Below are 72089 nucleotides of genomic sequence, written 5' to 3' on the forward strand. Positions count from 1 at the left end.
CTTCAAGAAGCAAACAAAACAAAAAAAAAGTTACCGAGATCTCAAGATTGGATAGTCTTGCTTATAAGTTTAGAGGGTTAAGTCAAACGACGAGAAATTTATATGTTATGATCGCTTATATAAGTCGACATTTTAATGAGACTATTTTTTCAAGATCATGATTTCAGCAAATAGTGTTTACTGCACTGGACCACAACACCACGTCATGTAGTGCTTAATACTTAACTGTTCTCCGGAACACAGTCCTCTTCCCTGTAGGAGGAGGGATTAGAAGCTAAGAATACTTGGATAAACTCATTTGCTTAAGTCATGGTGTGTCGACATCCTGTTTTCAAAATAATTATGGCGCCTTGAAAAAATGAAATAAAAATATATCTGTTGAATATGGAAACTGTGCTGTAAATGTAACGTACTGACACCGGATATCCCAGGAGGAATGGTAAGTATTCAGGGACATGACAGGAACGATTATTCGAACCAAAAAAGTCTAATAAATGTGACCTCTTAAATGCCTACCTTAAAAGCTACGTGAGACATTTCTTCTAAGGAACAAGTGCTTATAACTCTTCAGGTACACATTTTAGTGCCCATATTTACTATGTAATTTTTTCTCGTTTAGGTCCATATTACCTCCTCCAAAAATATGGAAATCAAAGAGTAAGAAGAGATCTAAACCACAGCGTCGAAGATGAAGTGCTCATAACCCTTCAAGCTACGCACTTTAGAATCCATGTTTGCTAGATTTCTTTGCTTCGAATGATCGTTCCTGTCAAATTCCTGAATGCTGACTATTCCTCCTGCGACACCCTGTATATATTAATGCAATTGTTACTGAACGATGTTTGAGAAATACCGCTCGATGCCAGAGTACAGTCGACAGGGAGTCGTAAAATTGCTTTTTTCTGACTTACACGAAGTGTGTAATGATTACATCGATGATGAATTTCGACAGACTGTAAAGCTACAATAACGGAAACCATTTCATGGATGTGTGTGATGTCTTTAGGTTAGATAGGTCTAAGTAGTTCTAAGTTCTAGGCGACTGACGACGTCAGAAGTTAAGTCGCATAGTGCTCAGAGCCATTTGAACCAACCATTTGAGGAACTTCCTTGTTCTCTCGTTCTAGGTGAAGGATATATATCATGACTACTTCTGTTACGACAGAAAGAATGATTGTTGAGCCTAGTTTAAGGACAATGAATCACCTTCCAGCTTTGCTATTTTTTTCTGCACCTTCCCACCACAGCAAGAAAGGTCGTCAGCAACCTACCTATTTTGTTGTCTACCTTGTCAAATAAATGCGTTTAGAGGGAGGTCATTGCCAATCGAAGCATTGTGGGTACAGTTAACATCCTAAGATATGATGCGGACACACTAGAATCGATACCTTCCGAAAACTTACTTCCAACAAGGTTACATAGAGAAGCAAATATCTCACAAATTTGCTGAAGTATAAACTCTGGAACATGTGTGTAACAGGCGCACCACTATCTCTCCGCTGACCTGTACGTACACTATCTCTCCGCTGACCTGTACACATGTCGAGAGCTGAAAAAAGAATCGACGCAATGTGAGAGTAAGATGACAGTTTAAAGCCCCATCGATACGAGGTTGTTAAGAGACGGTGGATGAGCTAGAATAAAACATATAGAGAAATAAATCGGCTTTGTCCTTTTTTTACTCAAAGGAACCGTCATAGCATTCACGCTAGGGATTTAGGGAAACCAAAGTAAACGAAAATGTGGTTGGTCGCACGAGGATTTGAACCCTAGTCTTCTGAATTGACAGTAACGCTTTACACGCTGCTGCACCTCATTCGGTTACGTATTATAGAGTATGAATCTGGTCTACCAACAAACTTTTGTTGGTCGTTCAGTGATATTTTCTGAGTGCTTTGTAATAAGGGACCCAAGGTCTCCAGTGGCTCGTTAGAGTAATATTGTAGTTATGTTTGATTCCGTTTGTAACCAAAATTATCTTTTTCTGTGAAATTACCTTCACATAATGAAAATGCTTGTAATTATGCAATGTGGATAATGTAAAAACTAAAACACAGAATAACGCAACAAACCTCAAATGATACGGTGGTGCGATTGCCTTCGCTGCGGGTACAGCTCAGCATAGCGTCGTCGTGTCGCTCATCCACTGCATGTAGCAAACACATACGCTAAGTGCATATCGACCAGCTCTTCATCAGTATACCTATTCACAGTACTGCTGTGTATTGCTGTGGACGTACAGGTCGGGAAATAAACCCGAGACAGTACCAAGCAGTACTGACGAGGGCTCGAGGGAGAGGCACTGCTTATTCTCAACTGCAAGTACAATGAGTGAGTATAACAATTTCTTTTCTCGAAACAAGACACACAGCGCATATCATCGGCATTTGCACTGCTGTGCACATATTTTCAGGCAATACAGATACGAAGTGGGGGGGGGGGGGGGGGAAGAGGTGTTAGAAATCAAACTAAAAGGACTTACTCTGTAACAAGCCACCCGAGACCACGGGGCTCTTATGCCAAAAAGTATCCATGAACGACCTCCCAAACGTTGTCAGCGAAGTTTAGATACACACTTTCTATTACCAGTCCTTAAGCATAAAAGGCATGTTACATCGACTGCGGTTCACCCGCTGATACCACTAGAGGTGTAATTTTTTTCCATAATCCGTGCGCTCTTTCACTATGGCGGCATTTGATAACAGCTAGGTAGTGTCCAAACAAGACAACCGACGGTGCATTGAACCTGAAAGTGTAGGCGCAATATTTTTTGGTCCAGTTGAGTGGAAACCGCTGGGCCATTAATTTCGAATGCTAAATTTTGTTCAGGTAAGGTCACAGATCCTCTCACTCCCTGATTTTCTTTCTTTTCCTTTAAATTTACTTTCTTTTTAATAATATTCATTTATTTTTAAATTCCTCAGTACTAAGTTATGTCTGGAAATGTAACATAACATACTGACAACCTGACTTAGATTACTTCACAACGAGGCAGCATGTGTAAACATGTAACCTTCTGCTGTCTGTTGATAATTTTTATTCTTGGACCGGCTAATTATAACTGAATGAAACAATTTTCATGCTGTGCGTGTTTCGCCTTTATTCGTTGCAATACATCTTCAATGGCCTGGAATATGAACATATTTTCTTTAAATTATTTAGTTTACAATTTGGGACCATGTGTATGTTGGTTACAAATAGTTGTCAGTTTGCTTTTCTGCGATGTAGTAATAAATAATGTTCTACTTACAGGTTTCGTGAATGCTGTTCTACACATTATGTGTTTTTTTTTCCCCCATTTTTGACGCTGCTCTTCTCCTTATAACAATTTTCGTTTGAAATTTTTGTTTTCCATACTTCACGGCACTAGCAACTGAAAACTTGTTTTGATGTTATGTTTTCGTTGGTGTTGCCAACTGTCGAATGTTACTGGCAAAGATCGAATGTTACTTTCATCTACTGACTGTATTTTGTGATGTCCGTGATATATGTTAGAGAGAGACAGACAGAGAGAGAGAGAGAGAGAGAGAGAGAGAGAGAGAGAGTGCACGCGCGCGGGCATTGGTATTTTTTATGATATGGCTACGTGATGCTATATGTGCTTTTTTCAGTAAAAATTATAAACGTAACGTTATATTATACACAACTGAGGACGACAGGACCACAAAAGTTGAAGATATCTAACATATTTTCTGTACGTAAATATTTTGGCTCGTATGATTCACATCGTATTGCACATCTGAATAAGGCAAACAGTGTACTCTAGTTTAAAGGTTTAGTGCTGTAGCTACAGCTAAAAACAGCTACTTAAATTTAAAAAAGGAATGGGTTTCAGAATTTAGCTCTCTATCGCAGGGTTAGCTAAGATGAATCCTCCAAAACATGTGATATGACAGCATTCGAGTCCAGATATCTGCCTTCCACATGCAGTGGAAAGGTAGAAATAAGGAACTGGGTTGCAAAGCTGTTAGTACGACATCGAAAGGCCCTATAACTGTTGGGAGAACACTACTCGTAAAAGATAAAAAAATACATAGTCCTGGTCTCGACTGTGTACAGTTATATTGTACGAGCGTTCACAGAAGTGCAAACATGATAGAGGCCTCGAGATAAATACGATAATGTAATTCCAAATGAAACCTTATGGCTGATAACGCAAAACACCATTCGCTACATCTTTTCTTTCTGAAACGGTTAATTCAATAGAAGTACTGTCCTCAAAACGCGCAGAGGCCCATGAATTTCGAGACTAACGTAAGATTTTACTTTGCAGTACTCTGTCTTTCAAGGGACAATACTAGATATTATTAACTTGAGATTCATCGCTGGTGATGCGTGATAAATGAGCTATATTGTTGGGAATCTAAAGGGAGGGAGATACAATGATGACACTACTGAAGCGACTGTTTGCTATCGTTTCTTAAACGAAGAAGTACATGCTGAAGGCATGGTGAGGGCAGGACGTAGAGTACGGTGGTTGCTAATGTCGTTTACAACTGTAATGTTTGTAAGTTACCCGGGTTCCCGGGTTCGATTCCCGGCGGGGTCAGGGATTTTCTCTGCCTCGTGATGGCTGGGTGTTGTGTGCTGTCCTTAGGTTAGTTAGGTTTAAGTAGTTCTAAGTTCTAGGGGACTGATGACCATAGATGTTAAGTCCCATAGTGCTCAGAGCCATTTGAACTATTTTTTGTAAGTTAAACAGTAACCGGCCACAAGTAATGTTTAAAAAGTTTTTTAATACCAAACCACAATAGGTTTCGGATTTGGTTCAAATGGCTCTGAGCACTATGGGACTTAACTTCTGAGGTCATCAGTCGCCTAGAACTTAGAACTAATTAAAGCTAACTAACCTAAGGACATCACACACATCCATGCCCGAGGCAGGATTCGAACCTGCGACCGTAGCGGCCGCTCGGTTCCAGCCTATAGCGCCTAGAACCGCAAGGCCACTCCGGCCGGCGTTTCGGATTTTTTATAAATCCATCTTCAGGTGGTTCTTACTGATTTCCCTGGTTTACTGCTGGGGCCTCATTTTGCGCTTATTACAGGTTTGCTGCACTAGGATGAACAAAAAAAATTTTTTTTTTTGCGGTGTACAGAGACACTCGTGGTTCACGTCGTATTGCATATCTGAGTAACGCTTTACACAGGAAAGGCTAACTTACTTTCGACAACTATAGAGTCCGAGCGACGTATCAGTATGGTCAAAGCACTGTTTTTATTCATGATGAGTGTGGTTCATATCTGTTTGCGATAGCCCTGATTTAGATTTGTCATAGTTGCTCTAAACCGCTTGAAGTGAATGCCGCGACGGTACCTTCAACAAGGTCGTGCCCGATTTGATTTCCCTAGACTTGTCCAACAAGGACCTCGGCATCGACTGGACATTAAATTTTGCCTTACTTCCTTCTCATAGTGATAGACAAATTCAAATTGAAAATGGGACTATACTACAATTCGTGGCCTCACGCGATATTACTGTCAGAAAAGAAAGTTTCTCCATAATCTCTCTAAAAAGTTCAGTTAACTTCATTAAACATTTCACATGTAAGAAGAGGTAGAATGAGGCCTCCCCTACCTGTCAGTACACTCAGATTGTTACAATAACCGAAATCTAAACTCTGTTCTACTATATGAAGTCTGAGCACTTAATCTTTATAGCCCTCTATTTTCACGGGATAGCCGACGAAATACGAATATACAAAATGAATACATCTCCCACAATTTCCCGTTGGCTTCATTTTCCTTAAAATTAGGACATTTACGAAATTAGGTTTTTAAAAAATGGCTCTGAGCACTATGGGACTTAACATCTATGGTCATCAGTCCCCTATAACTTAGAACTACTTAAACCTAACTAACCTAAGGACATCACACAATACCCAGTCAAATTAGGTTTTTATTCTACGTTGCTTACCGTCACCTAGCCGTAGGTTCCGTATGAAGCAATGTTCTTCTAATGACGGTGGACGTCTAGTCGCAACTAACTGATGAAGCAATATTATTGCAAATGACAGTGGGACTAACGATGTTCATATCTTCAGACAAACAACCAGGATTGTGGAATCAACTTTCGCAAAAACTTCCTCTAAGCGTATCTCAGCTTGCTCTGAAAATAATTTAAAAAATACCACAACTACTAAACACATTTTCGCAAATTTTTTGAGGCAAGTTAAACGCGTGTAACGAAGTCAAATCATCGAATTCTTTCCACACCACTTCCATAGAATAATCGTCAAGCACACTGTACACGAAATTCATTTCTATTTAGTGGAGCAAAGAAACAACACTTGTAAGGAAAGTGCTCACCTGTATAATGCGCCAGCACCATGGGAACACGTGTGATGAAAACAGTTTGATTACCTCTTACATTATTATTACTAATAATGCGTCCGGGCTATTACACACACACACACACACACACACACACTCACACACACAGAGAGAGAGAGAGAGAGAGAGAGAGAGAGAGAGAATCTGTGATGGTGGAACTTTTTTATATATCGTCCACTCTCTCCAAAACAAGTGTGCTCTTTGATAAATCATTCGTAAATACTTCAATCATGCTTAATACTGTAAGAACTTGCAGTAAGTATAAATAAATATGCTAGTAGAGATTGCATTCATAAAATAATTAATCCTTCAAAAATGATTGGCGACAGTTATAGTGGGACCTGTCGAACGTAATCAATGCCGAATGTTTTGCTGGGTCGCCACGTGCTTAACCGGGGCTTGCAGCCTTGACCCCGCGTTACGGACAATGCCACAACAGCAACCACCAATCGCCATCTTCAAATGGCACCCGCAGTCCGAAGGACGCTTACATAATGAGGGTCACGCACGCGCTGCGTATCTCACATTCCAACCTATCAACGCATAGCCGTTAATGCGACCGCGATGGATTATGTTGAAGGAGTATCTTCCAGAGAAATTAAAGATGTTCTGACTTCAAAGAATGCATTAAACTCACCATCCAGACAGTGTGCATAAACAATATTAGGGTAAACGCGCGGCAATAAAGCAACCATGAGTGGCTTCGTTGTCTTCTCCAGCGTAATATCTTTGTTCTCTGTAGTCGCCGAATGTCTGTAATTACGCTACTGTTTTCGCACTCACGTTTCTTCCAACAAAGGCATAAAGCCGGATACATCTCTCGTGCGAATACAGGGATTACTGTCTATGAAAGTCCGCAATAAAGTAATGAAGCAAGCGAAATAAAAGGCATTAAATTCAAAAAGCTGAAATGAAGAACCCACATTACAAAACAAAGGCACTAGGGCTCATATTGATCGTTCGTGGCGCTTCCGCAGCTTCGTCGTTCTACGCTGTCCCACCAGAGGGCAGCACATACAGAGGCGCCTCCATCGCCCTCTGTTAGCTGTCTCTCGTACCACACCGCAGTCGTTTCCTCCGTGGCCATCGTCCTCGTGGCGGCGCTGCATCCAACCTCAGGAAGCGCTAAAGATGATGGCTTTCAAAGCTGCGCCCAGCACCGACAAATTGGACTCACCTCGTAAAACATTTTGAAACGAATAATAAATCTTATACTTTCTAGTAGTTTTTCTTGCTGAATGCAAATAATTTGGTTGTAATTAAATTACGAAATTAATATCGCAACCAATGCACGCAGTCATTCCTCTGTGGCCGTCGACTAAGTGGCAGCACTGCATGCATCCTCGGAAAGCGCTAAAGATGAAGGCTTTCAAAGCTGCGTCCGGCACCGACAATTTCGACTCACCCCGGAAAACGTTTTCAAACGAAAAAATAAACTTCGTAGTTTGAGCAGTTTTTATTTCTGATTAATGCAAATATTTAGTAATAATTAAATTATGAAATTAATATCGCAGTATCAGCAACAAATGCAATGAAGATGCTGTTGCCTGCAGAAATCTGTGATAGAAACAAAGGAAACTCGTACTAGGCATCACGGCTCGGAAGTATTGTGACAACACTGAACGCATCGCTTATATCCGGCTTACGCAGCACCGGTGCAATATGCACCTGAGTGCGTCAGTCACCCGTTGGCTCCTCGCCAGCTGGACACTCCTCACCCCCTCCACCTGCCTCTGCTTCGTTTTCGCAACACGTCTGGCGGATTTCGCAGAGATCCCGGCGTTTGGTGCTTACCTGTTGGTCGGCGTCCAGGAGAATCACTGTGTTTTCGGGCGAGCCTGGTGTGGAACTGCGCGCTGCGGCGCGGCGTCGGGTCTGCAGGCGGCACGTGTACGCCGCCTCCTCGCCCCGCACCGCCCCGCGTGACGTCACAGCGCCGCTGCCTCACCGCTCCCCGCCACCGCTGTGCGGCACGTGTAGCCCAGGGCCTGGCCTCAGGCAACCCGTGGCGGCGCTGAGCTGGAACAGGGAAGGATACCCGCAACGCTCTGCGATTCTGTCACAGCCTTTCGTTATCACCCACACTAGCCTAAGCATCGTGTAACTACCACATTAAATCTAATGCAGAACGGCAGTACGCGCTTCGCAGCACTAGGAATGCAATTATCTTTAACCACAAGATAACTTAAGTAGTGATACAGAGCATGTTTAAGTAAAGAGCGACCTTCACTCTCACACATGCATATTTTACTACATTAAACAATACAATTATGACCTTGCATACGTATTTTAATTATTTACAACGCCTCCATTGTTGAGACTGAAGATATGTGCACTCTTGTTACAAAAAAAAAAAGCGTTTGGATCTTTAAAACAGAAATCAGAAATTATGATAAGAGCAAGGGAAAATGAAATGACTGAGAAAATCTTTTCGGTAACATCTCAAATTTGAACTATCACACAGGAAATGCTGAGGGGAAGGCGAACCAAAGACTGCGGCAGATCACTTGGAAGATGCAGGAAGTGCACTAAAGAGGCTTCCTGCACTCTGTTTGTCCGTCCTCTGCTAGAGTATTGCAGCACGATATGGGACTATAACCAGACAGGACTGACGAAGACATCGAAAACAAAGAGGAGGGCCGGCCGGAGTGGCCTTGCGGTTCTAGGCGCTATAGGCTGGAACCGCGCGAACGCTACGGTCGCAGGTTCGAATCCTGCCTCGGGCATGGATGTGTGTGATGTCCTTAGGTTAGTTAGGTTTAAGTAGTTCTAAGTTCTAGGGACTGATGACCTCAGTAGTTAAGTCCCATAGAGCTCAGAGCCATTTTTGAACAAAGAGGAGCAGCTCGTTTAGTCCATAGCAAAACAGAAGAGTGTGTCACGGATATGATACGTGAGTTCGGGCGGCAATCATTAAAGCATGGCACTTTTCGATGCTGCGAGATCTTTTTCACGAAATTTTAATCTCCATTTTTCTGTTTCGAAGGCGAAAACATTTTGTCGACTAGCCGCGCGGGATTAGCCGAGCGGTCTAGGGGCGCTGCAGTCATGGACTGTGAGGCTGGTCCCGGCGGAGGTTCGAGTCCTCCGTCGGGCATGGGTGTGTGTGTTTGTCCTTAGGATAATTTAGGTTAAGTAGTGTGTAAGCTTAGGGACTGATGACCTTAGCAGTTAAGTCCCATAAGTTTTCACACTTTTTTTTTTTTTTTTGGTCGACTCCTACCTACAGAGGGAGAAATTGTCATAGTAATAAAATAAGAGAAATCAGAGCTCGCACGGAAAGATTTGTTCGCTTTTACCGCGTGCCGTTCGGGAGTGGAACGGTAGCGAAATATTTTGAAGGTGGTTCGATGAATCCTCTGCCAGGCGATTACGTGCGAGTTGCAGAGTAGTCATGTAGATATAGAAGATATAGAACGACTACCAGTTTTGTAACCGTTAACTATAACATCGTTGCTTCACCTTGTTCAAGACGTCTGTGTTTACCTACTAAGGCGAATCACTAATAGATTCATTGATTAGGCATATATTAGTCATCTGAATTGAATCTACGAAATATATTTTGGTATGAGGCCACGTCATTATGAAATACTGAAACTACTAAAATACTGACTCTTCTAGTGTGTTTGGAGCGGTCCTCTTCAGTGCGGCTAATTGCTGGATTCTGTTTTTTCTTTCCCTTTATTGTCATCTGGATTCCCCACAACGGGTTGAGCTGGCAGCGAATGAAACAGCTCTTCGGCAAAAGGTTACACAAATTTAAAACATGTTTTAAAATAAAAAAGCGGATGACAATAACTGATGATTCCTAAAGGACGTTAGTGGGCTGTATTTATGATTTTTAAATTATTTTGGCGATCTACCCCTATTACGGCTTTATTTCGGTTATCAGATGGCTAATGATGTTACATTCTGGGATGCCCCAGGACAATTCGAAGTGAAGATTGCTATGGAGGGGTGGTTGTCCGGTAGGCTCCTGCCTGTGCTACTCTGGCAGTTGATCGGAGGCAACAGCGAATCGTCAGCTTCTGCCCAGTGTTGTGTCTTATTGCAGCGAGACGCTGATGACGCACGGCAGTTACTTGTGGACGCTTGTTTATACTGTTGAGCCCGGGTCATTTGGAGCTGCTGGCTGGCGAACACACGCAGCCCATAGGACTGGTGTCACTGGCGGCCAGCCGCTGTTAAGTTGTAGTTCTCCCTAATTTGCCCTATTAACTAAAATGTGTTGACAAGCAAAAATGTACGAAGTAAATGCAGGGCATTAATGGCTTCCCTGTGAGCTGCGTGAAATGTGTGACATTCTTAACATACTACGCCATGTGGTCAACTAGGCACTGTAAATTTTCAATCGGATGGTTCACCAGGTAATACGAGGCTGAGTTGATCCCAGTGACGATTGGTCTTAAGAGGACCATAGTATTCCAGGGGTCAGCGGTTCGCCACGGACGCCCTAGCATAGCCAAGGTCAGAGCCAGTGCGCAACTATCCACAGCTCGGATGTTTGTTATCAAGGAGAGATCATGTGTTGCATTATATAACCTTCATTACATGCCTTTTCATCGCATGCTGATGAATGTTCCAGTACCATTGGTGTACTTTGATGGTTTCATCTGAAGTAAATGTGTTGTATTCCTTAAACGTAGCGACTTTATTTTGAGCTGCTCTGTCTCTTTGCATGCTTACTTAGAGTTAATAACGCTTCATCACAATACGTGTACTGAACAGCTTTTACGTTAACACCTTACACAGGAATTTCCTACAGAATCAGAAAGACAACAGCCTACTAGTTGTCAAGGGTCACAAGGGTGCTTCGAAGGAAAGCACATAATAACGTTACGGTGGCTCCCAATATTCGTCCAGATAGTTAGCTATAATAAAAGAAAATGTATAAGCACCAAAGGGAGTTAAATACTGTTTTAGAATGAAAATGGCTGCAAGGGAAACTATCAACTTAAAATAGAAAAGTTTGCCGGTCGTGGTGGCCGTGCGGTTCTAGGCACATCAGTCCGGAACCGCGTATCTTCAAGAGATGGACTGGTCAACGAAACTCAGTGGAGAGAGGCAATAGAAAAGCTTTTTCCTTTTTTATTTAGCTACATAATTCGAACTCCATGAAGTCATTTAACAGTTGAATGAATGCACATCGTACAATCACTGACTTGTTAAATGACTTCATGGTGTTTAAAGTGTCTGACTTATTCGTTTATGTCTGTACGATTTTTTTTTTTTTTTTTTTTGCTTAAAGCACATCTAAAGATGTCAAATACTTGTCGAAACCGGTAATGTGAACATTTTTTATACTTCAAAACGATCGTTAGGTAATAAATTATTATACAAAAAATATAAATGCCTGTCTTTGAACGTCACTGTTTGTATAGCGTCTATCTAATGAGTTTCTGGAGTTCAAGTAGGTAGGAACTATGCCATAGTCCGCGTAAAGGTAAAAACCCACCTAAAAACATCGATCGGGTCAGCCATTATACAATGTTTCGCGGCCTACATATGTAATGGAGCTTCCCACGTCACGTAAGTCAAAAGTTATCCGTGGAACCATTTCAGATCCCATCCCTTGGAGGTTCTTCCGTCACTCAACGCAAACACTGTAACAACTCACTAACAGATTCTGTAGATTATTTTCTTCTCGCGTTACATTGGATCGCGAAACCTCAAATAATTATAATTCGGCCTAGTTAATTGGGGACTTCAGCAAAACAACTCACCTCTTTCAATTCTGTGAATGTGGACAGTACGAAATGGCAGCCATTGTCACTGGCTCCGTAACAACAGTTCCACGCGCACCTGCGACATTTAAGTCAAGCATCTAACAATAGTGACAGAATGACGCCATTCCTATAGCGTACGCAGTGAGGCGTGTAGGAACGTACCGGTAGCGTGTGACGAGGTCAGCGCTTCCAGCGGCGCGGGGCAATGCTGGCAACGTTCTGCCCGGCCGTGCCGTCCCGCGCCTATTGAGCTATCGTTTGCTGAGGGAGTGCATGCACGCCACGTGTCTGCACTTGCAGCAGCAGATGGCGCAAGCTGTGAGGGAGTCACAGCCAGCGCGCGGGGTGGGGGAAACACGTGTCGCTCGCCGGCGGCAGACCGCCGTTCGATCACGGACTGCCGCCTTCCGTAACGGTGGAAGTAGCTGTCCGCCAGGCGGCGTCGCGCGCAGCGTTAAATGTCCGAGACGTGGCAGTCCTCAGTCTTGGACCAGTCGTGCTTACGAAATTTACCGAAGGGTCTCCTGAAACAGCCTAGCCAAATGCCAGTGGATGGATGCTCTCTTTCCAAAGTATCAACATAGACACCACGATCAGTGCTGAGTAATATTATATGATCCACTTGTAACTTAAATTTCAAAGAACTGAAATAAATCGAGACTGGACTGTGTTTAAAGAAATGCTAGATTGATGCAAAATATGTTTCGCAAATGTTTCCCTCCTGTCGTGTTTTTATTTCAGATATGAGGCGCCAAAGTAGTATATGCAAAGCTGTACTGGTACTAGATCAGTACCTATATCCTAAGATAGCCACACACAGAATAAGACAAAATGTTATATCGCAAATAACCTGCAACATTCAATTTGTGAGGAGAGACGTGTCAGTGTATTCTCATATTATACATACTGACGGAACAAAAATTAAAGTAGTCATGAAATTTCGGGAATACATTTGTCGAGGTAACATATTTCAGTGATCACCATTGCAAGATCTCAAGGTAATGTAAGTGCGAGATAATCCATCGCAGCCGGCCGCTGGTGGCCGAGCGATTCTAGGCGCATCAGTCTGGAACCGCGCGACCGCTACGGTCGCAGGTTCGAATCCTGCCTCGGGCATGGATGTGTGTGATGTTCTTAGGTTAGTAAGGTTTAAGTAATTCTGAGTTCTAGGGGACTGATGACCTGAGATGTTAAGTCCCATAGTGCTCAGAGCCATTTGAACCATCTAATCCATTGCAAATACGAAATGCTGGTACATTAATAATCGGTGTCGGTGTAACTGCCAAATTGTTGAAAGCAAGCATGCAAACGTGCATGCACTGCGTTGTACAGATGCCGGATGTCAGTTGTGGGATGAAGTTCCTTGCCTTTTCCACTTGGGTCAATATAGGGACGGTTAATGCTGTTTGTGAATGATGCTGCGTTGTCGTCCGATGATGAGCAATATGTGTTCGACTGGAGACAGATCTGTTGATCGATCAGGCCAAGGTAACATGTCGACACTCTATAGAGCGCTATGGGTTACAACACGAGTATGTGAGCGAGCATTATCGTGTTGGAAAACACTCCCTGTTCAAGAGTGAAAGTACAACAGGTCGAATTACTAGACTGACGTACAAATTTGCAGTCAGGGTGCGTGGGATAACCGCTAGACTGCTCCCGCTGCCGTACGAAATCGCACCCCACACCATAACTCTACTGGTCCAGTGTGATGCAGACAGGTTGGTTGCAGGCACCCAACTATCCTCCTGCTGAACAACACACGGTCATCTCTGGCACCGAGGGAGAACCAGCCTTCATCGAAAGACACAACAGAACACCACCCTTCCTTCCAGTAAGTTCTCGCTTGACAACACTGAAGTCGCAAATGCCGTTGGTTTGGGGTCAGTGGCAAGAACGAAGCACGGCGTCTGTCTCGGAACTGTCCTTGAAGTAATCCATTTGTAACAGTTCGTTGTGTCACTGTGGTGCCAAGCGGTGCTCAAATTGCTGCTGCAGATGCAGAACAATGCACCAGAGCAACAAGTCGAACACAATGGCCTTCCCTTTCGGTAGTGTCACTTGACCGTCCGCAGCCCGGTCTTCCTGCGACCGTACATTCTCGTTGCCACAGCTGCCAGCAAACATGTACAGTGGCTACATTCCTGCAGAGTCTTTCTGCAAGATCGCAGAAGGAATATTCAGCTTCTTGTAGCCCTATTACACGACCTCGTTCAAACTCAGAGAGGTGTTGATATTAGCTTCTTTGTCGCCTTAAAGGCATTCTTGACTAACATCAACTCACCACGTCCAATCTCAAAGGTAACTAACGCTCACGACAGTTACAGCCTGCATTTAAAACAATCTGATTTGCATCCTCATAGGGACACTACTAGCGCCACTTTTACACAAGCATGGAAGTTGAATAGACATCATCTTTCAGCGAAGAAACACGCGTGCCAACTTTCGTTTATGTCGCACAACTCCTCCTTACTGTCGCTGTTTCTTTTTCCGCCAGTGTATTTATTTTTACAAATAAAAACTTACAGACTAATTTAAATCTTAGCCGAAAAAATTTTAAGAAAAAAATAATTTTGAATTAAGGAAGATCAACAAATACTACATTCCTAGACTAATGAATTATTCACACGTCTATATTACTTGGTCAAAGTAGAATTTTGGTGTTACTTCCAGATTTCTTGTCTATCTGCCTTAATTAGGCGCTATTCACACAAGCACATGGACTGTCACTCTTCTAATTAACGGTTAACAGCTAAACTATGTGGCTAGTATATTCAGAAACGAAAGCACGTTTTGTTTGCTTTTAGGCGGCAATTTCAACCTGATTCATCCGATGAACAGCTGTCTCATCTACTTCGCTCTGGCAGTTTAGGCCACTGTGGACATCGCTATTGTCTGCTACACTATCACTTCACAGCCACAGTCATCTTATCATCATCCACACACCATTAGTACCATAGTCTATATAGCTAATGGAAAAATGAGATAGCGCACTACAAATGTTTTAATAAAAATTCCAGTCCTTTGTGGCTAAAATGGCTCTGAGCACTATGTGACTTAACATCTGAGGTCATCAGTCCCCTAGAACTTAGAATTACTTAAGTCTAACCAACTTAAGGACGTCACACACATCCATGCCTGAGGCAGGATTCGAACTTGCGACCGTAGCGGTCGCGCGGTTCCAGACTGAAGCGCCTAGAACCGCTCGGCCACTCCGGCCGGCTTCGAGGAAGAGCCTAATCGTTTATCACATGGCTGAGGTCACTGAAGCATGCTGCAGCTCATCTGCAATTAACCAATACCTTTGTGCTGATTTCAACATCGCATTGTTTTACTAGATTCGGTCCTTTGGCAGGTTATACACCATCGTATTCATCTGATCTTAGAACTGACTTACCCACCCAGTTATACGGGGACATACAGTTTATGGCGAACTGAGAATCACGGCGTAACTCAGTATATATCACTTTCACAAACTTTTCCGGAGGTGAAACAAGTCGTAAGCGAAAGAAAAAAGTCGCAGGTCTGACTGGCGGCTCGAACCTGAAACCTTTGGATCCATCGTTTGGCAGTCTGGAACGCAAGGAGCAACTTCATCCAAACATTGTACACTTTTTAATTAATTTCGAGCCAGTGCAACATCTCGTACAGAGCCGGCTGAAGTGGCCGCGCGGTTCTGGCGCTGCAATCTGGAGCCGCGAGACCGCTACGGTCGCAGGTTCGAATCCTGCCTCGGGCATGGATGTGTGTGATGTCCTTAGGTTAGTTAGCTTTAACTAGTTCTAAGTTCTAGGGGACTAATGACCTCAGCAGTTGAGTCCCATAGTGCTCAGAGCCATTTGAACCATTTTGAACCATCTCGTACAGATTGCCTCTCGACCCTGTATCAATTTAGTTACATTTGTGTCATATGTACACTAAGGTGACAAAAGTCCGGGATATCTCCTAATATCGTGTCCGATCTCCTTTTACCCTGGTTGTGCAGCAACTGGACGTGTCACGGACTCAAGAAGCAGTTGGAAGTCCCCTGCCGAAATATTGAGCCACGCTTCCTCTGTAGCCGTCTGTAATAGCGAAAGTGTTGCTGGCGGAGGCTTTTGTGCACCTTCCGATTGTGTCCCACAAATGATCGATGGGAATCAAGTCGGGCGATCTGGGTGGGCCAAAAAATTAACTCTAATTGCCTAAAATGTTCTTCCAACCAGTTGCCAACAATCTTAGTTCGGTGACATGGCACATTGCCATCCACAAAAATTCCATCGTTGTTTGGAAACATGAAGTCCAAGAATGGCTGAAAAAGATCTCCAAGCATCGGTACATAACAATTTGCAACAACGATCGGGTCTATTGGACCAGAGGACCCAGTCCACACCATTATGGAGCCACCATTTGCTTACACAACGCCTTGTTGACAACTTGGGTCCATGGCTCCGTGCAGTCTGCGCCATAATCGAACCCTACCACCGACTCTTACCAACTGAAATCGGGACTCCTCTGTCCCGGACGTGGTTTTCCAGTCGTCTAGCGTTCAACCGAAATGGTCACTAGCACAGGAGAGGCGATGTTGGGCTGTCAGCAAAGGCAGCCACGTCGGTTGTCTGCTGCCATAGCCCATTAACGCCAAATTTCGTTGCACTGTCCTCACAGATATGTTCGTCGTACGCCCGACATTGTGTTCTGCGGTTATTTCACGCCGTTCTGCTTGTCTGTTAGCACTGACAACTCAATGTAAACGCCGCTGCTCTCTGTCATTAAGTGAAGGCCGTCGGCCACTACGTTGTCCGTGGTGAGAGGCAATGCCTGAAATTTGGTGTTCTCAGCACACTCTTGACAGTGTGGAGCTCTGAATACTGAATTCCGTAACGATTTCCGAAATGGAAAATCGCATGCGTCTAGCTCCAACTACCAGTCTGCGTTCGGCCACAATCCAAATGAAGCTGCGCCAATATGCACTGCCCTTTTATACATTGTGTACGCGGTACTGTCGTCATCTTTACTTGCGCGTATCTCCAGCCCACCACTTTTGTCACCTCTATGTAAAGTAGACCTGAATTCGCATGCGCCCACCTTAGATGCAACAAGTACCTATTCAGCACGGATGTCGACAAGATTACTACCTTTCCGTTACCATGAATCGTGATAAATTTCTCACCATCTCAACACTATTTGTGTACGGCCAATCCTATCGATTGTCTCTCCTTCTGGGCAATGTGTGTGCTACGTCCTCCAATAGAAAAAGACCGTTCTACGCAGTACCAACATAGTAAATTGTTTACGAGTATTTGTACACAACATCAGTGAAACTTTTGCTGTGTTCACCTTTACTTTGAAGCTTCAAGCACTTTCTCGTTCGTCATATTGGGCACAAGCTCGCTGCAGACCCTCGAAAACAGAGTTTAGCCTGAGAACAGAGAACTTTCCTGGGAGCCACGCCATGCTGACTATCTTTCGCTTCCTAGCTGTCGGCCTGTGCTGACTGTGCAGTTTGAAGATGTATCACTTTTTGCTATGGCATGAGTGTTACCTTCGTATCTTAGGGTCCCTACTCTGAGCAGCTCATATTCACCTGGCTGTTTGTGCATCATGGATGCAGAGTTCACTGGATCATTACTCTTGTTTATTTGAACATGAGAGATGCCCAGATGAGGAATTCTGATTTGTTATTCTTTCAGTCTCCTTAGCAATGCAAAGTCCCACACTATAGCTGCAGTTTCTCAGGTTAATTTTCTTTGTTTTTGTTTCCCAAGAGTAATACTGGAGTGAGATTCCATGTTTATAAATTTGAGAAAAATTTAGTATGAAATTTAGTATGAAATCGACTTCCATTTATAAACGCTACTTCCTGCAACTTCTCCCATTATTAGGTGACACTTATTTAAGGAATTTAATCAGGAATACACAAAGGTTTTGTTTTATGTGGTGGTGTTTTCGCTGTGTGCAGTGGCCAATTTATTAATGCAACGCTGCATAACATGCAAAACCGTTTATTGTGGTGAAGAGTGGGTAATGCTTGCAAGTTTTTATTTCGAAGCTCGAAGCGGTAATCATCCATATTACCTTCGTGGCGACTCTGCCAGGATACTTTCCTCTGGTTTGCTCTGTGTCCTGTAGACATAAAATCACATTAAGACGCATCTTAGGGTACAGAACTCACAGTGAACATTAATTTTCCTTTGATTTGCCTGCACATTTACCGCGGCCTCAGTGCAATCACTGCTAACGCTGAGTGTATTGTTGTATTCTGTCTTATTTTACTTGTCATATTTTCTGTAATTGTGTATTCTGGCGGAATAATTAGTGTATTTTGTGCTAACTTCAAAATTTTGCATGTGAAGATCTTTTATCACACGTTTAGGGTTTGTCGTTGTTATTAAACAATTTTTTACTGTAGCAGTACTTCGCAGCAAAGCGAGGCTAGTTCATCTTGCAAGATGATAGCGAACGCGGTGCAGAATAGCGCAAATTTTGGAACCATGAGCAACGTCTCATTTTGCGTCAAAAGGAAAAGGAAAATTATAGAAAGGAAGCACAGAAAGGAGATAAGAAAAGGAAAGAAATAGAAAAGCAGGGTTTAATAGGCAAAAAGCAGAGCCTGACAGTGCGTAAATGATTTCAAGTAGAAAGAACGATGAGGAAAGAGATAGAAAGCATAGGTTTATGGACAAGGAGTGGCGAACTAACAGATGAGAATCAGAGGATTCTAAAAAGTAGGCTAGAAGCCCAAGAGAAGAAGGATGCTTTAAGCCTGTGTCCGTCTCTCCGTCCTCTTTCACAACGCCGTTGGCAGACCGAGGGTGATTCCGTATAGCGGAAATCTTCAGCCGTGTGCCACGTTGCTACCAAGTATGAACAGTTGCTTTGGCGTATAATACTGCTATTAACTGCTTAGTTGACAAGAAAAAGATTTTTTGTTTGTTTCCTTTTAAATGTAAATCTTAGGTTTGGTGAAAATTTCTCATTACATGTTTTGGATAGTATTGGATGGCAAATGTCTTGGGCCGTGACTCTGCGATATTTCATATCCTCTCATGTTTGAAGTTAACTGGATTTAGCCCGTTTGGTGTTCATCTTATACTATACCTTCACCTTTGATTGTTTATTTTTGTTTATGTAAGCCCAAAATGTGTTCACGTACTTTAAGTGGAATCCCTGTTCTGTTCTCTACGAATTCCAAGACAGATTTGGCACACTTAAGCTTCGTTTTGTGTTCCTTTCATAAACAAGACTTGTAGCCCTTTCTAACTTTGTCCCTCCTCAGCCTTCTCTTCCCTCTGCAGGTAAATGGGATAGGGCATCGGCCATGATATTATCCTTACTAGTACCCGACCTCCATGTCAATTTGCTACAGGTATATGACCCGTCTTGCTAACAGCGGATGAATGAGACGACACCTTTTCATAAAACTAAGCGCCTTATGGTCATCAAAACTGTGGTACAGATTCCCAGGGTAGCCTTCAAATTTCTGAAACTCATACAGTACGGCCAGCGCCTCCTTTTCAGCCACATAGTAATTGCAATATACTGCCATCAACGTCCTACTTCCACATGATACGGTATGATGTTGGGCCTGATCCTCATTGCCTTCCATTTGGAAGAACTCTACGCCAATTCCACACACATGCATCCGATGACAAAGAAACGCTTCGTAAAGTACAGCTGGTATGTAAATTTGCTTTTCAGCAATTGCAGTTTGAGTTCTTGGAAAGGAAGTTCAGCCTTCCATCCAGACCCACATTGAGTTCTTTTTGAGCAATTGGTTCAGAGCTGGATTGAAGAGTCAAATTGTCTAAAGGCCAAAAAACCGAACATTGCCCTCAACTGATTGTTTTTTGGACTAGGAAATTGCATTATTACACTGTGCTTTTCTCCTTCAGGTGCTATGTTCCACATTAATGACATACCCTAAGAATTTCATCTCCCTTTTAACCAATTCAATTTTGCTAAGTTTGACCGTCTTATCCTCTTCTTGCATGACGACTAATACTTCCAACAAGATACGACGCTCTTCCTGGGTAGGTACGGTTAATAATACATTATCAATGTAAACCATGAGTTGCTCCATGAGTTCCAGGACAGGACATTATGCACTGTCCGCAAAAACCGCACAAACGAAATGTTGAGACAAAAAGGCACCACACAAGCTGCTGAGCAGAAGTGCAGTATTCTTACTGGATTCTCGTACTAACCTGAAAACTCAATAGCCACACGGTAAATCTGCAGATAATTTTTCCCCTTGGAACCGCTGCAGCAACTTGACTTTAACTACGGGCCTATCAGTTTCTCTCTCCACTATTTCATTTAGTTTCTGCGCGTCTAAAACAAGACAGACACTCCCATCCTTTCTGGGAATATGTATAATGGAGAATTTTCACTACTGTCTCTTTCAATAAGACCCGATTAGCTTCGGTCTGAACCACTTCTTTTTGCACAAAAGACACAGGGCATGTCTCGACCGCAAATATCTCGTGAGGCTTTACATCTAACCTACATCCAAATACCTTCTTCAAGACCTAAGGTATATCTGAATCACACAACTATTCCTTAGCAATACCTCCTTCAATGTTTCTTTCTGGGTATCTGATAACAGTCATATCACAGACTCTCTCAATTGTCCATAATCTGCATTTGCTCTTTAACAGCTATGTACTACTCCCTATTCTCTCTCCTAATTCTCGGTACCAGAACTAATCTACGACTTTGCTCCTCATCCAGTTCTTCTGATTAACGACCTTCCGAAGTTCTCCTATCCCCGCCCTTTTGGTTAAGAAACGGTACAATTATATAGCCTATTTTTCAACATAGACTTTTCAAAAAACACAAATCGAAACAGACACAATACCCGTACAAATTTTTAAAAAAATCTATCTCTTTAATCATGTTACTTACCTTCGGAATGATCAAGAACGTGTGCTCTATGAGGACATCCTTAATGCCGGATTGCTTTGGACAACATCCTTGTAGCAACGAAGATTTTAACATTTGGTATCAGCAGTACGACCACACCAATTCTGTGTGTCAAGCTTGTAAAATATTCTTGAGGAATTTCCGAAATCCCGGAACTGTTTTCAATTAATAACTCTCTCTCCAAACAACAAACTTATATTTTAGAACACGATTAATCTCAGTTGCGTTGGGCATTGGCCCCTCTTCTTACAACAAATCTTTAATTACTGGTTTTCTACCAAATTTTGGTTTAGCTAGTAAATTTTCCGGTTTTATTCTTCCTATAGCAGATATTTAAACTCTCGTAGTATCTTGTCGAGACGTGGCAGTTCACAAATGTGCTTGGCTTCGTCCCAATCGGACTAAGAGCCTAGCATTGCTTTTCCGTTACCCAGTCTTAAGAGCAATCTATTTTTAAAATCTCAATCGAATACAAATTTATAAATAACATCACTTCCCTCCAAAAGCACTTCTGTGCTTTCCACTTTATTCGCTTCTTCGATTTCTCTTGCTTGTAATTCAGAAGTGCTTCCCCCTTATGCCCTTTAATATTCTTTCTCGGAGCCCGAATCTCCCACACTTGCTAGCTCAAATGAACTGCTTGTCTTTACTATTTCTTCAGAAGTCAGCTCCCATTCGTCAAACAGCCACGCAACTCCAAACGTATCGTTGGCGCGTTTAACGACGATTTCTGGAGCTAAAAAGTATTTCAGGAATAACGAGCACTGATTGTAAAGTACAAGACGGCCAAGTTTTTGTTGATGGAGAACAAAGAGAGAGCAGCAGCGCAGTGGAGCTGCTGGCCACGGACAGGCACGTGCAGCGGGAACTGGGCCACGGGCGCGCCACCTGCCAAGCCCACCACCTGCCCCCTTACGAGGAGCCTCCGCTCGTTTACACACACACTCCTAAACGAAAGGGAAAGCACTAACCCCCCCCCCCTCCCATCCCCCGACTTTTAGCGACTGGTCGAAAATCATGAGAAAGATTTCTTAACAGCAAAGAGAAAACCGGTAATGAAGAGGAAGTCAACAAAAATTCTGAAGTTACCGTCTAGATTGTGGCAGTGGACGTGGGAGTTACAGACATACTCCACTGAGGTAACAAAAGTCACGGGATAGCGATATGCACATATAAAGATGGCGGAGGAATAGGCAGTGCACATTGGCGCAGCTATCATTTGGATTATGGCCGCACAACGGGCATAAACATACTTTGAACGCGGAGTGGTAGTTGGGACATTCCATTTCGGAAAACGTTAGGGTATTCAATGTTCCGAGATCCATAATATCAAGAGTGTGCCGAAAATACCAAATTTCAGGCATTACCTCACCCCGCGGACAACACAGTGGGCGAAGGCCTTCCCTTAACGACAGAGAACAGCGGCGATTACGTAGAGTTGTCAGCGCTAACAGATATGCAACGCTGCGGGAAATAACCGCAGAACTCAATGTGCGACGTATGACGAACGGATAGATATGCAACGCTGCGGGAAATAACCGCAGAACTCAATGTGCGACGTACGACGAACGTATCCGTAAGGAAAGTGCAGCGAAATTTGGCGTTAATGGGCTATGGCAACAGACGACCGACGCGAGTGTCTTTCCTAACAGCGACATTGTGGCCGGCAGAGGTGGCCGAGCGGCTCTAGGCGCTACAGTCTGGAACCGCACAACCGCTACGGTCGCAGGTTCGAATCCTGCCTCGGACATGGATGTGTGTGATGTCCTTAGGTTAGTCAGGCTTAAGTAGTTCTAAGTTCTAGGGGACTGATGACCTCAGAAGTTAAGTCCCATAGTGCTCAGTGCCATTTTTTTTTTTGGGCTACATTGTCTGATGCGCCTCATCTGGGCTTGTAGCCATATCGATTGGACTCTTAAGACGACTGGAAAACCGTGGCCCGGTCGGATGAATCCCGATTTCAGTCGGTAAGACCTGATGGTAGGGTCGAATGTGGCGCACACCTCACGAAGCCATGAAGCCAAGATGTTAACAAGGCGCTGTGCAAACTCGTGGTGGGTCCACAACGGTGCAGGCTGCGTTTACATGGAATGGACTGAGTCCTCTGCTCCAACTGAACCGATCATTAACTGGAAGTGGTTATGTTCGGCTACATGAATACCTTATACAGGCATTCATGGACTTCAAACAACGATATAATTTTTATGGGTGACGATGCGCCGTGTCACTAGGCCACAACTGTCCACTAGTCGTTCGAAGAACGTTCTGGACAATTCCAGCAAATGATTTGTCCACCCAGACCGCCTTACATGAATCCCGTCGAATTTGAGGGACATAATGGAGCGGTCAGTTGGGGCACGACACATATGCGCCGGCAGAACTATCGCAATTATGGACGGCAATAGAGGCAGCATGGCTCAATAGGGGACTTCCACCGATTTGTTGAGTCCATGTCACGTCGAGTTGCTCCACTACGTCGAGCAAAAGGGGGTCCGACACGACATTACAAGGAATCCAATGACTTCTGTCACCTCATTGTATATTTTCGTCGAGAAATGTAAAGCTATATCGCACTGACCCAGACGCTCTAAGAGGCAGGTCAGCAAACTTAATGGACAATCTTTGGTTGGTTGGTTATTTGGCGAAGGGGACCAAACAGCGAGGTCATTGGTCCCATGATCTAGGACGGCAGGAATCACGGGAGGAACAACACAAACAGCACAGCACAGTCCAGAATAAGTGATAACATTCAAAGAGGAAAAAGGACGTTAGGGAAGCAAGAAGAGGAAGGAACAGGAGGGGAGTGGGTGGAAACAGATAGAGTAGCGGTGCCCGAGAAACGTTACTCACAGTGGGGCACCAGCACAATCACCGACCCATCCCGACACCCACACCATACCATTATCACGATACAATGGGGACAATGCCGGGGGAAGATGACACAAGAAAAGGGGGAATAATACAGCACAACAGATCAGACAAAATGTACGGATAACACACGGAGAACCTGGTTGGTACGGAGGCAAAGTCAAGGCCTCCATAACCGACGCCTACGCTGAGGGACTCAAAAGCCAGAGGAAAATTCAATGACTTGCACCTGAGAGTACAAACCACTTTCGCGAAGAAAACCGAGGACAGACGTAACCACGTGATGGTCTTCCACTAACTCCCAACACAAGGAAGGTGGGAGGGCATTTTTAGTGCAAAGGGCCAAAAGGCAGGGGCAGTCCATCAAAGTATGGATCACAGTGAGTAGAACCCCGGAACTACAGGGGAGGGGGGGGGGGGGTGGTCTCTTTACAGAGTAAATAGCCATGGATCAACTTGGTATGGCCAATATGAATACGCAGGGGGGGGGGGGGGGGGAGGGGGCTCTTTACAGGTCCACTTGGTATGGTCAATATGAATATGGCAGATGATGGAAGATTACTGCTGGGAGAGGCAGAGGGAAGAACGCCACATGTAATGGTACGAAGTTCATTAGCCTCCTAAGAATCAACCTATGATTGAGCAAAAAGGGATTCAATGTAAAACCACAAATCCGCCCCCCAGAGGGGTCATGGAGATTGGGGTAGGTGGTCACTCCCTCTCAGCCAGTTGATCAGCAAGTTCATTACCGAGTTACCTACGTGGCTAGGAACCCAAAGTAAATCAATCAAACCAAGCAGCACCACAAAGATCAGCGAGGTCATGGATGTAGAGACCAAGGGATGGTGGGAAAAACAATGAGCGGTAGCCTGTAGGCCATTCACTGAGTCCATACATAACAAAATTTGGGTGAGGGAGGACCATTTAATTAAACAGAGTGCCCGATAAATGGACATCAATTCCACAGTAAACAACCCACACATGGCAGGCGAGAGACAGTAATTCATGCCAACAGAGGATGTGAAGATATATCCTATGTGATCAGTGGATTTAGAGCCATTAGTATAAAAAACAACAGCATCCTGAAACCCCCATAAGTGCATTTGGAACAAACAACAGAAAACCACTGGAGTGGTGGAGACTTTTGGTCCCGAAAAGAGATCCATCCAAACCCATCGCCTAGAAACTAACCAAGGGGGAGAGGGTGGTGTCGAGAAAGAATATGGGGAAGAGGACAAGGAGAGCAAATGGAAGTCTAGGCAGAGAGAAGCTAAGTGGATCCCAACCATTAAACCCAGTCAAGGGTGGGCAGCAGATGGGCAACAGCTCGAAGCTGCGATAAGAATAGAATAGGATGGGTGAGCAGGGGAGGAATGCATAGTAATGGCATAGGAAACCAGGAGCTGAGACCATTGAATCTAAAAGGGAGGGATCCCAGCATCAATCAGAGGACAACAACAAGGCTAATGCGAAAGGCACCAGCGGCTAATGAGATACCTCGATGGTGAACTGGGTCCAAGAGGAGCAGCGTGGAAGGGGCAGCTGATCCATAAATTTGGTACCGACGGTCATATGGGATAGAACTAATGCCCAGTAAAGGTGGAGAAGTGTAAAATGATCTGTGCCCGAAGAGATCTGCACAAGGAAGTGAACGGTATGGAGTTTACATAAATAGCTAACATTTAGATGACAGATAGCGGCAACCAAGTAAGCTTGTTGTCCTAAAGAAAACACGAGAAATGGAACTGACGGATCACGGTCAGGCGTTGGGCATCGAGGTAGAGCTCTGGATCAGGATGGACCATAGTAAAGTGACAGAAATGCACCACCCTCGACTTAAAGGCAGAGAATTGTAAACTGTGCAAGAGTGTCCACATGGCAGCACATTGGAGGGCATCCTAGAGATAACATTCCGCAGAGGCCATCGAATGGTGGCTAGGCCAGATACAGAAATCATCCATGTATAGAGCAACAGTGACCAACGGTGTGGCAGAGGCTACGAATCCATTAATAGCCATTAGAAAAAGGATACTTTTACTATGAAGTCCTGTGCAACGACATTCTCCTGGGTCAGCGGAGAGCTGAGAACAATACCAACCCAGAATCTGAACGACCGATGTGAGAGAAATTGGGGAATAAAAATCGGGAAGAGGTACAAAAGACCTCACCCACGGAGCGTAACGAGGATGTGATGGCGCCCAGCTGCGCCACAGGCCTTACAAATATTGAAGGAAACGGCGACAAGATGGCGGTCTAAGAGAGTGCATGCCAAATTGCAGTTTCCATTTAAAGCACATGATTCGATAGGAGACCGTCCCTCCCAAAAGCCACACTGGCAATGAGATAAAAGGTCCTGAGGTTCAAGAACCCAACTGAATCGACGAGCCACCATCTTCCTAACTGAGCCCACGAGCCACCATCTTAGGGGACATTTGTCAGGCTTGTTTTGTTTTGTTTTGTTTTACAGCGCAGAAACAACTGGAGTCCTACGCGCCCACGTCAAAACTATAGAACACGAAAACAGAGAGCAGTTAAAAAACGACTAAACGTCAATCCCATTTGACATAAGAGAAGACAGCAAAAAACAAAGACGTGGAGAAAGAGCTACTAAGGACACCATACAGAAATGGAGGTCCAAAACTAAAAATTAAATGGTCTTCGCCATATTGCTTTGAAGGATAAAAAGTAAAACCCGGTCGACCGCTCTCACGTCATTTGCTAAAACGGTTGATTACTCAGACGGCAAAGCCAAGCAGGAACGTGATCAGTTAAAAAATGGACATCCCATCAGGAAGTGGCGGACAGTTAAAACTTGGGCGCAATGTGCACAAAGTGGTGGGGGAGCGCCACTTATCAAATGACGATAGCTGAAAAGGCAGTGCCCAATACGCAGCCTAGTTAAAATGACCTCCTCCTGGCCGGAGGGCTAAGAGGTGGTCGTCAAAGCCGCTGCAAGAGGTTTAATAATCCTGAGCTTATTCCCATGAAGGGAGGATCAATGGCGATGCCAAAGAGACAGCACCTCCTATACAGATAGCAGACAGAGATCATTGGAGGGGATATAGGCTAAGGTACAAGGACTGCACCCTTGGTAGCAGCGTCAGCAGCCTTATTTTCTGGCAGACTGGCATGACCTGGAACCCACATAAACTGCACAGTGGCTCCACAAAGAGAGTGAGCAGGTGACAGTTTTCCTGGACCCTTTACACTAAGGTATGAGTGGTGTACAGCGCACATAGACTTTGAAGGGCGCTGAGAGAGTCTGAGCAGAGTACACAATTGAAAAGTCAGTGTAGCCGGATGTACCCCGTGACCTGATACAGGGCAAAGAGCAGAGCTGTAAATACTGAACAGTATGCGGGAAGCTGATATCTAAAGACGGGGGCGCCAATGACGAAGGCACATCCAATACCACAGTCAGTCCAAGAGCCATCACTGTACACAAAAGTACTATCGCAAAATTCCATGCGAAAGTCGTGAAACTGAAGGCGATAGAGCGAGTTTGGAGTAGTGTCCTTAGGAAGCGAATGAAGGCCAAGGTTAACACAGGCCACTTCACGATGCCAAGGTGGTGAAGGGTTCACACCCACTGGTGAAGTTGCAGGTAGTGTGAAATTAAGCTGCCGAAGCAAGCACCAAAAGCAGACTTCAGGACGTAACAGAGAAGATGGACGTGCCCCACACTGGCGATCAAAGGAACCATCACAGAAGGAGGTATAGGATAGGTGGCCACGCATGGCAGACAAACGGCATGCATACACACATACTAAAGAGAAAGTCAGGGCAGTAGGGCAGTGGTAGTTTAGCAGCTTCAGCATACAGACTCTCAAGCGGGCTAGTGCAAAAGGCGCCAGTGGCCAAATAGATGACACAATGGTGGATAGTGTTGAGACAGCGTAAGAGGGATGGGCGTGCAGCCACATAAATAAAGCACCCATAGTCTAGTTTCGAACAGACAAGGGACTGGTGCAAACGGAGGAAGGCGATTCGATCGGCACCCCAGGAAGTACCATTGAGGACACGTCAGACATGGAGGAACCATGTACAGCGGGCTGCCAGGTAAGGCACATGGGAGGACCAAGAGTGTTTTCCATCGAGCATGGGCCCCAGGAATTTCATAGTTCAACGAACGGAAGGACAGCAGGCCCAAGATGTAAAGATGGTGGGAGAAACCATTTGCGCCGCCAGAAATTCGTACAGACGGTTTTGTCAGTGGAAAAACAAAAGCCATTGTAGATGCTCCAGGAGTAAAGACGATAAAGACATCGCTGAGGACTCCGCTCAGTCAGACAGATCCGTAGAGAACTGCAATAGATGGCAAAATCGTCAACAAAAAGGAAGCCGGAGATGCCCCGTGGGAGAGGGAACCCTGAGGCACACTCTTTCCTGGATAAAGGTGTCTGACAAGGCAGAATCCACACACACCTTGAAAATTCTGTCTTTTAAAAATTCCTGAAGGAAATGGGAACGTGGCCACAGAAGCCCCATGTGTAAAGAGAACGGAGGATACCAGTCCTCCAGCAGGTGTCGTAGGCCTTCTCCAAATCGAAAAACGTGGCTACAGTTTGTGATTTCTGTAGAAAATCATCCATGACAACTGCAGAACGCCGTGCTCGAAATCCACACTGTGCAGTCGTTAGTAAATTGCGAGACTCGAGCCACCATACAAGCCGGGCATGAATCATGCATTCCATCACATTGCAAACGCAGCTGGTATGACAGATGGGGTGGTGGCTAGAAGGAAGGTTTTTGTCCTTACCGGGCTTAGGTATGAGTATGACGCTGGCTTCACGCCAACATCCTGGAAATGTGCCCTCTGCCCATATGCATTTGTATGTGTCAAGCAGAAAGTGATTGTCCGCAAGAAAAATGTGCTGCAACATCTCAGTATGAACAGCGTCTGGCCCTGGGGCAGAGGATCAGGATGAACTTAGAGCGTGATCTAGCTCCCTCATAGTAAAGGTGGCATTGTAGCACTCACGATTCTTAGAAGAGAGGGGTATCGCCAGAACCTCCTCCGATCGTTTCCGGTGGAGGAAGGCAGGGTGATAGTGGGAAGAGCTCAAAATCTCCGCAAAGTGGCGGCCCAATGTGCTGTAGAGAGCCATAGGGTCCACGATGACACTGTCTGCTACTGTCAGGTCGGAAACTGGCGAATGAATCTTGGTCCCAGAGAACTGTCCAAAGTTGGCCCACACGGTAGAGGAAGGGCTGGAACTGTTAAAAGAACTAGTAAATGAAATCTGGCTAGCTTTTTTGCTATCCTGAAGAACGCGACGACACTGTGCACGCATCTTTTTATAATGAATGCAGTTAGTCACTAAAGGATAACGGTTACAAACGCGGAGAGCATGTCTCCATGAGCGAATTGCGTCGCAGCATGCCTCAGTCCACCAATGGACTAGGACACGACGTGGTAAAGAGGAAATGCAAGGAATGGAACGTTCTGCAGCACTTTTGTGAGATATTCCACCTGCTCGCCACAACTGGGGAAATCTCGTTCTGCGAAGGTCGCCAGCGAGGAGTAAAGCCACCAGTCAGCCTTAGTAAGCTGCCATTCAGGTGTGCATGCAGGTGGGGTACGAGTCAGCAAATGGATAGCTCATGGGAAATTGTCGCTAGAGTAGGTGCCAGAAAGAACGGACCACTCAAGACGATGGGCGGTGCAGAAGGATAGGTCCAAATGGGAATAGGTGTGCGAGGATTCGGAAAGGAATGTGGGTGCTCCAGTGTTATAGCATAATAGGTTGAGTTTATTAAGATCAGTCCACAGGAAACCTCTCTGACAGGTTCTGGGAGAACCCCAGGAGATGATGTACGTTAAGGTCACCAAGTAGCAGAAATGTGGGAGGTAGCTGCCCAATAAGCTGAAGGATGACTGCCCTGGTGACATCGAATGACAGAGGGACATAAATGGTACAGAGGGAAAGTCAGGTGAAAAAGGAAAAGGCGAACTGCAACAGCTTGAAGATGGGTAGTCAGGGAAATGGGCTGACTATGAACGTCATCTTGTATCAGCAGCATGACACCCACATGAGATACAATGCCGACCTCAGGGGGAAGGTCAAAACGAACCGGGAAGAAATGTGAAATCTCAAAGCAATCATGAAGATACAATTTCGTTTCCTGAAGCAGAGTACAAGGGGACACTGTGATGCTAAAAGCAGCCATAAATCATCTTCATGGAACGAAGGCAGCGAACGTTCCATTGGAGGAGAATTGCGATGAGGAATACATGAAGGGGTGTCACCTCAGCGGCTGCCGAGTGACAGCCTGCGAAGAGTCGCTGCTACAGGGCACAGAAGCAGGAGGATCCTGCTCCATGGGATCCACAGAACCATAGGCTGGCTTGTGCTGTCGGTCTGTGGAGTCCAATGTAGAAAAACGGTTGGTGGTGCACACTAGCGACATTAAAGCCATCCAGGCTAAGGTATCATGTGGCAACACAGTCGAAAAGGATCTCTGAGTTGGCCAAGGAGAAGACTGTTTGCATTTGGTGAACTTCTTCAAGCCTTTCTGGTTAGCAGAGGAAGACCCCGTTGTTAATTGGCTTGAGGGACGTAGAAAGTCTTCACGGGAGTACTCCTCCTGTCCTTTCCAGCCTACCGGTTGTGTAGCTGATGGCTTCGCCCCTTGAGGCGAGAGTTCGATGGCTTGTTGCACAGTTGTATGAGGGGAAGAGGATGCTACCTTGACACTGGGCGATTTCACAACCTCAGAGATGAATTTGAGGTCGCATGTCTGCGTGGCCATGTCCTTCATGGAGTGAGGGGTAACAAGAACAGATCTGTAGGTGTCAGACGGGAGAATGCAGGGTTTGCGACTAGCCAATAACTTGCAAGCGCCTGGGTAAGGCACTTTCTCCTTTACCCAGATCTCTTCGACATCCCGCTCATCAAGATACGTGGGACAATCCCGAGAGGAGGCAGCATGGCTGCCATTGCAGTTGACACAGTGGCGAGAAGGAGGCAGACAATCGCCCTCATGCACATCCATACCACAGGTTACACGTTTGGCTGGGTGTCCATAAGATGTTCTAGTGTGGTTGAAACAATGATACTGGCAGTAGCACATGCGGTTCAGAATGTACGGTCAGAGAGTGATAATTTCACAGCCTGCTTTGATCTTGGACAGAAGCATACTCTATCAAAGGTGGGAAAAAGAGTGCAGGTGGGCACTAAGAGCAATCTACCTTTTTCATCACCTGATGGACGGCAATGACACCGTGATCAGAGAGGTACAACTGTACTTCGACCTCGGTCAGACAGTCGAGCAGCCTAGTGTAAATAACACCACGGGAAAAATTCAGAGTCCTTTAGGCCTCGACACGAAAAGGGTAGCCATGGAGAAGCGAGGCGGCAAGCAGTTGTTGTGCTTGAGTATCAGAAGTAGTCTTCAATAGCATGAGAATCAGAAGTAGTCTCCAACAGCAAAGTGCCATTCCGCAAACGAGAGCAGGACTGGATTTACTGTGCGAGGGACTGATCGTCCTCAGTACGTGAGACCATGAGAAACCATGGTGCAGCTGGAAGGGTCTTTGAATTGTTAGCCTCATTCCGTTTACGTTTCATAGATGTTGGTTGTGAAGGTGATTGGCTCATTGCGAGGAAATCCCCCGTGATTGGCGACATCTTTGATGGTGTGCTCCTTCCAACTGGGGCCCCCTCCACAAGGGGGGCACCTGCCTTAAGTGATTGTTGGTTCAAATGGCTCTGAGCACTATGCGACTTAACTTCTGAGGTCATCAGTCGCCTAGAACTTAGAATTAATTAAACCTAACTAACCTAAGGACATCACACACATCCATGCCCGAGGCAGGATTCGAACCTGCGACCGTAGCGGTCACGCGGTTCCAGACTGAAGCGCCTTTAACCGCACGGCCACACCGGCGGGCTAAGTGATTGTTCACACCTCAGGTCACACCTCCCGAACACCTGACAGAGGGACCAATCGGCAATTTGGGTGGTTGCAGCTTAGGCAGTCATCCCTCCCTGGGCCTGGCCTGTACCAGGGGGTATGTGCGAACCCTACCTGTCGACGAGGGGCTGGGAATTACGCGTTACGCAGTCATCTGTTATGCGTTAGATGTGTGGGCCGGCCTTCAGGAGTGCACAGGGAGGAAGACGAAAAAGACGAACCTCAAACGCTAAAGCGGAGGAACGAGAGGAGAAGGAAATCAAAGAGAGAAAAGGGAACGAAAAACAGTAGTGAGACTTTTCTTATGTCAGCAACAGACAATGTGGAACATTCCCGAAAACACCCCAGACATGTTCCCCAAGGGAGGGGAAAAAGAATAGTAAGAGGATAGACATGCAGCCCAGAAGAAAAAATATGCTGCAAAGGCTGGGGCCCTGTGGTAGCCAAGCACGAACCCACCACAGAGTGGTGAGCCCCTGGGGGGAGTTGTCAGGATGATGGACCAGTAATTATCAACGGACGATGGATCCTTGCCAGGCTTATGGATAGGAACCACAATACTGTCTCTCCATTGAGACGGAAAATGCCTTGGAGTCAAATATGGTTGAAAACCTGGAGGAAAACTAGAGGAGATATTGGTGTTGTGGACGATTGAGGTGTTGAAGCAGTTTGTTATGGATGGGATCAGGGTCAACAGTGGAATTGTGGGAATAACAGAAGACCACATCATGTTCCCATTCAGTAAACAGTTCAATGTAGGATTCCACTTGACAAGATTAAAACGTAAGTGGGGAGCTTCAGACAAATGTTTCTGTAGGAGGAAGGCAGCTGGATGGGAGGCTGACACTGATGCTACTGCAAAATGGGTCACGATGCGTTCCACGAGAATTGATGGATCTGTACAAAGGCCACCTGGAAGGGCAAGGCGCAGAATGGAAAACTGCCACTGACAACCTTGGAGGGCGCAGAGTGTAGTCCACACCTGTGACATGGGGACAGAAAAAAACCTAGAGAGGAGACAAAGCATTACCAACAAACCCGTTTGCTCTGTTTGATTAAGTAATGAGCTTTGATTCGAAAATGTTTAAAGGTAATAAGACTGGCAGAGGATGGCTGCCACTTAAGATATTGCAAGACACGACAACAATCAATGATAGCGGTGACAATGGCTGTACTCCACCATGGAAGTGGCCGACAGTGAATAGGGCCCGTCAAGCAGGGAATGACAATGCCAGCAGTGCGGATTATCTTATCAGGCAGATCACAGACGACTTCATCAATACCACCTGACAAAGAAGATGGAAACAAGACCTGGGAGGTATATGGAGGCCAATCAGGACTGTGGAAAGCCGAGCAGGGAAACCTACATCTACATGGTTACTCTGCAATTCACACTTAAGTGTCTGGCAGAGGGTTCATCGATCCATTTTCATACTACTTCTCTACCATTCCAGTCTCGAATGGCGCGTGGGAAAAAGGAACACCTAAATCTTTCCGTTCGACCTCTGATTACTCTTATTTTATTATGATGATCATTTCTCCCTACGTAGGTGGGTGTCAACAAAATATCTACGCATTCAGAAGAGAAAGTTGCTGATTGAATTTTCGTAAATAGATCTAGCCGCAAAGAAAAACGCCTTTGTTTCAGAGAATGCCACCCCAACTGGCGTATCATATCAGTGACACTCTCATCCCTATTGCGCGATGACACGAAACGAGCTGCCCTTCTTTGCACTTTTTCGTTGTCCTCCGTCAATCCTACCTGGTAAGGATCCCATACCTCGCAGCAATATTCCAGCAGAGGACGGACAAGTGTAATGTAGGCTGTCTCTTTAGTGGGTTTGTCGCATCTTCTAAGTGTTCTGCCAACAAAACGCAGTCTTTTTTTCGCCTTCCCCACAGTTTTATCTATGTGGTCTTTCCAATTTAAATTGCTAGTAATTGTAATTCCTAGGTATTTAGTCGAATTGACAGCCCTTAGATTTGTGCGATTTATCGTATATCCAAAATTTATCGGATTTCTTTTGGTACCCATGGAGATGAGCTCGCACTTTTCTTTGTTTAGTGTTAATTGCCACTTTTCGCACCATTCAAAAATTCTCTCTAGATCATTTTGTAATTGGGATGGATCGTCTGATGATTTTACTACATGGTAAATTTCAGCGACATCTGCAAACAATCTAAGGGGGCTGCTCAGATTATCACCTAGATCATTTATATAATTCAGGAACAGCAGAGGTCCCATGACACTACATTGCGGAACGCCAGATATCACTTCTGTTCTACTCGATGGTTTATTGTCTATCACTACGAACTGTGACCTCTCTGAGAGGAAATCACGAATCCAGTCTTTTACAACTGAGAGGATACTCCATATGCACGCAATCTGATTAATAGTCGCTTGTGAGGAACGGTATCAAAAGCCTTTTAGAAATCTAAGAATATGGAATCGATCTGAGATCCCCTGTCGACAGCACTCATTAATTCATGGGAATAAAGAGATAGCTGTGTTGCACAAGAACGATATTTTGTGAATCCGTGTTGGTTATGTATCAATAAGTCATTTTCTTCAAGGTGATTCATAATGTTCGAGTAGAATATATGCTCCGAAATCCTACTGCAAATTGAGGTCAGTGATATGGGTCTGTAATTCAATGGGTTACTCCTATTTCCTTTCTTGAATATTGGTGTAACCTGTGCTACTTTCCAGTCTTTCGGAACAGACCTTTCGTCAAGTGAACGGTTGTATATGATTGCTAAAAAAGGCGCTATTGTGTCTCAATGCTCCGAGAGGAACCTGACTGTTATACCATCTGGACCGAAAGAAATTGCATTTCTTATGTGATTTGAGTTGTTTCGCGACACATAAGATATCTATTTTTATGTCACTCATGCTAACAGCTATTCTGGTTTCGAATTCTGGAATATTTACTGCGTCTTCTTTCGTGAAGGAATTACGGAAAACTGTATTTAGTAACTCCACTTTAGTGGCACCATCATCGGTAACTTTTCCATCGCTATCGCGCAGTGACGGTATTGACTGGGGCTTTTTATTTTTTTTTGTATTTTTTTTTTTTTTTTTTTTTTTTTTGCCACTGGTGTACTTCTTATACGACCAGAATCTCTTTGGGCTTTGTACCATATTTTGAGACAATATTTCATTGTGGAAACTATTAAAAGCATCTCGCATTGACGTCCGCCCTAAATTTCGAGCTTCCGTGAAACTTACCCAGTCTTGGGGATTTTGCGTTCTTCTGAATTTGGCATGCTTTTTTCGTTGCTTCTGCAACAGTGTTCTGGCGTGTTTTGTGCACCATGGTGGATCAGTCCCGTCTCTGAATAACTTATGCGGTGTGAATCAATCTATTGCTGTCGATACTGTATCTTTGAATTTGAGCCACATCTGGTCTACACTAACGCGCGGAGTGGCCGCGCGGTTTGAGGCGTCATTCACGGGCTGCGCGGCCCCTCCCGCCGGAGGTTCGAGTCCTCCCTCGGGCATGAGTGTGTGTGTGTTGTTCTTAGCATAAGGTAGTTTAAGTAGTGTGTAAGTCTAGGGACCGATGACCTAAGTAGTTTGGTCTCTTAAGAACTCACACACATTTGAACATTTGGTCTACACCTACATAATTAGCTTGGAAGGAATAGAGACTCTCTCTTAGGAAGGCATCAAGCGAATTTTTCTGCTGTTTTAAATAGATATATTTTGCGTTTATTTTTAGTGGTTTTGCCGGCCGTGGTGGCCGTGCGGTTCTAGGCGCTTCATTCCGGAACCGCGGGACTGCTACGCTCGCAGGTTCGAATCCTGCCTCGGGCATGGATGTGTGTGATGTCCTTAGGTTAGTCATGTTTAAGTAGTTCTAAGTTCTAGGGGACTGATGACCTAAGATGTTAAGTCCCATAGTGCTCAGAGCCATTTGAGCCGTTTAGTGGTTTTGGTTGATATGGTTTTGAGCCTCGCTACAATGACCTTGTGTTCACTAATCCCTGTATCAGTCATGACGCTCTCTATTAGATCAGGATTATTTGTGACTAAGAGGTTAAGTGTGTTTTCGCAACCATTTACAATTCGTGTGGGCTCATGAACTAATTGTTCAAAGTAATTCTCAGAAAAAAGCATTTAGTACAATTTCGGAACATGTATTCTGTCTACTACCGGCTTTGAACATGTATTTTCACCAGCAAATCGAGGCTAGATTGAAGTCTCCACAAATTATAACTGTATGAGTGTGGTACTTATTTGTAATGAGATTCAAATTTTCTTTGAAGCGTTTAGCTATTATATCGTCTTATTCGGGGGGGGGGGGGGGGGTAGAAGGAGCCAATTATTATTTTGGTACCGCTGCTGAGTACAACCTTTAACCTTAGTAATTCGCAGGAACTATCTATTCCAACTTCACTACAAGATAAACTACTACCAACAGACACAAACACACCACCACCTACTTTATTTAATATACCCTTTCTGAACACGGCTTGCGCCTCTGTAAAAATTCGGCAGAATTTATCTCTGACTTGCGCCAGATTTCTGTTCCTATAACGATTTCAGCTTCAGTGCCTTCTATCAGTGATTGAAGCTCTGGTAATTTTCCAACACAGCTACGACAAATTACAACTACAATACCGACTGTTGCTTGGTCGATTCTCGTCATTTCTTTGCCCTGTACCCTTTGAGACTGGAGCCCTTTTTGATCTTTCCCAAGACTGTCTAACCTAAAAAACCGCCCAGTCCACGCCACACAGCCCCTGCTACCCGTGTAGCCACCTCCTGTGTGTAGTGGGCACCTGATCTATTTAGCGAAACCCGAAACGCCCCTCGTATTTAGGAGCTCCTAATTGACTAATTTCTTGTTCACCACGACCTGTGTCTTCTTAATGATGATTTCCCTACTCATTTTAGTGCTGCCATTGATCTTTCGCTCTCTTCCCCTTCCCCTTCTTCCCTCCTTTCTCTGGTCACCACGCAATGAACTCTGTGGTAGTGATCACTTACCATTGATTCTCTTGTTCCCGGTGATGGAGGAGTCCAAGTGGAACCGAACAGAAACTGCTTGCAATGTGATAAGAAGCAGGTTCCATACAGACCAATGTGCAGGCGCCACTGGAAGCCCTCAAAGGGCTTTTTGTAAGCTGGGTGATATGGTGAGTGTGGAGACTGACAGTCATGACAATTTACACACGTGTGACGGAACACAGGGGCTCTGCTCATATTGTGGTGTCCACTGTCACTACACAGAGGGTCCAATGTACACCGGGAAGATTTGCCCAAAATCCAGAAATGCAACAACTGAAAGCACCTCAAGGGTGGCGGGATGAACTTCTTCACGTCACACTGATAACGCATAACCCCTAAACTTCTCTGGGAGGGTACCTCCAGCAAAAGTCAGAGTAAATGCCATTGTGCTTACTATCTTTCTGCACACGTTGAACAAAATGAACAACTCGTCATTCCAGGTTATCCTGGAGTTCTCATCAGTTTGAAGCATGAGGTCCCAATGAAAAATGACTCCCTGGACTATATTCAGAGACTGGTGAGATGTAACAGAACTGCGACGCCGCCAAGACGATCACAAGCATGAAGACGTGCAGACTGGGTGGCAGAAGCAGCTTTCATCAACAGGGAACCTGATCGCATCTTACTGAGTCCAATTCGCCAAACTTGTTTTTAATATTTTCGACAAAAAACAACGGCGTTGAAAGCACCCCCGTCCGTCCTAGTACAGACCAGGTATCGGGGAAAAGATTTCACCCCAAGCCAGCGAGCCTGCCCCTCGTCCCAGGATATTGCTGGGGAAGGGAGGCTGAGGGTCATAAGAAGCAACATTCAATAACCATTACCACGCAAAGAGGTGGCTCGAGGAGAATAGCCATATTTTTGGTGCTTGATATGCTTCATGCACAAAGCATCCATCCTGATACCACACACTCTGATCACGGTCACTCCCCATGAGCACCACACAGCCACAGCAAAGGCTGTCTGGCACGGCGACCGTTGGGAGTCCCAATGCTCTTGAATGACAAGCACTCACTCCTAGGCATAAATGAGGGGGGGGGGGGGGGGGACTGCTCAGGTATCAGTGTTGTCTGGGGACTTCGCCAGATGGGTACATGACAGCCCCACCACACGTATTAACTATATGTGCTGATCATCTATTGGAGCACAGGGGTCTATGGCAGGGAAGGAAAAGTGGAAGGAAGTGGGGAAAGGAAGCCACGCCGTAGACGCTAGGGAGGGAGTTGTTCCCCAAATGGTTCACACTATAAACAGAAAATTTAGAAGTGGAAGCCAAACACCAAAGGGGGGCTCAAAAGCGCCAAAAAGGATGAAAGATAAAAGGCAAGGGAAACGAAACCGCTGGTAATAGAGGAAACCATGTGTGCAACCAGGTCGACATAAGAGAGAGTACAAAGAGAGAAAGGGGGAGGAGGGGGCCGAAGTGAAGGAGCGAGGATGGGGAGGGAGGGACACAGGGAAGGAAATGCAGTCCAGGTAGGAAGAATGAGCTGCAATAGCTTAGGGCCTCATGGGCGTCACGCACGAACTCACAAAAGAACTGTGAACTCCTTGGGGTTCGTACACATCGGAAACTTTTCGGTAAAGTGTCAGTACTGTGGCTTAAGTGGAGAATTTGGCCTAAAATATCAATTTTTTTCATAAAATTTTAATAGCTTTTTAAATCTTTGAAATATTTACGCTTAGATGTCAAAACAATTTGGCTGTATTTGAATTGCAAGTATTAGGAGATGAACTATATCTCACTAAGATTGAGATTTTCACTCTGCAGCGGAGTGTGCGCTGATATGAAACTTCCTGGCAGATTAAAACTGTGTGCCCGACCGAGACTCGAACTCGGGACCTTTGCCTTTCGCGGTCCCGAGTTCGAGTCTCGGTCGGGCACACAGTTTTAATCTGCCAGGAAGTTTCATATCAGCGCACACTCCGCTGCAGAGTGAAAATCTCATTCTGGGAACATCCCCCAGGCTGTGGCTAAGCCATGTCTCCGCAATATCCTTTCTTTCAGGAGTGCTAGTTCTGCAAGGTTCGCAGGAGGGCTTCTGTAAAGTTTGGAAGGTAGGAGACGAGGTACTGGCAGAAGTAAAGCTGTGAGTACCGGGCGGGAGTCGTGCTTCGGTAGCTCAGATGGTGGAGCACTTGCCCGCGAAAGGCAAAGGTCCCGAGTTCGAGTCTCGTTCGGGCACACAGTTTTAATCTGCCAGGAAGTTTCTGACTAAGATATTATTCACACTGCTTTTAGTATGGATTTACGGTCAGTGTAGTACCTGTCTGTCAGAGGCTTGCATATGATCCACTAATGGCAAGATGCACTGATTCCAAGACACAAAATGTAAAAGAACTTTGCACAATTTCATGCTCCAAGTGATCCAAAGAAATTTTTGTGTCTAGAAAAAAGATACTTTTGGTTCTTGTAGGAGCTGTTTCTCGGTTCAGTACGGGACCAGGAGTCCCAGCACTCCTTTATCATCCACCCAGAACAAAATCTATTTATCTGAAGACGCTGCCTGGAGAAGGAAAATTTCAAGAAAAAAAGCTACCCTCGTCTTGAGGTCTTGAAATTATAAGAAGAAGAAGCCTTACAGCGACAGGAATCTAATGAGTATGTGTCTTGTACTAGCATTTATTTTTCAAATCAATTTTAAAATCTATTTTCCCATAAGTTGTTTTTCTAAGTTCAAGGTCAAATTTGTTATCTTAAATTTCAACCAGCCTCAGTTAAATTTTTTGTAGAAAGTAGTCTTAATGTATTTATAAAATTCTATGTATTAATGTTACCGAAAATGTCGTTTGTCTATTTTACTATAACATTTATGTACAGTACAGATAATTAAAGAAAATTTAACTTTGAAATATGAAAGAACATTGAAAGCAGTTTAAATGTGTTGTGGATGTACCTAAAAATCTGAAACGTAAAACTTGAGCTCTGTGTACCAGAAGTTGGTTCTCAAAAATACCATCAAAATCGTAACTATTCATTCCATACAGCATTGTTTACGATTTCTGTTACTTGTGTTAATACTAATTAATTAAAAAAACAGGAATCGGAAGCAGCTTCAATAGTGGTTGACGGAGAGGAGTTTTTTACAAACACCCGCTCGAAAATTTCACTTGATATGTATAAAGCTCAATTTTATTATTTCTGCCAACAGCTCAAAAGGCGCTGCACCAAAATAAGTGAATAGAAATCGTACGATCTACGACGTTGATGTTAAAAATGGCAGATTTAAATTATTTACTTCGCACTGTTACAAGAATTTTTTTTAAAAATGTAGAAAGAAAAGAGGCTGTTAGAATTAAAAAAGAAACAGATTCTAAAGTAAGAGAAGGAAAGACTAATACGGAAGCAAAAGCTATAGTGTTGATAAATGAAGGGAAGGGGGGGGTAGTGACGAAGTAATGAAAGAATTACATGTATAGAGGGTAAGAGGAAGCATGCATCACTATGGAGCAAAAAGTATATATCGTTTAAATCGAACAATAGTAACGTAACTTCCTATGCGGTACTAATCTCTTCATCTCAGAGTAGCACTTGCAGCCTACGTACTCAGTTATTTGCTGGATGTATTCCAATCTCTGTCTTCCTCTTCGGTCTCACCGTCTATATTCAATGTCGCGGTGTTTGTGTGGAAGACCACTGCGTTCGAAAGCAATACCATACCTCGATTTATAAAGCTTGTATATTTTTTTAATATAGATATCGTTATCAATGCTTTTGTGTGTCTATAGAACAAGTCCGCTTTTTATGCAGGGCGACAGTGAAATAGCCATTGCGATTGTGTTTTTAACATCTGGTGGCTTATAAGACGATTACGTCTTTCTTCCTAAGGCACAGTGCTAACACTCGCAAGATAAGCAAATGAGGCATACCCAGCCATCGAGGATTTTCGCTCAGTATTGTTTGGTATCGTCAGCGTTCATTTATTGGCGGCGTATTATATTTAGTTTGGGACGTGTGATAGATTCTCTGTGTTCAGCAGCCTTATAAAGTATGTCTACTGAGGTCAGTGTTCTGACAAGTGCAAAGAAAAGGACTATGTCTCGTCGTGAGAGGGGGTATGGATTTGACTAGGAAAACTAAGGTGTATGAAACATTTTTTAAGGGGAAAATAAAGATTTTCATATTTCCAGTGCCACAGCTGTCAGGAGCGGATTCAGATTCGATTCATACTGCGCATAATAAAAGCTCATGGCCAGAGGTGTAATGTGGCGAAGCACCAAGATGCACTTCTCAGCCGTTGTCGAGAAAATCGACAGTTAAAAGAAACCGTTGCGGTGAAATACTCTCTACGATTAATTATTTTCTACCGCGTCGTGGCGCAGCGGTAAGCGCTCGGGTTCGTAATCCGAAGGTCGCCGGATCGAATCTCGCGCCATGCAACTTCTTTTTTTTTTAGTATTTGTTTTTTGTAATTCAAATGTATATATATATATGTATATGTGTACGTATATATATATATATATATATATATATATATATATATATATATATATAATAAAAAAATGGATGGCGCGAGATTCGATCTGGCGACCTTCGGATTACGAACCCGAGCGCTTACCGCTGCGCCACGACGCTACAGAAAATTATTAATCGTAGAGAGTATTTCACCACAACGGTTTCTTTTAACTGTCGATTTTCTCGACAACGGCTGAGAAGTGCATCTTGGTGCTTTGCCACATTACACCTCTGGCCATGAACTTTTCTTATGCGCAGCATGAATCGAATCTGAATTTCACAATTGGCGGCCTCCCCTTGTGAGACTGAAATCGTAATATTTAATTGTAGGTACACTGATAAATAAGTGACTAGTATCCTAGGACGATTCTACCTGGCGTGCGAGGGGTGTGTGGTGGCAGTAGCCTGTGGCTGGAAACGATTGACATTTCCAGTGGGAGTGGTATGAATTAGGCAGGCTGGAGTACAAGAATGCAGCTGACTTAAGCTGTCGCCCTCTAGGCGGGTGAACGGCGAACTATCACTCAATAAGTGTTGGGCAGCCTTCGAGATCGCATGTGTTCTCCGTGGAAATTTGGGAAGGTTCAATATGGACGAATGTTTGTGCTGGACAATTATTCCCTGCCATGTATACTAACCAGTTGACTGCTTCTACACATTTCCCATATTTGGCTGAGAGAATATCGATTTTGATGTGTGTTGTGTGCATCTAGATGGTGAAAAACAGGTGGAAGAGACGTTTGCTGGTTCTCTAGACATGAGAAACACCTTAGTTGACTATGTAAAGTAGGAGGATGATTTGGAATCTGTCATATCATTGACATCGGTATTCGTTACAAATACGATAGGGACTCCCAGTTTCCTCTATTTTATCGTATTTTCGAATAAAGATATTCGCAGGCGAGATAGGTTTCGGTTTTTAAAGAAATAATTTCCTCGCTTTATCTTCGGAATTATACTGTGCAAGCGATTGGTTGCACACTGCTATATATATTTGCTTACTGGGCAGAGTATATGGTTTAATGATGATGTCAGCCTCCTGGATGAAATTTTCCAGAGGTAAATTAATTCCTCATTCCGATCTTCTGATGGGGTCTAATCAGGAGGACGTCGTGTTGGAATGTGAATTGGTAGATTCGGTAATCGAGAAGATAGTTTGGTGAATTTACAACGACACGTGGACAGCTTGAATGTAGTGGGAATTAGTGAAGTGCAGTGGCAGGAAAGGACAGGGCTTCCCGTTAGCTGAGTAGAGATTTATTAACACAGAGTCAAATATAAGCATATATTGCAGGAGTACATCTAATAATGAATAAGAGGGCAGGAATGCTGGTTCAAATGGCTTTGAGCACTATGGGACTCAACTGCTGAGGTCATTAGTCCGGTCATTAGTCCCCTAGAACTTAGAACTAGTTAAACCTAACTAACCTAAGGACATCACAAACATCCATGCCCGAGGCAGGATTCGAACCTGCGACCGTAGCGGTCTTGCGGTTCCAGACTGCAGCGCCTTTAAACGCACGGCCACTTCGGCCGGCGGAATGCTGGTAAGCTACTATGAACAACATTGTCATTCAGCACTGTAGTTCAAGTTTATATGTCCACTAGTTCCGCAGATGATTATAAGAGATTGAAAGAATCTGCAGGTCAGCAACTGGAAGCAGTTAATTTCATAAATTATCTGGGAGTACGCATTAGGAGTGATTTACAATGGAATGATCATATAAAGTTGATCGTCAGTAAAGCAGATGCCAGACTGAGATTCATTGGAAGAATCCTAAGGAAATGCAATCCGAAAACAAAAGGAAGTAGGTTACAGTATGCTTGTTTGCCCACTGCTTGAATACTGCTCAGCAGTGTGGGATCCTTACCAGATAGGGTTGATAGAAGAGATAGAGAAGATCCAACGGAGAGCAGCGCGCTTCGTTACAGGATCATTTAGTAATCGCGAAAGCGTTACGGAGGTGATAGATAAACTCCAGTGGAAGACTCTGCAGGAGAGACGCTCAGTAGCTCGGTACGGGCTTTTGTTGAAGTTTCGAGAACATACCTTCACCGAGGAGTGAAGCAATATATTGCTCCCTCCTACGTATATCTCGCGAAGAGACCATGAGGATAAAATCAGAGAGATTAGACCCCACACAGAGGCATACCGACAATCCTTCTTTCTACGAACAATACGAGACTGGAGTAGAGGGGAGAACCGATAAAGGTACTCAAGGTACCCTCCGCACACACCGTGAGATGGCTTGCGGAGTATGGATGTAGATGTAGAATGTATGATGAGATAAAGGGGAGACAGTTACGGGAGGCGAAAATTTAATCGATAGTAGGAAATGGAAGGGCAGGAAAAGTAGTGGGCGACTTGGACCGTAGGACAGGAATCATAGGGGAAAACGACTAGTAGAATACTGCGGAGTGCACTTGAATTAAGAATCACTTCAGATAGAATACATAATGGTAAGTCAGAGATCCCGAAATTAGATTTTAAACTGCAAATCAGCTGCAAAACATTTTCAAAGCTATGCGTGCGCTGTAACCACAATTTGTTGGTCGTGAGATGCAAATTTTAACTGGAGGTGCTGCATAAATGTAGGAAAATAAGGAGACACGACCTGAGTACAATGAAAGAAGCAGAGTTGGTTGTGAGCTTCAGTGGGATCATTAGCCAGCGATTGACAAAAAACAAAGGGAGAGCGCAGCAGAAGACGGAACACACCAGAAGGCGGAACACTACAACGATGCAAAATAACAGTGTCCAATAGAAAGTCTTGCATAACGTATGAGTTATTGGATTTAACCGATGAAAGGAGAAAATCCTGAAACGCAGCAAATGAAGCAGACGAAATGGAATACAGACATTTAAAAAATACAATTTACAGAAAGCTCAGTATTGCAAAGCAGGAATGGCTGGAGGAGAAATGAAAAGCTGTATAAGCTTGCATGGCTATGGGAATGATAAATACCACCAACAAAGAAACCTTTGTAAAAAGAGACAAGCATCAGAAAGAACAGAAAACCAATAGCTACTAAGCAAAGAAGGGAAGCACACTCCGCTGCAGAGCGAAAATTCACTCTACACTGAAGAGCCACAGAAACTGGTACACCTGCCTAATATTGTGTATGGCTCCGGCGAGCACACATAAGTGCCGCAACACGACGTGGCATGGGCTCGACTAATGTCTGAAATAGTGATATAGGGAACTGACACCATGAATCCTGCAGGGCCGTCCATAAGTGGGTGAGAGTACGAGAGAGTGGAGATCTCTTCTGAACAGTACGTTGCAAGGCATCCCGGATATGTTCAGTACTGTTCATGTCTGGGGAGTTTGGTGGCCAGCGGAAGTTTTTAAGCTATCAGGGGCCCTATATCACTCCAACTGCACACGCCCCACACCACTACAGAGCCTCCACCAGCTTGAACAGTCCCTTGCTGACATGCACGGTCCATGAATTCATGAGGTTGTCTCCATACCCGCACACGTCCATCCGCTCGATACAATTTGAAACGAGACTCGTCAGACCAGGCAACATGTTTCCAGTCATCAACAGTCCATTGTCGGTATTGACGGGCCCAGGCGAGGCATAAAGCTTTGTGTCGTGCAGTCATCAGTTGAACACGAGTCAGCCGTCCGCTCCGAAAGCCGATATCGATTATGTTTCGTTGAATGGTTCACACGACGACACTTGTTGGCGTGTCCAGTTGGAGTGATATGGGACCCCTGATACGTCTACATACGACTCGGACAGGTGACACGTATGTAAGAATGCTGCCTGATCAACTGCATCCATTCATCTCCATTGTGAATTCCGACGGACGTGGGCAACTTCAGCTGGACAATGCGACACCCTACACGTGCAGGATTGCTACAGAGTGGCTCCATGAACACTCTTCTGAGTTTAAACATTTCCGTTGGCCACCGAACTCCCCAGACATGAACATTAATGAGCATATCTGGGGTGCCTTGCAACGTGCTGTTCCGAAGAGATCTCCGCCCTCTCGTACTCTTACGGACTTGTGGACATGGTGTCAGTTCCTTCCCGCACTACTTCAGACATTAGTCGTGTCGATGCCAGGTCGTGTTGTGGCACTTCTGCATGTTCGAGGAGGCCCTACACGATATTAGGTAGGTGTGCCAGTTTCTTTAGCTTTTCATTGCGTATGTCTCTTAATGCGCAGACTTTCAGATCCATATATTCTGGGAGAAGTAATGCGTGCAATTTTCTCTCTGTTGACGAATCCAGTTCTCAGAACAGTAACTGTTAGTTTTAATGCCGGTAAAATTACAAGTAATGTTCCTATTACTATGCATTAAATAGACGAAGGCAGAGAACTGAACCAGGATAAACTGCTTTATGACAGAATGAGATTTTCACTCTGCAGCGGAGTGTGCGCTGATATGAAACTTCCTGGCAGATTAAAACTGTGTGCCCCACCGAGACTCGAACTCGGGACCATTGCCTTTCGCGGGCAAGTGCTCTACCATCTGAGCTACCGAAGCACGACTCACGCCCTGTGTCTGAAATAGTGTGCGTGAGTCGTGCTTCGGTAGCTCAGATGGTAGAGCACTTGCCCGCGAAAGGCAAAGGTCCCGAGTTCGAGTCTCGGTCGGGCACACAGTTTTAATCTGCCAGGAAGTTTCATATCAGCGCACACTCCGCTGCAGAGTGAAAATCTCATTCTGGAAACATCCCCCAGGCTGTGGCTAAGCCATGTCTCCGCAATATCCTTTCTTTCAGGAGTGCTAGTTCTGCAAGGTTCGCAGGAGAGCTTCTGTAAAGTTTGGAAGATAGGAGACGAGGTACTGGCAGAAGTAAAGCTGTGATTACCGGGCGTGAGTCGTGCTTCGGTAGCTCAGATGGAGAATTCCGCCGCCGGCGGCCGTGTCGTGCGGACGTGCGGAGCGGCTATTGCGGTGTTTACGTCGTCGCTGCGAGCGGCCGGCGCTGTGTGGTGAGTGCGCGCTTTCTGCGTTTGTCGTAGTCCACGATCGCATTCTAGAATGACATAATGGAACAGACAACGCGACGCGATACTTTGAAGTTGATTTTCGATCCGAACTACGCCCGACCGAAATCTTACGAAGTTGAGACATTTATCGAAGAAACTTTTCAGATCAAAGTGGATGAATTGATTGGAATTCACCTGTCGATTGTTAGTCCGACTGTGTTCCTTAAGTTATCCAGTTCTGACAAGTGCGACCAAATTGTAGAAACATGTGGTGGGGTGGCAAAATTCAAACATTCAGACGCACACATAGGGCAGGTCACGGTCTCGCGTGCCGGAATGGGAATAAGAACGGTTCGAATCTTTGAGCGCCCCTTTGAAATAACGCCCGAGGAGATTAACAACAAACTGAGGGAATATGGCGCCATTATCAGCAATGTCGCCGAAAAATGGTCTAGCTTGCACAAGTATCCAGTATTAAATGGAGTCAGGCAAGTTAAGATTGACATGCTGAAACATATCCCATCGTATCTCTGGATTGGTGGATATCGAGCGATCATCATTTACGATGGCCAGCCGAGAACCTGCTCGGGTTGTGGTTCGACCCAACACGTCCGCGCGCAGTGTGTTCAACGGCGTGTGACGCAACTGCCGACTGGGAAGCGAGACCCGCCTAGTCAGATGGCCACGCTATCCGTGACGTACGCCGCCGCAATTCGCAGTGACGTCGCCCCAGGTATGTGTTTCGACAGGGCGGTCGTTGCTTATGCCGACGTTCCCGATGGTACCGTAGCCATTGATACTAGCAGCACAGAAGCTACAGGTCCAGCACACTCACAAGACGAGGAAACTGACAGGTGTGCAGAACAAGACCAGGCTAAGACGGCAGCAGAAGGCATGTGCAGACCACTCGAAGAAGTCGGGCACCACAAAGAGGACACAGTTGCAACATCGGAGGATAATGACCAGCAGCCTACAACTGTTTCACCAAAGAAACGGAAGAAACGTCGAATAGCCCGTCAGGGAGCAGCAGAAATCGCGCCAATCTTGCGTGAAAAGGCGAAACAGATAGGCCAAGAATTGGCGGAGACGACACAGGCAGCTCCTCCGGAAGATCGAACAACAAAAACGAAGACCCGAAACGAGGACACTGAACCCGACCGTGGAATCCACATTCCAGGCGGTACAACTAGTCGGCAGGACCCTCCACCTGTCCCAAAAACGGACACGCGGGAAGTTACGTGCACGCGAGATTGGGCGGATGACATGGAGGAGCAAAACTATGATGCAGAGATGGCTGACATACCACAACGTTCAGGACGGACGGCACCCTACCGTCGACAAGATGCGTCCACCCGGCAACAAACCACCATCAAAGACGCTCGCGCAGAAGATGATGATGCCGATTTCTTCTAAGTAGAGCACACATTCACTTCACCTGGCAAATAGTATCCCACCTGACGCGGTATAGTCGACATGACGTCCTTGCAGGCGTACAGAATTGCGACTTTGAATATAAATAAAATTAGCAGCACCCTCAATCTGAGAAATCTCCAAGATTTTCTGTACGCCGCTGATGTTGACATCTTAATGCTGCAGGAAGTAACGGCTATCCGTTTGGACGACATCACTGGCTACAACGCCATCATCAATCCTGGCAATGACAATAGCATCGGCACAGCGATTATGACTAAAGAGGGGATCCTACTTACAGACGTGACGAAACTGCCGAACAGTAGAGGTCTCGCTGTCACGATAAACAACACCAGGCTTATCAACATCTATGCCCCGTCAGGAACCGGAAACAAGCGCCGCAGGACCGAATTTTTCAAGGAGGACATCGCCCCCTTTTCGCGGTGCGATTTGAACAAATAATATTTGCGGGTGACTTTAATTGCGTGCTGAGTCCAAAAGATCAGACGCCAAATTTTAACAAATCTCTGGAGCTGGAGAACATCGTCAGAGAATTCCATCTGTTAGATACTTGGGAACTAAAACATGGTGATCAGCTCGGTTTCACCTATATCACCAGCCATTCTGCCAGTCGTATCGACAGGATTTACGCAACGTCCAATTTAAGGCGACACGTTTTACAGTCCGAGCTATGGCCCACTATTTTCTCTGATCATATCGCGTACATATGTACGATAAATTTAGAGAAACAAGGAACGTACAGGGCGAGAGGTCAGTGGAAGCTAAACGTTGCTCATCTTTCGGATCCTGGATGTCACGCCGCCTTCCACACCACTTGGGCAGAATGTGAAAGGAAGTTCCACTTCCATGGTACGGCGCTGAATTGGTGGCTAAACTGCGCGAAGCCTGCAATAATAAAGACAATGAAAACTTATGCCCGTGAAAAAGTCGCCTGGCGGAAGCGGACATTAGACTTTTACTTCAGCTGTCTGAGAGACTTGTGCGTTCGGGATGCTACAATCATAACTATGGGCAAATCAACAGAATAAAAGAAAAAATTGCTCACCCTGCAGAGACACCATCTCGAAGGCTGTAAAATACGAACGCGTTTGCAGAACGGTACACGAGAAGAAACAACATCGATGTACAACATCCTCCAAGAGAACAAAAGAGACAAAAACAGAAATTTCTGACGGAACTCAAAACTTCAGACGGGAGACTCTTGACAGATCAAACTGCAATACGAGACGAGATCCATCGACACTTTAGTGAGTTGTTGGCCAATACACAGACAGATGAAACAGCGCAGCAAGCTCTCACTGCTAGGACGACAGAGCGACTCACTCCAGAAGAAGCTGATGAGCTCGCAGCAAGGATAACGGATGAAGACGTCGAAGATGCCATCTCGAGGAGTCCAAAGAATAAATCACTTGGACCAGATGGGCTACCCGCTGAATTTTATCAAACTTTTCGTGAAAAGATAATTGCTAAATTGACACTCGTCTGTAATGAAATACTAAATGCCGACACTGACCTTCCGAAGGAATTCTGTGAAGGTACAGTGGTCTTAGTCCCCAAAACACCAAGAGGCAAAACCGTGGAGAATCTCCGACCCATAACACTTCTCAATAGTGATTATAAAATCTTCGCCCGTATCATGATGCAAAGGTTTAATTCAGTTATTCGCACAGCGACAGGAGCTTACCAGACAAGTGTGGGAAAGGATAGAACGATATTTCAGACCTTATGCGACTACAGAGACATTATAGCGATATCGGAAGCCTGCAACATTCGCTGTGCCCTGATGTCGCTTGACTTTGTTCCGGTGTATGACATCCATGCACTTCCCCCAGAAAATTATAGCCCCCGTGAAAAACATACTGACGAATAGCACGTCAAGAATCAGTGTCAACGGACAACTCAGTCACCCGATCAATATTCACAGTTCGGTAAGACAAGGTTGCCCCATGTCCATGACGCTTTTCGCGATTACGCTTGAACCTCTCTTAGTATCCCTGACTCGGCAACTCCGTGGATTACATATACACGGACAGAAGATCATATGTCAAGCCTACGCGGACGATGTAGGGGTAATTGTGACTGACGAAAGCGAGGTGGCAACAGTACTTGAAGTTGTGGCGACCTACGAACTGGCGTCAGGAGCTAAACTCAACCGCAATAAATCTGGTATTATGAATCTTGGTAGGGGCATAGAGATCAGAGCCGCTGGACGTATCAACACTGTGGAAAAACTAAAATGCCTTGGAATAGAATATACGAATAATATCCGCCGCACAGCCGCTCTCAATTACAGAAAATTACTTGCCACATTACGAGCAAGCATAAAACAACACAGCTTGCGTAATTTAAATGCAATACAAAAAGTGCAACTAGTCAATACCTATATAACCTCCAAAGTAAACTATGTTGCTCAAGTGCTTCCTCTGCCACGAACCATAGCACACCAAATGCAAGCAGCGCTTGGTTATTTTGTCAGCAGAGGTCAGATATTTAAGGTTTCCTATAATACCTTGACGCTATCGACACGCAATGGAGGGCTACATCTAACAGACATCTACCTTAAAGCGCAAGCGCTATACGTTAGCAAAACTTAGTGGCTCATCTCTTACGTGAAATCACCCCAGTCAGCAGAGATCCACCAATCGATGTGCATCACATCTCCCACGAGTTGTGCCACTATAAACACTTTCTTGTGGAATACAGCTATGTACGCCATAGAATACCGGAGAAGGACATATATCAGGTTAAGGAGGTTTACAACACCTTGCTGGGAGAAAAATTGCGCAATCGAATAGAAAACAAGTTTCGACATTATAATTGGAAAAACATATGGGAAAACATATCTGACCACCATCTACCATCCAATGTGCGATCGACGTGGTACCTCGCAGTCAATAGAAAAATCCCCACCAACTCGAAACTGCACGCGATACGTCTGGCACACACACCAAACTGTCCCAGCTGCAACGTCGTCGACACCGAAGAACATCGTTTCGTCTGTGACGATGTGAAAGACGTGTGGAATCTCTTCAGGCAAAAACTAGCACATTTGCTCCGCACGTCACCTAACACCGTTACACCGACACACGTCCTTCTGCCAGATGACGTGCCATATCCTAACACTAAAAGAAGGTCAGCCAACTGGCTCAAAGGACTGACAGTCCATTACATCTCAACGGCTATGACGAAGAGTGCACCAGACTATTGGATGTACCTGATGACAGAACTTGAAAAGCTCGAACGACAAAAGAAATACAAAGAAAATTACGCAAATTTCTTGAACCGAACTTTGTCCTACCGATAGAGCTGAAGAACGGTTAAACGGTATTTTGTACAATCTCAGGATTAATTTTTTTTAATGATATTCTCTATTAAGTTTCTCATTCCTTTTGCGCCAACAAGGTGGCTATTTCGTTTACTCTTTGCCCTCGTGTAGCAGCACTAATAGGTTGCTGACGCAAACCTGAGACGCCAGCGGGCGGAAGTACGCCTGGCTCTCCTATAAAAATTGCTCCCGCACAATGATGGAAGAATGTAGCGGACCTATTTTCTTTCCACAACTCCAAAAGAAGGGATTTTGTTCACGTGTACACATTTACTTCGTTGGTCAACTATCTCTTATGGAACAAAATTAAAAAAGAAAAAAAAAACAAAAAAACAAAAAAAAGATGGTAGAGCACTTGCCCGCGAAAGGCAAAGGTCCCGAGTTCGAGTCTCGGTCGGGCACACAGTTTTAATCTGCCAGGAAGTTTCATATCAGTGCTTTATGACAGCTTCGCATGATTTTAATTTTAATTTTTTTAATTACCTCCTGTGCGACCGTTTTGCATGTTTTGATTTGAAACTTTTACATATTGTTTTTATCTTTTATTTTTCTTCTTTCTCATCTCTAAAGAGTTCTGGTTGCGTATAGAGTTCTGCGACCTACTCACGGCCTTACCGATGCTTCACTGTAACTCTTTAGTGAACGATAGTAACATGAATAATAAAATAATTGTATCAATGATTTTTCTCTTTCCTTAGTTTGACAAACATTTCCTTTTATGAGCCTTTATTTTTCCTTTTTTATGGCTGTATTGAAAGCAACAAAAATGATTCTCTCCAGTTTCAGTCAAAAGTAAGATTTCATACTCAGTAACTGGCACATTTAATTTTAATGCTTTTAATTCTAACCCTAGTAATACTATAAGTATCACCCCTGCTGGAGGATGTTTAATAGAATACAGATCGGAAAATAAAAATGAATGCGATGGCCGGGAATCGAACCCGGATCAACTGCTTGGAAGGCAACTATGCTGACCATTACACCACCATCGCCCACGACGCTGTGTCGCCATAATTTCTCTTTATTTTTGAGAAAACAGTGCATATTTCTATGAGCAATGTTAGTACTTATATTCCATTTTCGAAAGTATCAATGTACGTTTTTAACATAATCCTAACATTGATACTAAGTATTACAATATGCAATCAGTGTTTGATTCGTGATCAGTTTAACTGGTGTCGCGACTTACTTTTCAATTAAGTTCGTGCGTTCTTAACGAAATTTAAATGTTTATGTCTTCATGAGAAACGCTCACTGATTAGCTCCGAATGCGTTCTTATAGATCTCGTCTGGAGACCATTATGCTGTCTCTAAATATTTCACGAAGATACGTTAACGGTTTTTACAAAGTTGTTGGGACTTTACACTACCAAATTTCACTGTCCAGATAGAGACAATGCTCATTATTAACGAGTTTTTTAACAGCTTGACTTAAAAGTAACTGAATGTATAACAAATCTACAAACATTGGGGCGAAACTATATTCTAGTTTTGCACAAATCATACACTCAGTCATAAACGGTTCAGTTCAACGCAATTTCATTAGAATTATTTCCTGGTTGCTCTTTGACGTAAATACATTCCACGAACACAGTGGATTTCCACGCAGTAGAAATACACCTAATCTAGTAAGTTCATCTGTATTTACATCCATACACTACCAACAATTTACAACTGAAACTTCCATTAGGCTTATGGTTGCTATATGCAATATTCATCAGTACCCATATTTCAGCAGTCATATTCGAACTCTTCTTGACCAAAAGGATAACTTTCAATTTCAGTCACATGACTGAATTATCCTCATAACACAGTTTTATATCTTGGGATATAACGAAAATCACGTCGTCACGAGGTGGTATTTACTTCTTCGTGTCTGTGACTCCCTTCGGTTACCGACACATGTTTGTAATGAAGATAAAGCTGGATCAGAAGAAAGAAAACTTCTCTTCCTCACAGCGTGTCCCAGGAGCTACAATCAGTATTCAGGGACATGACGATCAATGGAAGCAAAAGGGTCTGTCAAAAATGGAGTCTAAAATAAATAGCTTAGGAGCTATGACTTACAGTTCTCCGCTACTACAAAACACATCCCTTCTACTGAAGAAGTACTTATAGGTCTTAAGATACGCATTTTAGAGCCCATGTTTACAAGGCCAATTTTTCTTCTTTTCGTCCATACCAAACTCTTAAAATATGTATTTTACAGCCCACGCTTACTTTTTTGCTTCGAATGATCTTTCCTGGCATATCCTTGAATGCTGACCATTCCTCCTGGGACGCTCTGTACATCTTATACGGCAGCTTATTGTCTACTTAACGCTAAAACTGATTATTACACGATCCAACGTGTAAAGGAAAGGTTTGTAATCTGAACGATGGAGAAAAATCATTTTTCACTTATCTGTTTTATTCATTTTACTACTGATCTAGCTAATCAATTTGATGCAACAGAGGGTCGCTTACTGTAAAGGTTTACTGTGAATTATCATTAAGGCAGCGAATAAAAAGGAAAGTGAAAAACAACAAGGAAGGGATGGTTTCAAAACATAACCCCCCGGCTGTAAAGAAGAACGCTAAAAATGAAATAAAATGGTCTTACTATGGTCAGCATAGTCATAGAGTAGCCTCAACACCCAGCCTTCTCCGTTATTTTTATTTTCCAAGCTACATTATATTAAATGTACTGTTAATAGAAGGGTAAACTGAAATCTTACCGGTATTAAAACTAACATACAGCTTAAATGTCTCAATTACTGTTCTGAGAGACGATTAGGCCACAGAGCAAAACTACAAGCATCTCTTCTGCCAGGATACGTAGACCTGAAAATTTTTGCTTATTAAGTGACATATACTTGATTAAAAAGCAAGTGGCGACTCAAGTGAGTCAATACTTGCTATCTAGTGGATGACTGTTTATTCGATGTAACAGCATTCATTGCCGCGCTACAGATACACGCCTATGAAGAGTTTATAGCGACAATGACGTTTTTTGTGTCAATAATTGTAATGATTCTCGAGTAATATTAGTCTTTTTCACACTGAGAAGATGGTATACTACCGAAACTGATGGTAATAATAAAAAGATATCAATACAGCTCTGTTTCATACATTTTTTTACAATGCAGTAATTTAAAATAGAAACCTTAGGAACAAAGGACAATTTCCTTTTCTGTCCTGGCAACTCTTCTTGCACCTGCTCCTACATCGGAGGGGCCGTCAGTACAGTTTTCCCGATTCTATTATCTAAAATGATTAACACAAGTTTAATTTGTTGTAATAATCAATTTCTTTGTGTGTTGTGGAACCAGTATGATCCCCACAAGAGGCTTGGATCATACATATACGTTTGTATTCTACAAACCAATATGAACTTTTTGGCAAAGGGCTCTTCCCATCGGACTGATTCCCGTATGGAGAAGGGGAAGAATGACTGCTCAAACACCTACCTGAGAGCTGTAAATAGTCTAATCTTTTCGTCGCTATCTCAGCTTCTTAGAGACCCTCTCCCGCGGCTAAAAGAGCCCCCTTTCGCCTTTCGCTCTGCCCTTTTTTGTATAGGTTCAATATCTCCTGTTAGTCATGTTTGGCACGGTTACCGTAGACTTTAGCAATAATCTACGACAATATTGTAGGATGGGTCTCACGAGTGTTTCGTAAGCAATCTAGTTTGTAGACAGATAATCTTTTCCAGGCATCCTATAAATGAACCGAACTCTATCATCTGCTTTACCCCCGGCTGAGTCTACGTTATTGTTCCATTTCACACTCATGCAAAATGTTAGTCTGATACTTGTATGAGTTGACAGATTCCAGCCATGACTCACTAATATGTAGTCGTATGATACACCTTTTTTTATTTTCTAGCCACGGAATGAGTTAATTCTTGTAGAAAAAGGAGTTCTATCAAACGGTAGTTAAAGCTAAAAAAAGTGGAGGACCCCTTCAGATGCAGGTCTTTATAAACAGGAGTAAAACTTCGGGTGAAATTTTTCGAAACAATTACCGTAAAATATCTTTGTGACTTAATAACTGTTAATTTTTAGTAGTGAGCTGATGCAGCATATGTAATCTTTTGTCAACAATTTGCAAGGTCGTTCGCGACCACCCTCACTTGAACGAGTGCAATATCTCAAGTATTCCACATCAAGAACACATTTATGCAATAACGTTTCGTAAATGTTAGAATCTAGGCCTACATATTAAATTCTAACCAACCCTGAGATAAGATGTTGAGGCAACACCAGTTGGAATGGAACGACCCAATATGTAGAAATATCCTAAAATGCATTCACACCACTACACAGCAACGACATAGCATAGTCTTCAATCAAGTAACTGATAAAAATAAATAACTGACTAGTTTAGGTGTAAAACATCTCTTAACTCGTCATATAAGCTATAATCGGAAACACAGTAACAAGAGATCCGGTGCATTGTCTCACTCTAGGCTCAAAACGACTTACGAGAAGTATGAAATTTAACAGTATGACATGCCGCAACCAAAATTATTCATCAACACTGCAGCAGAAAACGATACGTCATTTCTATACAACTGCCGTGCGTCGATGTGTCTCTCCAAATTAAGCATAATTAACGAAAATAAATTACCAGTAACAATGAATCAATAATCACTTCGGATGTAGCACCAGGCATCTTTTCTACGCTAAGGACGGAATAAGCGTATACAGGATGCAATATGGGATTAAATTTCAGTATCACTCTGGATGCAAGTGAAGTTGGCAGCGCCAAGGAGAGGCTGTGGTAGCACCTCTTCCGGTTAATTTACGAACTAGTTCGAACTGTCGCACATGTAGCATCTTCAGTGGCGTTAGTTGGGATATTATTTCGTAAAAAATTGCAATAATTTTGACACGCAGGGAGATCTTATTACGTGGCGCATAACGAGCGATTTTTTCGGACTCAGTAACGATTTCCGAGGTGGTGATTTCGGACGTATGCCACAATTTTAGCGCAACAGGGAAAAATAAAAGTAAAATAAATAAATAACAGTTCCCAGTTCCAACTCCGTACATCATAAAAAGTGGCTCCTTACAGCAACAAAAGATATAGTGAATTCTGTATTTATTTCACTATCTTCTAACAACTTTTCACGCAAGTAAAAAGAAACCTAAGTATTTTAGGTCAGAAACGACATTTTTCAGTCGATTCGCGAGTGATGTAATATCACGAACGTGAATAAGCTGCAAATGAGAGTTTAATGACAGTTTAAACCTCCATAAACGCACAACATTCTGCAATGAAACGGATTTCAGGTTCAACTAAAACAGTTGTTAGAGACGTAAACGTGTCAATAAGAACACATCAAAAGTTCAACTCATCAAGCGTACAAAGAACTTACGAATTTTTGATGTAGAGACTGGCGAACAACGTTCCATCATTACAGCAATTTAAGCACTCAATATGGCTGCTCCTACTCTATCAGAGATTCAACAATTGCCATGTACATGAGCAACAGAGATGTTGTGTGTGTCGTCCATCCAAAGTATAACATCGCTTGGTTTCTCATCAAATTTGTAGAAATTAAGAACTATATTGTATGAATTTAATAAAAATTAAAGATTTTGATTAAATAAATATTTTTTCATAGTATTCTGAGAATATTCAGACTTACGATCTACGCACGTTAACATGTTTTAAAAAATAAACGAATGTTTTTATGTAGGATATATTACTCACAGTCGCCGAACTTCATTTTCAGTCACTGTAATATGTATTTGAATTGAAATTACTTTTTCACTTCTAGTAGATAAAGCACAAGCTTCTATTGGCGAAGCAAATCGGGCACATTCTTGTCAAAGGACACAGCGTTGCGTTTGTTTAAAGCAATTTAAAGAAATATTGGAAGTCCTTAATCATAATTTCCGGATGATTAGTCGAACTCCTGTCCTCTAGAATGTGATTTTACTGTCTTGTGCACCGCATCACTCTACTAGGGCGAAAACAATTCTGTAACTTGTTAAATTATGCATTTACATTCACATTTATACCTACAAGGTACTAAATGCTATATGGCAAGAGGAAATTTTTATCACTTGTGCAATAGAGTGAAACGTATGATGGATGTGTGTAAGAGTGTTTCCCTATATTAATTCACCACAGTGTTCACTGCTTCGTGAAATATCAGTTACTCTGAAGGTGTCGTACTGAAGATCACAAAGACCCAGTAGGAAATCGTTCAGCAACACAGAACTTAACACTTCCCAAATGACCTGTAACAAAAAATTGAAAAAAGGGTAGAATCTAGAGACAGGTCGACAATGAAGCCAGCAGAATCTGAGCCCAAGTTTCGATTGGACAAGGATGTGGAAGCAAAATGGCAGTGATTTTGTTTAAGGAATTTATTTGAGAGGGTTCAGGAAAAGCACGGAAACCCTCAACCAACTTGCTTGGATGGCGATACGTTCCCCACTCCCGTGGAATACACGTCCTGAACACCACCTCACAGGGGGAGAAAACCTATCTGATCTTTGGATAAACTAAATTAGCAATATATGAGTGAAAAAATACCCATATCCAATATTTTCTGTTTTATGTCTCACACGGTAAATAAGTTTTCCGGCAGTATGCTTGTTCTGAAAGCTGTGACAGGTATTGTTTTATGTACTGTCACGAATAGAAAGGATAATGGACTGGGCGTTGCCGGACATGTTGGAAGTGCTTGCACATAATGGGAATTCTTGGAAACGATAACAGTGGCCAGCACCAGGTAAAGAATCTCCCGTCGGCAGCACTTGTTCAAGGCGCTGTGTTACGGTGACTGTAAAATAAGCTGAAATACTTGTGTACAATAAGAATGCACTATTCAAAAAAAATCGTTCAAATGGCTCTGAGCACTATGGGACTTAACTTCTGAAGTCATCCGTCCCCTAGAACTTAGAACTGCTTAAACCTAACTAACCTAAGGACATTACACACATCCATGCCCGAGGCAGGATTCAAACCTGCGACCGTAGCGATCGCGCGGTTCCAGACTGTAGCGCCTAGAACCGCTCGGCCTCCCCGGCCGGCAAGAATGTACTATTCGCTTTGTAAGAAAGAAAAACTCTTTTTTTGTGTCAAAAATTCAAGTGCAATTAACAACTGCTGAAACTGGACGCGACTAGTAATCTGTACGCCTACGCAATCTTAGTGTGGGAAACCCGCATCTAGGGAAGAATAATAATAAAAACAAAAAACCAAATCAAACAATGAAAAATTCAGGATGGAATACGACAGTACTACGAAAAGAGAGTAGCCACCATAGACCATACATAACATAGACTGTGCGTGGAGTCATTACACTGAAACCAACATCTGAGTCACGTGAATCGGTGCAGCACGCCAAGTTTCTCTTATTATGCACTGTGTGGGATGGATCTGACACAGTTTTTCTCATTTATAGTTGAAATCAAGCATTGATTTTAGCAAGAAAACAATTTGCCTTATTATTATTACACATGTAGTGGTTTAGTTAAACTGATTTCTCCAAAATTTCTAATATCAATACGACGATTATCGTTTATACATGTGGCGAGGTGAAACGTACTGACAGTTCTATTTACAGGAGACAAAATTACAGTTCTTCAGTGAATACTTGTTTCGTTGGACTGTGAGTCTTTTAGTGCACCGTTTGCACAAGAATTAAACACAAAATATCAGTTTGGCAGACAACATTATTTTTCTGACGATTCCTCAACAAATGTGTGAAACGTTTTGTTATGCTTTTATAAAAAATGAAATCCATTAATAACCTTAAGGTCCGGTTTTTACGCTGCATAAGCGTTCATAAGGGGCGTTCAAAAAGAAACGAGCCGGAGGCATAATTACAGAAACCATTACCTGTATGTTAGAAGTATTGACCCTGGCTGTTGACACACTTGCCCCACTGTGACACAAGGCGGTGAGTGGCTGCCTCATAAAATTCCCGTGGCTGCGATGTTAACCAGTTCCGCATGTACAGCTGGACGTCGTCGTCCGAGGTGAATCATTTGCCCCTCAGAGCATTTTTAAGGGGACCAAAAATGGCGTAATCACAAGGAGAGAGGTCCGGACTGTATGGAGGGTGGCCAAGAACCTCCCATTTGAATTTTTGCACGAGTCCCGAGACTGTGTTGGCCGTATGGAGCTTTGAATTGTCGTGGAGCAGAATGACCCCACGGGTGAGATTGCCTGGTCGTTTTGATTTGATCGCTTGGCGAAGGGTGCTCAAGGTTTGTGAGTAACGCTGGGCATTCACTGTTGTCCCGTGCTGCAAAAAGTGAATCAGAAGGGGGCCATTGATCAAGGAAGAACGTCAACATAACCTTTCCTGCACTCGTGTGGGCGACGACGTCCAGCTATACGTGCGGAACTGGTTAACATTGCAGCCCCAGGAATTTTATGAGGCAGCCATTCACCGCCTTGTGTCACAGTGGAGCAAGTGTCTCAACAGCCAGGGTCAATACTTCTAACATACAGGTACTGGTTTCTGTAATTATGCCTCCAGCTCTTTTCTTTTTGAATGCCCCTTATATTTTATGACTTTTGCCTTAAAACTGCATTATCGTCTTAATTTTTAAGATGATAGAACAATTTTTTCTTCTTCCCGTTCAAACAGAGTTTACACTACAGCAAAAATTAGGTTAAATAAAGTTGATTCTAAAATATCTATGTTAAATAATACAGTAAGACATTTCCACAGTACAGGGATATAAGGTTTGGATAAGTGCTATTTTTCTGTGATAAATTAAGAGCTTGTATTATGACCATTAGTACTTTCATTTTTCTTTTGTGTTAATTGCTGATTTTAGAATTCTGTTCAACTTGTAAGGGGTTCACCACCCTCCTGGAGCAAATGTAATCTTGATGTATTGTTCACTTGCTAGAACGACAATTCACAGGCGCTGCCTGAGACATAAAATATCTTTGCCCTTCCGCATTTGCAGTCACTCGCTGCTACAGCGTAGTTGTAGTCTGTCGCTGGTACAACGCAGTTTATAGATAGTAGTTGTTCAAGTTACAGTGCAGAACAAATTGTAAAATTTTACTATATGAAACTGAATAACAATTGTGATCAGTCGCAGAGTTAAATGATACCATGGAATGAGATGATGATGAACTAATGAATAATTGTTAATACAATGAAAAATCAACAGTGTAATTGAGTCAACCATCTATTGTAAGGTAAATTTTATTATTTTTATTGGCACGCGCGTAGGTAAGTCACTTGTCTGAGACGTTAACATGAATTTGTTTCAGTCCTTTCTTTTGTGATTCGTTAGCACCAGTTGACCCAGATTTGTAATATATTCAATTCTCCCGTATAATGGAATGTAGATCTTTATCAATAACGTGAAAAATTTTCAGAATATAATTGTTCTTGCCAGTCAACTATAAAAGTATAATTTCCCCTTAAGTCATTGCCAGTCCCGATCCAGTCATTTATCTAAATTAAAATAATCCAGAATTTTGGCAGATCATAGTCATTTGTTCTTTAGTAATCAGACGACTAGCTGTGCAGCTTTGTCACTAAGTAAAGTCAGATTTTCTCGTAATCCAGATCTCAGACAAATGTTATCCAATATTAGTAAATAGGGCAGCACTGCAGTAAGCTGTGGCATTTACGAGCAGATATATAGACAGCGTTATCCGGTGACACCATCACGAGGTAAGAATTTTTCAGTCTATTTCTCAAGGACGGATTCAGATTGATTTCACAGGGCCATGGCGTAGCGCTGCTTACGTCAAAATTTATCAGTTTTTCAGGAGTTAAGATTTATCAGTTTTCATACGTCAGAATTTAATTATCCAAATTTAATTATTTTTATTTTTTATTTTCTGTTCGGCAATGTTACACATCATTATTTTGGATTTTTTTATTTATATGGGAAGTTTACAAACTTTTTGGCACCAGGTCAGAAAGTGAAAACGTTGGCATCAGAAATGTACTCCCCCCCCTCCCACCCCTTGACCACTTTACCAGAAAAAGCTGCAGCCCTAATACGAAGAAGCTGCAGCCTTAATACAAATAATACAGCCTATTGCAGATCTTAAAGAAGTTATGAAACTGATAATGATCCTGTTAAATAAACGGCTGTTTACGTTGTTCTTCCGAGGAATTAGTTCACCTATAAGAAATATACAATAATATTCAGACACACACAATGGTGTCAACTTGATTAATGTCTGTATAAAGTGTTTGGTGTGTACATTGCTGTCCACATAAATGATGAATTTTTGTGGGGGTGTTGGGCACTGGTGTTCGAGTATTTTAACTCTGTTGTAAATGATTCCTCTTGGGCAGGGCACTTCAAGTAAATAAAGTGTTTGGGCATGTGCAGTAAATAGTGTCTATTCACCAGCAGTAAGCAGCAAGGTTATAGTGTAAAGCAGATAACCACACTTTGTGCACAGAGCTTTTTAAGGCTCTTTGAATGCTTACTCCCCAATATCTGTACTCCTTAACGGTTTTTCTTACTGAGAACAAAAACAAGTTTCATCTGAACGGTGATGTACTAAATAAAGGCAATCAAAATCATTTTCATGCGCACTTTGCATTCTTGCCCAGTGTTCTGAGAGGAGTAATTGATTCTGCTGCAAAGGTATGGTATTCAACAATTTCCCATCTGACATGAAGCAAGAAATAGGAAATTTCAACTAATTCAAAAGAAAGCTATACTTTAATTAGCCACTCTTTTTATTACTTGAAGATCTAGATACAATAATTAAAAAGTTCTGTAGGTTACTTGGTAGGTACGAATGTGTGTTGTAAAGCCATATGATAAATAGTATTGCCCTGCGAGTAAGGTTGAAACGTCCCCTTAGAACAATTATACATGACTGTGTTTAAACTGACACACAATATTTTTAGCGCAACGCTATCTGACTTTCAAAAATCCCTACAAAAGAATGGCCCTGACTAACATTAACATATACCTTTCACAAATCACTTACCTCACCAAAAATCTTCGTTACTCGATCTACTGCAATACAGCGAGCGCCACTACTGCCAGCTAAATAAAAGATTCAAACTACTGAAGGCACTAACTACTAATAGGCATTAGTTAGCAAATGAAAGATTTTGATAGAGAACAAACAATGTATTTACCTTACTAGCGCTCAAAAGTCATAATATATATATAGCAGTTCATGACATCCAGTCTTACAAATTTCAAAACTCCGCCATCTCTCTACCCACATCCACCACTGCTGGCGGCTCACCTCCAACTGCTCAACGCTACGCGCTGTTCACATCGATCTGCCCAACACTACAATAGCAGACAACAATGCAAACTAGCCACAGACTGCACACAGCACAGCCAGTGATGTTTCATACAGAGCGCTACGTAGCGTTACCAATAAGAGAACCTAAACAGCCTACTTACAAGGGTCAGTTTTTGCAGATACAAGTAATTATTTTGTTTGAAAGATTCAAGTAAAATTAGTATTAAGCTACCAGTGAGAGGCGAACAGCAAGTATTTAGTGTAGCTGTGGATGCAGCAGCTGTTTTCAAAGTAGCATCTTTGTTTTTACTTTATCTCACGCCCAATAACATGCAGAATGTATCTCTGCCATGCATTCCTGTGTCAAGGAAGTACTATTACAGGCAACTTTTTTCCCATTTTTCAGTACATAATCTCAGCACTGGAAGTGATGTTTTTTCTCCTTTTTTTGTACAATGGAGGCCAAGGGAAGGAAGGCGTAAATGAAACATGTTCATTCTTCCCTCTAAAGATCAGAGGACTTCACCTTTTTAGCGATTCTTGCGGTGGGCAAAACAAGAACCGTAACATGATAAGATTCTTACAAGCCCTCACAGATAGAGGGAAACTGGGCGAAATTATTTATCAAACTTCCTGGCAGATTAAAACTGTGTGCCGGACCGAGACTCGAACTCGGGACCTTTGCCTTTCGCAGGCAAGTGCTCTACCAACTGAGTTACGCAAGCACGACTCACGACCCCTCCTCAAACCTTTAAATCCGCCAGTACCTCGTCTCCTACCTTCCAAATTTCACAGAAGCTCTTCTGCGAACCTTGCAGAACTAGCACTCCTGGAAGAAAGGATATTGCGAAGACATGGCTTAGCCACAGCCTAGGGGATGTTTCCAGAATGAGATTTTCACTCTGCAGCGGAGTGTGCGCTGATATGGAACTTCCTGTTAGATTAAAACTGTGTGCCGGACCGAGACTCGAACTTGACAGAATTGCTGACAGAATACGACGAACTTGCTAAACTTAACATTAATCGATGAGTTTACGTCGCTCAAAATGAGAAAACGCGAGGTATAATTGTGATGGAAATAAGAAAATACAAATTAAAATTACAATAAAGAAATTTCTGTGAATGGATATTTTCCAACTCTTGATTATGGCCTTTTTCCTTTTGTTTCCAATTAATAATTTATACACTAATAATAACTTATAAGGAGCAATTAAAATGTGCTCTTTCGTACACATCATACGGAAACCAAAGTACTGTATCTATCTTAAAGAATAAGACATAGGTTTTATTTTAGAAAGTTTATGACTTGTAAATTGTTTAGTGCAATAATAATACACTTAATTTGTTGTGAGCAATATTTTTCATTAGTACTGTTCATCAAAATAATATTTTTCACTAATCTACCAGGGGCGCAAGATCATGTCGGCATGGCTCTGTTCTTACTCTGCCCCCCATTCCTCTGTTCTTACTCCGCCCCATCTTCCTCTTTCTTTACTCTGCCCCATCTTCCCTACATTTTCCACAGCGTCCTCCATCCCGTAACTCCCAAAGAAGAGCGAAGAACACTGATGATTATTTCTCAGCAAATCTCACCGTCTCTCCTCAAACGCATGAAAAACTGTAGGAGGAGGCCAGCAAGTACAGTTCATGATTGTGTCAGGACTAACTATACGACTGCCAACATATCACTCACAGCTGTATTTCGTTTATACTATGTTAATCACTGCAGTCAATAACAAGTGCTGATATTCCGGACCATTTCACAGTTCTGACTTTTGTTACTGAGAATTTGAAGGGGACGGGAATGTTGTCCAGGAGAGATGGGTACCCGTCGTACGCGCGTTGTCGTGCACCAGACTTACGGCGAGGCAGGTAGTGGCGGTGTACGACGGCCGTTCTGGATTGAGGCTGTGTCAGCGCCTTTACGATCAATGGAGGCGGCCATTAGCAGATGGAGAAACCTCGCGAGTGCAGCGCCTCTGACGTCGTCCAACGTTACGTAAGGCACGGCGCGTGGCGCGAGAGGATTATGCAATTGGGCAACGTTCTGGGAACAGTCGGAGAGCGTGTGCAGGAGTGGTGGCAAACGGCCACGTGTCGTGAACTACCAAACCGAGAAGTTCTTATTACTTCCTTATTAGCATTTTACGCTGATCAGCCAGAACCTTGTGGCGACCACATTACAGTGGGTATAAGGACACTCACACTTTGTGGAGACTCTGACATTACACAAGGCACAGAAAATGCGTAGATCCTGCCTAAAATCTGTAAGCAGACATTCTGTACATACAACTAGAATCTGCAAACACTCTAAATAGTGTCACAAAGGGTAGTGTTTTATTGAGGTCATAAGACTTTTCATTGGTTTGAACCCTCCGCGGCTACCTGTGCTATTCCAGCCTCTTAATCTCAGAGCAGCACTTACAAGCAACGTCCTCGATTACTTCTTGGATATATTCCAATCACTCTCTTCCCGAACAGGTTTTGCCCCCTATGGCTCCCTCTAACTGTTGTGTAATGCCTTAACATTGTGTCATATCCAGAGGCGGTTTTCGTTACAGTAGTACACGCAGATCAAGCCAAGGGCGCAGTGCTAACAGAACCGTACCGCCAATTTTTTTTTTTTCAGGGGAAATTAACTGGTAGCAGTTTTCAAAATGGTTTAAATGGCTCTGAGCACTATGGGACTTAACTTCTGAGGTCATCAGTCCCCTAGAACTTAGAACTACTTAAACCTAACTAACCTAAGGACATCACACACATCCATGCCCGAGGCAGGATTCGAACCTGCGACCGTAGCAGTCGCGCAGCTCCAGACTGTAGCGCCTAGAACCGTTCGGCCATCCCCGCCGGCCAGTTTTAAAAAGCAAATAGTAACACTGCTAGCAATTATGAGCGCATAATTATGCAGCATTTTCAAAGCACCGCAAATAATAGATCATTGACGTACAAACGTGTGGGGCTTCGAACGTTTGAAGAACACATCCGACGTAAATGTATTTTATTAAACCACATTTAACAGATTACAAATTGGCACATGAATTTTATTTACAAGTTCTGTTCCACCATACTCTGGTGAGCATTGTTACCAGCTTGCGCCACAGTACTGTCGACAGAGAGTACACCACTTAAGACCCGTGGGGTAGCGTCTTTGATGATTAATCAAACCGTCTTCGGTCCCGGGTTCGAATCCCGCCACTGCTTAAATTTTGATTAATAATTAGCAATGGTGGCCGAAGACTTCATGCATTAGGAGTCTCCCCTCATTCTGCCAACGGCCTTGTTAAAGAGGGCGGAGGAGCGGACAGAGGTTCAGGGCACTCTCTTGTCTTAGGGGTGGGAAACTGCCCCTAAAGGCGGAAGAATCAGCGATGATCAGCGGCATGGGAATGCAGAAGGCAACAGAAACCACTGCGTTAAAGACACGTAACGTGTATCCACAGGACACGTGGCCAGTAATTGAAGAAGCGTCATGATGATATCTCCATTGGCAAAAGATTCCGGAATAGTCCCCCTTTCGGATCTCCGGAAGGAGTCTGCCAAGGGGGAGGTTACCAAGAGAAGAAGTTTGAATAATCAACGGAAGGATAACGCTCTCGAGTCGGGACGTGGAATGTCAGTAGCTTGAAAGTGGCAGGGAAACAAGAAAATCTGAAAAGGGATATTCAAAGGTTCAATCTAGATATAGTAGAGGTCAGTGAAGTGAAGGGGGAAAGAAGACATGGATTTATGGTCAGATGAGTGTAGGGTAATTCAACAGCAGCAGAAAATGGTAAAAGGGAGTATGATTCGTTATGAATAGGAATGTAGGGCAGAGAGTGTGTTACTGTGAACAGTTCAGTGATTAGGTTGTTCTTATCAGAATCGACAGAAAACCATCACCGACAACGATAGTTCAGGTATACATGCCGACGTCGCAAACTGAAGATGAGAAGATAGAGAATTTGTATGAGGATTTTGAAAGGGTAATATAGTATGTTAAGGTAGATGAAAATCTAATAGTCATGGGACGCTGAAACGCAGTTGACTGCGTAGCAGCGAGGAGAGCTCCGCCTACCATCCTAAGGGAGCCATGGGTCTGATGATGGTTTTGTAGAAAGAACCGAAACCGGTTACCTATATCATTAAAACATACATGATGTGATCAAGACTGAACTTTAGTCAAAATATAACTGAAACGCTGTTGTACGGGAAGGAATAGAAGAAAAGGGTACAGGAGAATATGGGCTTGGGACAAGGGATGAGAGAGGAGAAAGACAAATTGAATTCTGTAACAAGTTTTAGCAAGTAATAGCGAATACTCTTTTCAAGAATCACAAGAGTAGGAGGTACACTTGGAAAAGGCCGGGTGATACGGGAAGATTTCAGTTATATTACATCATGATCAGACAGAGATTCCGAAATCAGATACTGGATTGCAAAGCGTACCCAGGAGCAGACGAAGACTCAGATCACAATACAGCAGTGATGAAGAGTAGGCTGAAGTTTAAGACGTTGATCACGAAGAATCAATAAGCAAAGAAGTGGGATACGGTAGCACTAAGGAATGACGAGGTACGGCTGAAGTTCTCTAAGTCTATAGATACACTAATAAGGAAGAGCTCAGTAGGCAGTACATTTGATGGACATCTCTAGAACAGGGCCATCACAGAAGTTGGAAAGGAAAACATAGGTACAAAGAAGGTAACTGCGAAGAAACCATGGGTAACAGAAGAAATACTTCAATTGACCAAGAAAAGGAGGAAGTACAAAAATGTTCCGGGAAACTCAGGAATACAGAAATAAAAGTGGCTGAGGAATGAAATAAATAGGAAGTGCAGGCAACCTAAGACGAAATGACTGCAGGAAAAATGTGAAGACATCCAAAAAGGAATGATTGTCGGAAGGACGGACTCAGTACACAGGAGAGTCAAAATAACCTTCAGTGACATTAAAAGCAAGAGTGATATCATTAAGAGTGCCACGGGAATTCCACTGTTAAATGCAGAGGAGAGAGCGGATAGGTGGAAAGAATACATTGAAAGGGTCTATGAGGGCGAAGATTTGTCTGATGTGATAGAAGAAGAAACATGAACCGATTTAGAAGAGATAGGGATCCAGTGTTACAATCAGAATTTAAAAGAGCTTTGGAGGACTTAACATCAAATAAGGCAGGAGGGATAGATAACATTCCATCAGAATTTCTAAAATCATTAGGGGAAATGGCAACAAAACTACTATTTACGTTGGTGTGTAGAGTGTATGAGTCTGGCAACACACCATCTGACTTTCGGAAAAGCATCATCCTCACAATCCCGAAGACGGCAAGAGCTGACAAGTACGAGAGTTACTGCACAGTTAGCGTAACAGCTCATGCAACCAAGTTGCTTACAAGAATAATATACAGAAGAATAGCAAAGAAAATTGAGGATGCGCTAGATAACGATCAGTTTGGCATTGGGAAAGGTAAAGGCACGAGAGAGATAATTCTGGCGTTGCAGTTAATGATGGAAGCAAGGCTAAAGGTCCGGCCAGAGTGGCCGAGCGGTTCCAGGCGCTACAGTCTGGAACCGCGCGACCGCTACGGTCGCAGGTTCGAATCCTGCCTCGGACATGGATGTGTGTGGTGTCCTTAGGTTAGTTAGATTTCATTTGTTCTAAGTTCTAGGGGACTGATGACCTCTGAAGTTAAGTCCCATAGTGCTCAGAGCCATTTGAACCATTTTTGAACACTAAAGTACAGTCAAGACACGTTCATAGGATTTGACGACCTGGAAATAGCGTTCGAAATGGTGCAAGACGTTTGAAATTCTGAGAAAAGTAGGAGTAAGCTATAGGGAGAGACGGGTCATATACAATATGTACAACAGCCAAGAGGGAATAATAAGAGTGGACCACCAAGAACGAAGTGCTCGTATTAAAAAGGATGTAAGACAAGGATGGAGCATTTCCCCCTTACTGTTCAATCTGAACATCGAGGAAGCGATGATGGAAATAAAGGAAAGGTTCAGGAGTGGAATTAAAATTCAAGGTGAAAGGATATCAATGATACGATTCACTGATGACATTGCTATCCTGAGCGAAAGTGAAGAAGAATTACATGATCTGCTGAACGGAATGAACAGTCCAATGAGTACAGAGTATGGTTTGAGAGTATATGGAAGAAAGACGAAGGTAATGAGAAGTAGTAGAAATGAGCACAGCGAGAAATTTAACATCAGGGTTGGTGGTCACGAAGTAGATGACGTTAAGGAATTCTGCTACCTAGGCAGTAAAATAACCAGTGACGGACGGAGCAAGGACATCAAAAGCAGACTAGCTATGGCAAAAAGGGCATTTCTGGCCAAGAGAAGTCTACTAATATCAAATATCGGCCTTAATTTGAGGAAGAAATTTCTGAGAATGGACGTCTAGAGTACAGCATTGTATGGTAGTGAAACATGGACTGTGGAAAACCGGAACAGAAGAGAATCGAAGCAATTTAGATGTGTTGCTAAGACGAATGTTGAAAATTAGGTAGACTGATGAGGTAAGGAATGAGGAGGTTCTGCGCAGAATCGGAGAGGAAATGAATATGTGAAAACACTGATAAGGAGAAGGGACAGGATGATAGGACATCTGTTAAGACATGAGGGAATGACTCGCATGGCACTAGAAGGAACTGTAGAGGCCAAAAACTGTAGAGGAAGACAGAGACTGGAAAACAGCCAGCAAATAATTGAGGACATAGGTTGCAAGTGCTACTCTGAGATGAAGAGGATAGCACGAGAGAGGAATTCGTGACGGGCCGCATCAAACCACTCAGAAGACTGATGACAAAAAAAATCATTTGTTAATATCTCCTCGCACCAAACATCGTAGATCTTCCAGAGTCTGGCAGATACTCGATTGCATTAATGTAAACGTTAATCCACACACATCAAAAAAAGTTTTGCATCACTCTGATTCCCAGAACTCCTGAAGACAGACATTGACTGTCATATTGTATCACAGAGACAGTCCCTTCGACTGTTCAGAGATGTCACTCAACCCTCCCACAGATGTAAACAACCATGTCATTCCACCAGGAAGGAGGTACAAGGCTTGAGTTGTCTGTAGTTCAACCACGCCTAGATGGCCAATAACGCGGTTCGATCGCGTCCGCACTGTTACTTTGTGGCAGGAAGGGCTCTCAACAAGGGAAGTGTTCAGGCGTCTCGGACTGAACCAAAGCGATGTTGTTCGGACATGGAGGAAATACAGAGAGACAGGAACTGTCGATGACATGCCTCGTTCAGGCCGCCCAAGGGCTACTACTGCAGTGGATGACCGCTACCTACGGATTATGGGTCGGAGGAACACTGACAGCGCAACTTCACTCCCAACGTCCATGGCGAGGTCCATCTTTGCAACCACGACACCATGCAGCGCGGTACAGATGGGCCCAACAACATGCCGACTGGACCGCTCAGGATTGACATCACGTTCTCTTCACCGTTGAGTGTCGCATGTTTAGAGACTACCCGGTCAGACTGAACGCCTTAGACACACAGTCCAGTGAGTGCAGCAAGGTGGAGGTTCCCTGCTGTTTTGGGGTGGGATTATGTGGGGCCGGCGTACGCCGCTGGTGGTCATGGATGGCGCCGTAACGGCTGTACGGTACGTGAATGCTATCCTCCGAACGATAGTGCAACCATATCGGCAGCATACTGGCGAGGCATTCGTCTTCATGGACGACAACTCGCGGCCCCATCGTGCACATCTTGTGAATACTTCCTTCAGGATAACGACGTCGCGTGACTTCAGTGGTCAGCATGATCTGCAGACATGAACCCTATCGCACACGCCCTGGATAGATTGAAAAGGACTGTTTATGGATGACGTGACCCATCAACCACTATGAGGGATCTACGCCGAATAGTCGTTGAGGAGTGGGATAATCTGGACAAACAGTGCCTTGATGAACTTGTGGATAGTATGCCACGACGAATACAGTCATGCATCAGTCTGGACCACCACCTCTGAAGGTTTCGCTGTATGGTGGTACAAAATGCAACGTGTAATTTTCATGAACAATAGAAACGGGTAAATGATGTTTATGTTGATCTCTATTCCAATTTTCTGTGCAGGTTCCGGAACTCTCGGAACCGAGGTGATGCAAAACTTTTTTTGATGTGTGTACATGGATTAAATGGACAGGTTGAAGAGATTCCTTCGATATCATTGCACAATTCAGCAGTGCAACTGCAACGATGCAATGTTTTAAAATGCGTGTCATGTAAATAGTGCTGAGAGTCGACTCGCCGGTAGTATCAGAGAGTGAGGCAAGATCTCAGTCTCAGATAGTCGCGCTCTGTGAGTGTAGATCTCTCGTGTGGACGGCAATCTCCATGTCTCGAGAGCTGCTCGTCGTAGCTCTCAGAGAAGAAAAACTGTATCGTTATTGTTGGGAGGGCTGATAGCACTAGGACAATTTGTGCCATATTTCACAGTTCGTGCACTACCACGTCCTGGTAATATATTTTGCCGTATTCATGCACACTTTAAATAAAAGTACCCACGAAACTGAGACTGAGTGTTTTCAGCCACAGTATGTAGTCGTGGCATGTTTTTGAGCGAAGAAATCTCCGTTTTACTTCCTAAACGAACAGCACGAGCAGCAAATGATATATAAAACATCATATATATATATATATATATATATATATATATATATATATATATATATATATTTTATACAGAATTAACAAACGAAAATAAAAGTTAATATGTACACACAAGTGAAAGAACTTGCGCGCTAGTCACTGCGCCACATTAACAACGCAACAAGCTGCTCTATAAATGTATAACAGCAATGTCGGGACAATTGAGACTACTGTAGCGATGGACACGACCTGTGAGTGAGTGCCAACGATGTGTCGGCAAAGAAACTAATGAAGAAAGATGACAGGAAGTGGACTCAGGACGGAGTTCATGTGTGTGTTTGAAATCTTATGGGACTTAACTGCTAAGGTCATCAGTCCCTAAGCTTACACACTACTTAACCTAAATTATCCTAAGGACAAACACAAACACCCATGCCCGAGGGAGGACTCGAACCTCCGCCGGGACCAGCCGCACAGTCCATGACTGCAGCGCCTCAGACCGCTCGGCTAATCCTGCGCGGCCAGGACGGAGTTGAGAATTTTATTACTTTTTACAAGGCCAGCGTTGTAGTATGTACAGTTACTGGAGTACAGGAACTGACATAAGCATCAAAGGATGTTGGCTGAAATGGTTACAATTTTTAACGCCTACACAGAAGAAATTTAACAGAACACCCACAATTCAAGGAATCAACAAAGTAGTTTCATAACCTCGATTCCTTGACAATTGGAAACAAGTGAAATCATCTTTGAAAGTGACAGTTTGGAATTCGAAAAACTGACATTCAACTTCAAGTACTACAGCTGCATCTATAATTTTATATGAAGTGGTATTACTGATTTTTGTTATTGTATTGGGTGTTGAAGAACAGTCCTTCAAGAATTTACGATCGGTTCCGTAAGTCGATACAAGTAGAACCGTTAAGACAAACGTACGAGTATGTCCGGAAATGCTTCATTTATCAGATATCCGCCCCCTTTGGCTTTTGAAAGTCAGTGGTTATCAAGATGAAATTGGTGAAATGTTATTTTATCATAATTGTTACTTTACCAAATACTGAAGAGAATAAACGTAGCTGATTCTAGAAATATTAGTGACACAAACACTCTGTCTTTAACATTAATGATTTTACGCGTTAATACGAGTAGTATCCAAAATGGACATTTTGGATCCAATTACACTATTGGCCATTAAAATTGCTACACCAATACGAAATACAGATCACAAATAGATATTCATTGGACAAATATATTATACTAGAACTGACATGTGATAACATTTTCATGCAATTTAGGTGCATTGATCCTGAGAAATCAGTATCGAGAACAAACACCTCTATCCGTAATAACGGCCTT

General features: G+C 43.5%; 1 non-coding gene across 1 annotated transcript; it reads right to left on the reverse strand.

Moving 5' to 3' along the window:
- Window positions 1-51845: 51845 nt before the first annotated feature.
- Trnag-ucc lies at window positions 51846-51917 on the reverse strand. Its single transcript has one exon. It is a non-coding gene; the product is annotated as a tRNA-Gly (tRNA).
- Window positions 51918-72089: the final 20172 nt, after the last annotated feature.

This window comes from Schistocerca piceifrons, chromosome 1 (assembly GCF_021461385.2).
Source record: "Schistocerca piceifrons isolate TAMUIC-IGC-003096 chromosome 1, iqSchPice1.1, whole genome shotgun sequence".
Taxonomy (NCBI): Eukaryota; Metazoa; Arthropoda; class Insecta; order Orthoptera; family Acrididae; genus Schistocerca; species Schistocerca piceifrons.